Consider the following 71,138-nt stretch of genomic DNA (forward strand, 5'->3'; position numbering starts at 1 on the left):
TAGAAATGTTTAGAAATTAACAAACCATGGGTGTGGACCTTGTTGGTTATCAGTTCCTTGAAATGAATTGCAGTTCCAGAATGAGTGATGAGATCATGAGTAATAGGATTATAGGAAATACAATTATCAGGGACAGGCCCTCTGGCTGTCTCTCCCCTTCCTTACCCTAGGTCTGCAGTTCACAGGTTGAAAACCACTGCCCTAGGACATAGGGGTTGCATGGGCCCTCCATGGGTTGGGGGTAGTGGCTTGTTGCCCTCCACTAGTGTGTAAGAAATTATAGAAGGAAAAATAAGTATAAAGTGTACAAGATTAGCACTGGGAGAAGGGTTCCAACTCTCTCTCGTGGTTCAAAGGTGGGTGTTGGATCCCCTCCAAGTTTCCCCTACCTGTAAAGCCAGTAGCCACAGCCACCATCACAGCCACATGGCCCATGCATTTGATTCGGACAGTTGGTAATGAAACAATGGAGCCAAGAACTGGTGGGCCATCATCTTTAATCTTAGCTTGCACCTGGCAGGCAAGTAAAAACACACACTGGGCTCCAAAACCCACTCATTCAGTGATCACAAAGCTACTGACTTTTCTGAGTTTCCTAGAATCAAAGGTTTCTAGCTCACCAGCGTTATTCACCTCTGTTCCCATCTCCTTCTCTCTGCACAAACTGGCTTCTCCTTCAGCACTTCACTATCTTGGCTGCCTCTCCTCTCCTCCACGTGGCCTTTATCTGCTCTCCTTTCTCTGCTCTTTCCTCTAATGTTAATCTTAGGAAACAAGAGAGAGCAAGCTCCTGGTCTGCCCCATTTTATAGTGTAGAAATAAAGACCTTTAATCCAATATACAAACAAGGAAGTCTCTGATACAAAGTCACTTAGGGTGGGAAAGGCTTAGTCTTAAAACTAAGCCTTAGGCTATAAGGACCCGGTCTGCTTATAGCCTGTCCCCCACACCCAATGCAACTATAAGCGAGCAAACCTATATATCATATTTACAAACTTATTTGACCAACACCTACCCTTCCCCAGTTCCTTCGTGTGGCATGGTTGTTGTTTGATGTGGGAGGCATGGGATTCACAGGGGAGACCCACTGCTTTAACCATAATAGTACCCCCTTGGGCACCAAGAATCCCAGGTACCCCCGACCCTTATATTGACTTGATGGTGTAAAGCACTGGAGGGCAAAAAGAGGGTTAGTATCTCTTTGTTAGCCAGGCAGTTACAAAATAGTGCATTTTATTTTTCTCAGTCAATCATTAGTTCATTGTGGTAGTAGTTTACAATCCTCTTATTGTAAACTGTACTAAAACTGTACTAATAATAAGGTATATAAAATTGTATAGTCTGCCAATACAGAGACTTCCTTTTTGTACCAAGAATCCCTTACTGCAGTGGTCTCCAACCTCTTTTGGGCCACAGACCGGTTTAATGTCAGAAAATATTTTCACAGACTGGCCTTTAAGGTGGGACGGATAAATGTATCACGTGACCGAGACAAGCGTCAAGAGTGAGTCTTAGACGTATGTAACAGGGAATCTGGTCATTTAAAAAAAACATGGCCCTGTGTTGGGCAGATAAAATATATTATGCTCACTTTGTTAAAGACGGCGCTGCCCACGAGGAGGCCATCGCCCAGGTGATATTAATGTGTGTCTCTGTGGGCAGGTAGAATCCTTGTAGCCTGGGGCTTGGTTTTGGGATTAGGCCTTTCCCACCCATTTTGATGTGGGGTGGTACAATCCAATCATGCCTCAGAGAAGTGTCTTTGTATTAGAGACTTCCCTGTTTTGTATATTGGATTAAAGGTTTGGGTTTCTACACTATAAAATGGGGGCAGAACGAGAGCTTGCTCTCTTGGTTCCTGGGATGATTAGCATGAGAGAGCAGAGGGAGCAGAGCAGAGAGCAGAAAGAGGCCATGTGGCCAGGGGAAGCAGCCAAGATGGCGGTGTGCTGAGTGAGATGCCAGTTTATGCAGAGTTTGTATCTGGGATAAGGAAGGAGATGGGGAACTGAGGAGAATAAGGCTGGTGAGCTAGAAACTTTTGATTCTAGGAAACTTGGATAAGTCAGTGGCTTTGTGAGCACTGAATGTGAGTGGGTTTTGGAGCCCAGTGTGTGTTTTTACTTGCCCGCTGGGTGCAAGCTAGGATTAAAGATGACAGCCCATCAGTTTTTTTTTTTTTTTTTTTTTTTAATAAATAATTATTTATTTATTTATTAATTTTAGAGGGGAGAGAGAGAGAGAGAGATGGGGGGGCGAGCAGAAAGCTTCAACTCCCATATGTGCCTTGACCGGGCAAGCCCAGGGATTTGAACTGGCAACCTCAGCATTCCAGGTCGACGCTTTATACACTGCGCCACCACAGGTCAGGCAGCCCATTAGTTTTTGGCTCCATTGTTTCTTTACCGACTGTCCGAATCCAATGCGAACCTGCATGGGCTGGGCTGCTCTGATGGTGGCCCTGGCCGTGGCTTCTGGCTTTACACCCTGGCCGGTTGGCTAAGTGGTAGAGCATCGGCCTGGCGTGTGGGAGTCCCAGGTTCGATTCCTGGCCAGGGCACACAGGAGAAGTGCCCATCTGCTTCTCCACCCCTCCCCCTCTCCTTCCTCTCTGTCTCTCTCTTCCCGTCCCGCAGCCAAGGCTCCACTGGAGCAAAGTTTGCCTGGGCGCTGGGGATGGCTCTGTGGCCTCTGCCTCAGGCGCTAGAATGGCTCTGATTGTGGCAGAGCGATGCCCCAAGATGGGCAGAGCATCGCCCCTTGGTGGGCATGCCGGGTGGATCCCGGTCGGGTGCATGCGGGAGTCTGCCTGCCTCCCTGTTTCCAGCTTCGGAAAAAACACAAAACAAAACAAAAAAACAAAAACAAAAATAAAAAAAACAAAACATCAAAAAAAAATAAAACATCGTTCAGACTTAAATATAAATAAAACAGAAATAATGTAAGTTATTTATTCTTTCTCTGTGGACCGGTACCAAATGGCCCTCGGACCGGTACCAGTCCGTGGCCCGGGGGTTGGGGACCACTGCCTTATTGTGTAAAAAGTATTTTCCATGTTAGAAATGTATATGTTATTTCAAAGCTCTTTGTTAATTCTCCTTTTTATTTGCTGTTTCATAGCCCTGTGATGTTGAAATCTTGGTTTAGATATTTGGGAATATGTAATAATTAGTCTTTTTATGTAATGTTTGGTTTATTATCATTTTTGAAGCAGTATTGTTCAGTGTTAAATCACCAAAACCCAGAGGGACAAATATTACCATTGATTAGCCTAACAGTTTGAATGCTAATTGTGAGGTCTGTTGGAAATGGGGGAAGTTAATGTGAGGAACCAGGCACAGGAACTTTGGCTGGAACTGCCTATACCAGTGGTAGTCAACCTGGTCCCTACCGTCCACTAGTGGGCGTTACAGCTTTCACGGTTGGTAGTAGCGGAGCAACCAAAGTATAAATGAAAAGACAGATTTAACTATAGTAAGTTGTTTTATAAAGATTTATTCTGGCCCTGGCTGGTTGGCTCAGCGGTAGAGCGTCGGCCTAGCGTGCGGAGGACCCGGGTTCGATTCCCGGCCAGGACACACAGGAGAAGCGCCCATTTGCTTCTCCACCCCCTCCGCCGCGCTTTCCTCTCTGTCTCTCTCTTCCCCTCCCGCAGCCAAGGCTCCATTGGAGCAAAGATGGCCCGGGCGCTGGGGATGGCTCTGTGGCCTCTGCCTCAGGCGCTAGAGTGGCTCTGGTCGCAACATGGCGACGCCCAGGATGGGAAGAGCATCGCCCCCTGGTGGGCAGAGCGTCGCCCCATGGTGGGCGTGCCGGGTGGATCCCGGTCAGGCGCATGCGGGAGTCTGTCTGACTGTCTCTCCGTTTCCAGCTTCAGAAAAATGAAAAAAAAAAAAAAATTTATTCTGCCAAACTTAGCGAAAATACAACATAAAGTACTTGGTAAGTAATTATTTTTACTTTTTTTTTTTTTTACAGAGACAGAGAGAGAGTCAGAAAGAGGGATAGGGACAGACAGACAGGAACGGAGAGATGAGAAGCATCAATCATTAGTTTTTCGTTGTGCGTTGCAACACCTTAGTTGTTCATTGATTGCTTTCTCATATGCGCCTTGACCGCAGGTCTTCAGCAGACTGAGTAACCCCTTGCTCAAGCCAGCAACTTTGGGTCCAAGCTGGTGAGCTTTTGCTCAAACCAGATGAGCCCGCACTCAACCTCGGGGTCTTGAACCTGGGTCCTCGGCATCCCAGTCCGACACTCTATCCACTGTGCCACCACCTGGTTAGGCAAGTAATTATTATTATATGCTTTAACTTGCTGTAACTCTGCTTTATAAATTTTTTTATTATTATTATTAATTTTAATGGGGTGACATTGATAAATCAGGGTACATATGTTCAGAGAAATAAATTTTATAAAGTTACTTCCCTACTTTATAAATCACAATTACTGTGGATCTGGTGGGTGGTTAGAAAATTTTACACTAACAGAGGTACAAAAGTGGGGGGTAGGTATAAAAATGTTGACGACCTCTGGTCTACACCAATGTGCGCCAAAAGAAACTTCCCAAGAGCCCTTTGAAAAAGAACGACTGTCAGCCAGTGAGATTTCGCCACGTCATATCAACCCAACCACCCTACCGATGCTATAAATTACCCCCAAATAGGGGAGGTGGCACAACTTTTCTGGCCCCGTCTCGCAGACCAGAGAACCTCGTCCGGGATGCACTGTACTAAATAAAGCTTTTGCTGTTCCACACTTGGTGGCTAAGCCCTTCTTTCTTCCTCGGTGGGGAAGTACCTTACACTAATGTACATGTACTGAGTTACTCAGCAGTGGAGAGACTCTGGAATCCTACAGGAGACGCCAAACCTGTTTTTTCCTGCAAACTTCTACCTTCTTTGGTTTGAACCAGCTAATAACGCTGTTTTTGTCTTTCTCCAGTCAGTTCCAGATATACGGAAAAAGTTTATATAAGCAGGTAAGGACTCTCAAGCTCCTCAGGAGATCTTCTGAGCATGGCTTTTTTTTTCTTCTTCCTAGTTGATAGAGTATCAGATTGGATTTTTTAAAATTAATTTTAATGGGGTGACATTGATAAATCAGGGTACATATGTTCAGAGAAAACATCTGTAGGTTATTTTGACATTTGATTATGCTGCATTCCCATAACCCAAAGTCCAATTGTCTTCCATCACCTTCTAACTGGTTTTGTGAGCATGGCTTTTTAGGTCTATAATGACCAAGAGAGGAACAGAAAAGGCAAATAGAGCCCAAAAAGAGATCAGGCAAAATACCAGGTCTTGGCATACACCCTTAAAAGGCTCCAATACCCCAAAAGGGCTTCAAAGGACTCCATCAGGGCCCTGCTTCAAGAGTGGAAAAGAAGGTCATTGAGCTAAGGCCTACCAGGCTTCTCAACTCCCACCAGGGACATGCCTTTGTTGTGGGAAAAAGGGACACTGGAAAGTAAGCTACCCTCTTGGTTTTAGAAGGGAGGGTTCAGTCTCTTCCAGCCCTGCTCCAGCCACCTGTGACCTGACCTTGCCCAGCATGCTGGGACTTGCTACTGAAGACTGAAGGTACTCAGGGCCGTCGGCCCCATCTCGTGACACTGTGGACAGCCTAGGGTATTTCTTCCAAGTAGCAGGTAAACTGATTTTGTTCCTTATGGACATGAGGGCCACTCACTATACCTAGTCTGACTATTCAGGTTTTATTTATCCCTCAAAGATCTCTGTTGTGGGTATTGATAGTCCTATTTTCTGCTGTATAGTGTCTCCTTTATTCCTCTTGTCTCAATGCCCCATGCCTATTTTAGGTTGGGACCTGCTCCTAATTTAGACAAATTTGCCTCTGCCGCCCAGCATAGTATATCCCAAGGTTCTCTTCACTAAGCCAGGGTTGCAGAGCCCCAGGGAAAGCCCCCCTGGGTTCATCTATCCAGTTTAAAGAAAACAAAAGCTCTGTCTCCATACATGCTGCAGACGGCTTTTCCAGTCTACCTGCATCATTGCCAGCTAGAAGCAGTGGTCATTAGGATCTGGACTCTAACTGCAAAGTGTGGAAGTATGACCACAACTCCAGTGCCTTGTTGACTTTTCCTGAATATATGTGACTCCTGCTCCTTTGGGACAGTTCTCAGTCTAGAGTGGGGTTGGGTTACATATACAAATAATATGAAGTAGTAATAGTGTTAACATGGACTTGGTGAAATTACATTAACATGTTAAGGACATTTAAGGCTCTAAGAATTTATTTTAGATCCTGTGGTATTAGTTAAGATTTCGTTCAATAATCTAATTGACTTTAATCACTTCATTGTATTAAGACACTTGTTATAGTATCTGTAAGCATTGGCCATTTTAATTTTGTTTATTTTATATTTTTCCAGTCTGCCTCAGAATCAGAACATAGGAACATAGGAATTCAAATAACTATGAAGATACTACCTAAAACCAGTGGGGTTTTTAGGAATTTTACTAAAACCCTTGTTACTAAAGGTTTATTAGAAACCAATTAGAAAAAGATTTTGCCAGCAGGAAAGGAATAATTAAAAAGGCCAGACTTAGAATCTATTGCAGAAGAGTGTTTAGTTTATGTCTAAGTAAATACTAAGCAAAGTAAAGAAATTATGAAAAAAAAAAAAAAAAAAAAAAAAAAAAACAGAGAAAGAGGAACTTTCCCAGGTAAACATTTAGAAACAGACCTTAATTAAATAATTGACAAATAGATAGAAACTTTTCCTACTAGAAGTGGGGCCATAGTAACAGTTGTTAGAAAATAGCTGGGTAGAATTCTTTCTAGATTTAGCTTGCCCATTCTAATGTTAGGCCTGCTTTTGTGTTTAAAATCTCACAGCTAGTAGGAAGGGAACCCAATATTAATTAAAAACTAATTTGAAGTTAAATTGTGCCCACAGGCCCCAAAGTTTCAGGGAAAATAAATGCATAAATCAAATCATAAAGGAAACATAACCACTCCTTCCTTAAGTACTTGCAGGGTCTGCAAATTACTCAGCAGGCTGTTCAAAAGACTGTCCAAGAGGTACTTCCAGCATTGCCAGGAGATCCGGTACATCCTTTTAAGCCTGGGGACTCAGTCTGGGTAAAGAAATATATCACCCAAGGACTGACTCCCACGTGGACAGGTCCACACACCGTGATCCTGACCACTTTCCAACGATGTTCTCTGGTCTGGGGGAAAGGGCCAGAGAAGTCACATGAGGGGGATCCGCGTGGGTGTAATTTAAAGAGTCTGTAGGGTAGTCAGGTTAATATGACGTGGCAAAATTTCATTGGCTAATGGTAGCTCTTTCCCAAAGGATTCCTGGGAAGTTTCTTTTGGCACGCATGGGTGTGGGCAGTTCCAGCCAAAGTTCCCAGGCCTGGTTCCTCATGTGACCTTTCCCCATTGCCAACCGACCTCACAGAATTGTATAATAATAAAAGGTATAGGGTGCAGCAATACTTTTTGAAAGAGAAAGGAAGAAAATAAATTGTTATAAAAGCCAGTTATTTCTGAATAATTAAGAAAATTTATAAAAATTAAGAATTGCCTCATGCATCTCGTTAAATTAAGTCAAGAATTTGACTTAGGATATAAAACCAGTGGGGAATGTAGTGTGGTAAGGTGCCAGAGAACTGTAAAACTTAGTATTGGCAATGCCATTTTAAAAGGAAAAGTCAGGCTTTTTTTCCTGTCCTTTCTTTGGAAAATGGAGGGAGAAGGATATGAAAGTCTCCTGACTTACAAGGACAACTGGGTCATTTGGTTTTAGTTCTCTGAAAGGATTAAGGTTATCTGTAGAGCAGAGGTCCCCAAACTTTTTACACAGGGGGCCAGTTCACTGTCCCTCAGACCATTGGAGGGCCAGACTATAAAAGAAACTATGAACAAATCCCTATGCACACTGCACATATCTTATTTTAAAGTAAAAAAACAAAACGGGAACAAATACAATATTTAAAATAAAGAACAAGTAAATTTAAATCAACAAACTGACCAGTATTTCAATGGGAACTATGCTCCTTTCACTGACCACCAATGAAAGAGGTGCCCCTTCCAGAAGTGCGGTGGGGGCGGATAAATGGCCTCAGGGGGCCGCATGCGGCCCGCGGGCCGTAGTTTGGGGACCCCTGGCCTACATAAACCCACAGAAGTGAGGTACGGTACTTTACAACAGTAGTAAGGTACCAAAAAGCTGCAAAATTAATATTGATATTTTAGGAGGAAAGGTCAGGTTTTCCTGTCCTGTCCTTCCTTTGGGGAGGGGAGAGAGAAGAATGTAGAAGTTTTTGGCTTGCAAGAACAATGGGTCATTTAGTTTTAACTATAGAGTAAAGGTTGTCTGAGGAACTTCTTTTCTTTTACAATAAGAGACAGAATTTACATACCACCCTACATTGATTTTGGTTCTTTCTCCATTTCTGGAATCCTGAGAATTACATATCTCTAGGTAAAAGGGGGGAGATAGACACTGAAAGATTTGTAAGTCTTTGATTGTATTACCTTAAAAGTTTTAATGTTTTGGCCTGACCTGTGGTGGCACAGTGGATAAAGCATCGACCTGGAAATGCTGAGGTCACTGGTTCAAAACCCTGGGCTTGCCTGGTCAAGGCACATATGGGAGTTGATGCTTCCAGCTCCTCCTCCCTTCTCTCTCTCTGTCTCTCTCTCCTCTCTCTCTGTCTCTTTCTCTCCCTCTCTCTCTCCTCTCTAAAAATGAATAAATAAAATTTAAAAAAAAGTTTTAATGTTTCTATGAATTCCCTAAATAAGTGTTGTAAGCTTGTGCCATGATGTCATGCTCCCCCAGCCTGTATGTATGTAATCAAGACTATATAAGCAGCCTCTGAGATGTATTTGGCACACATGATTTGGGTCTGTAAATGCCCCGTGTTAGTCATTTGCGACCAGCATATTTAATAAATCTCTTCCTTTAATGAAATCCTTCAAAATTCATCTGGACTTGGTGTCTCTATGTAAACCCACAGAACTGAGGTATGGGTGCTTTACAATATTTGGTGCCCAATATGGGGCTGCAGTGTTTCACCTCACTGGTTAGACACCCCGAATCGGCTGGTCTCTCCAGGGAGCTACCTGACCCTGCTGGGATCTTGAGGAGAGGTGCCACCTGAGATGTTTACGCAACATCCACACAGTGGAACATTATTCAGCAATAAAAAGGACTGAAGCACCTGACCAGGCGGTGGCACAGTGGATAGAGCGTCGGACTGGAATGCAGAGGACCCAGGTTCGAGACCCCAAGGTCGCCAGCTTGAGCATGGGCTCATCTGGTTTGAGCAAAAGCCCACCAACTTGAACCCAAGGTTGCTGGCTCGAGCAAGGGCTTACTTGGGTCTGCTGAAGGCCTGTGGTCAAGGCACATATGAGAAAGCAATCAATGAACAACTAAGGTGTCTCAATGAAAAACTAATGATTGATGCTTCTTATCTCTCTCCATTCCTGTCTGTCTGTCCCTGTCTATCCCTCTCTCTGACTCACTCTCTGTCTCTGTAAAAAATAAAAAAAAATAAAAAAAAAAGGACTGAAGTACTGACATAGGCTACAATGTGAATGAACCTTGAAACATCATGCCGAATAAAAGAAGCCAGACACAAAAGGCCACATGTTGTCTAATCCCATTTATATGAAATGTCCCGAACAGCCAAATCCATAGAGACAAAATGTGGATTATTATTTTTCAGGGACTGGTGAAGGAAGTTGGGGTGTGACTGTTTATGGAGGCAGGGTCTTCTTTTGGGGTGATGGAATGTTCTGGACTAGATAGAGTTGCTGGTTGTACAACACTGTGAGAGTGCTAAATGCCACTGAATAAATGCAACTTTAAAATGATGAATTTTTTCTGGCCTGTGGTAGCACAGTGGATGGAGCCTCGACCTGGAGCGCTGAGGTTGACAGAGGCCCTGGGCTTGCCCGGTCAAGGTGCATACCAGAAGCAACTACCATTATGAGTTGACGCTTCCCTGCTCTCTCCACCCCCCTTCTCTCTCTAAAAATGAATAAATGAATTGTGTGTGTGTTTGTGTGTGTGTGTGTGTGTGTGTGTGTGTGTGTGTGTGAGACAAGAAGAGAGAGGAACAGATAGGGACAGGCAGAAAGGGAGAGAGATAAGAAGCATCAATTATTTGTTGCGGCTCCTTAGTTGTCCATTGATTGTTTTCTCATATGTGCCTTGACTGGGGGGCTACAGCAGAGCGAGTGGCCCCTTGCTCAAGCCAGCAACCTTTAGGCTCAAGCCAGCAACCATGGGGTCATGTCTATGATCCCACACTCAAGCCAGCGACCCTACGCTCAAGCTGGGTGAGCCTGTACTCAAGGCAGATGAGCCCATGCTGAAGCTGGCCACCTCAGGGTTTTGAACCTGGGTCCTCTGCATCCAAGTCCAATGCTCTATTCACGGTGCCACCTCCTGGTCAGGCAATAAACAAAATCTTAAAAAGAGTAAAATGGTGAATTTTATGTTATGTAAATTTTACATCAGTAAGAAACAAAAAGCTTGGGGTAATCCTTATTGAAGCCAGCAAGGAGATCGGTACTATCCCTGCCAACACAGGCCAGCACTGCATGTTAGCAATTCTGATATTTCTCTAGACTCTTGTCAGTGACGGGACACTTGAGTATTTATTGGCTCCCTGCCTTGCTTTCCTCTGAACCCCTTTCACATACACTCTTCTTAGTTGATGACCTGGACAGGAAGAATATCCATATTCTACAAATGAAAAAAACAAGGCTCAGAGGTGAATTTGCAAGGTCGCCCACATTATCCCTTCCATCGTGTCATGTGGTTTAGATAAGGACTTGGGAACTTTATTTTTAGGAGGACAATTAGGCTGAAAGGAAACTTCAGTGAAAGGTTTCCATTGATACAGATGGTAGAAATGGGACAGCTGACATTTGTAAGCTTTGTGGAGTGCTGGCACTGATTCTCAAAACCCTGGTGGTAGATACTGTTATATCCCAATTCAGCGAGAAAGAAACAGAATCTGCCACACTGAGAATTGTGGAATTAGGAGTCTTTATTACAGAAACTGGTGACCACGAGCGAACTAGTGTCCCAAAGAACTCGCAGACCTGAGCACAGTCAGGGGTGAGCTTTTAAAGACAAAATCCACATCCTGGTCAGGGTAACGGGAGGAGGGGGCACCTAGTGAAGTATGTTACAAAAGCAGAAAAACAAGCTCATTAATCTGGCTGACCTTTTGCAAAGTTCATCTATAGAAGCAATTTGTGGAGGAACATCTGGGGCTTTATGACTCCGGACACACCTGCAATCTTGCAAAACCAGCTCTGAGGCTGGGGTTAGGGGTTTCTTTCTTTTTTTTTTTTTTTTAAAGAACTTTTTTTTTTTTTTTTTTTTTTTTTACAGAGGCAGAGATAGACAGGGACAGACAGACAGGAACAGAGAGAGATGAGAAGCATCAATCATCAGTTTCTCGTTGCGCGTTGCGACTTCTTAGTTGTTCATTGATTGCTTTCTCACATGTGCCTTGACCGCGGGCCTTCAGCAGACCGAGTAACCCCCTGCTGGAGCCAGCGACCTTGGGTCTAAGCTGGTGAGCTCTTTGCTCAAGCCAGATGAGCCTGCGCTCAAGCTGGTGACCTCGGGGTTTCGAACCTGGGTCCTTCCACATCCCAGTCCGACGTTCTATCCACTGCGCCACCACCTGGTCAGGCAGGGGGTTTCTTAAGAAAAACAAGTTCTGGGGTTAGAGTTCAAGATAGCATTCAGAAGCTAAATGGAGTTATTTATTCTAAGAGCCTTGCTGCAAGGCTCCCATTTTACAAATGAGGAAACTGAGGCTTACAGAAGTGAATCACTTGCCCTAGGTCACACAGCACAGTGAGGAAAGACATGTAAAGACTGAGGATTAAAACTCTCAAATTCTGCCCTGGCCGGTTGGCTCAGTGGTAGAGCGTCGGCCTGGCGTGCAGGAGTCCCGGGTTTGATTCCCAGCCAGGGGATACAGGAGAAGCGCCCATCTGCTTCTCCACCCCTTCCCCTCTCCTTCCTTCCCCTCTCCTTCCTCCCCCTCTCCTTCGTCTCTGTCTCTCTCTTCCCCTCCCGCAGCCAAGGCTCCATTGGAGCAAAGTTGGCCCTGGAGCTGAGGATGGCTCCATGGCCTCTGCCTCAGGCGCTAGAATGGCTCTGGTTGCAAGAGTGACGCCCCAGATTGGCAGAGCATCGCCCCCTTGTGGGCATGCCGGGTGGATCCTAGTCAGGCACATGCGGGAGTCTGTCTGACTGCCTCCCCGTTTCCAACTTCAGAAAAATACAAAAAAAACCCACAAAAAAAACTGCTTTGCTCTGAGCTGCCTCTGGGCAAAAGGAAGTCATTAAATTGTAAATGCTGAAATTGTTGTATCAGAACAGCAAGAAACAGACATTTTGCCACATAATTAAGTAGTAGCCAAATTAAGGAGTCTTTATTTTAAAGCCACATGGAAATCTAAGTCATTAAAATCATATGGCCCCTGAACACAGTTTGGGGCCAGCTTTTAAAGACAAAATCACATACTGATTGGGGTATGGGAAGGAGGGGGAGCTCAGTAAAGCATGGTACAAAAGCAATAAAACATATTCATGAATCTTTTTTTTTTTTTTTTTTTACATAGAGTCAGAGAGAGGGATAGGGACACACAGACAGGAAGGGAGATGAGAAGCATCAATCATCAGTTTTTCATTGCGACACTTTATAGTTGTTCATTGATTGCTTTCTCATATGCGCCTTGACCATGGGCCTTCAGCAGACTGAGTAACCCCTTGCTTGATCCAGCAACCTTGGGTCCAAGCTGGTGGGCTTTTGCTCAAACCAGATGAGCCCACGTTCAAGCTGGTGACCTCAGGGTCTCGAACCTGGGTCCTCGGCATCCCAGTCAGACACTCTATCCACTGCGCCACTGCCTAATCAGGCTTATGAATCTTGCTAACAGGCTTATTAAATCTTACTGTCTTGTTACAATGTTTATCTATAGTATCAATTTAAAGAAAAAAATATTTCTACACATTAAGACTATAAGCTTTGAAGATGATAACACAGTAGTGATGTTTTTCATGCCTAACAAAGACATTTCTAAACATTCTAGGATTTACAACCTACCCTGACACATCTGCAATTTGGCAAAACTAACTTCAAGGCCGGGGTGGGGAGTTTCAGACCTAAGTAAATTCTGGGGTTAGAGTTTAAGATAGAAGAGTAGCTAAATGAAGTTACTTATGCTAAGAGCCTTTTAAAGTTACCTACTGCAAAAAGCCTTTCTTTTCTATATTTCAAAACCTCCAAGCCAATCCTCAATTCTGGACCTGGAATTCCAGGAACTGTGAGATTATGCTCCTAAGACAAATCTGACTATATATATGTGGTTTTATTTTTTCAGAGAGAGAAGAGTGAGAGAGAGAGACAGAGAGAGAGAGAAGGGGGAGGAGCAGGAAGCATCAACTCCCATATGTGCCTTGACCAGGCAAGCCCAAGGTTTCGAACCGGCGACCTCAGTGTTCCAGGTCGACGCTTTATCCCACTGCGCCACCACAGGTCAGGCTCCTAAGACAAATCTCTGGAGAAAAATCAATCAAAGTCTCAGAGGGACCTCAGTGAGGTCCCTCTGCTGAGGTTTGAGGGAAGTGGCCGGTGCCAGATTCATCATGGAGCTGCAACTTTTTAATGTTTATTTCATTGATTTTAGAGAGAGAGGAACAGAGCCAGAGAGAAACAGGAACATAGGTTTGTTTCTGTATGTGCCCTAACCGGGGATCGAACCAGCAACCTCTAAGCTTCAGAACTCTAACCAACTGAGCTGTCTGGCCAGGGCAGGGAGCTGCAACTCTTGAGAGTCAAAGTTCCCAGGGCCATGAGCAAGGAGTTGGTGGGAAATAGGAATATTTGTGCATGTTCATGCATGTCTGAATGTGTGGCTGTCTTTGAACCTGCATGTGCACATGTGCCTATGTATGTTTGTATGTGTGTGCATGTGTTTGAGCCTGCATTTGCATGTTTGTGTACGTGTGCCTGTATCTTTTTGTATCTGCATCTGTGTACATGCATGTGTCTTTGAGCCCATGCGTGCATGTGTCTTTGTGTAGTTTCTCCACTGGCAAATGGGCCAGCTTCTGCAGGATTCAAGGATTAACATCCAGGAAGGCATCTATCAGATTTGTCAGTTTATAGTCTGTGCTATGGCCTCTGAAGTTGACACCTTTCATTCCCTTTGATTCTCAAAACAAACCCAAGGCTGAGTTTATCACCCATATTGCCATCCATAATATATTGTCATTCTAAAATCATAGAAGCAAAGATGTCAAGTCACACAGAAATGTGTGAGGTAAACAGTGAAGATTCCACCCATGGCCTAATCCATTTCCCAAAGGAGCCTCTGCTAATAGATGGCTGTAGAGTTTTCCAGAATTTGTCTGTAACCATGCATTTATATATTTAAATTTGCATTTGTTTCTATATAGTCCAAGATGCTATATTAAAACAGTAACTTAAATACTGTAGAAAAGTGACTTTTCAATAATGGTGCATCATACTTTATCATTTTATCATTTGATGCTATGAATGCAAGTGACCTGTTCCATGTCACTGTCATGTCCCTGAGCTGGGCCTCAGCCTGGCTCTGCCTATCCACCCCAAAGCAGTTTCCAGTGGTAAGAATGGGCCTTCAGACATTGTACAAAGTGCACTCATTCATTGTTCTTTCATCAAATATTTATTCAATGCTGGGGGTTAAGACAATATGCAGGTCTCGTGGAGGAGCCCCTTACCCAGATGAGACAGAGCTGAAGCACACACTCCATCCACAATGGTCAGGGACAGGCCTGAGGAAGCTAGAGGGGCAGTCAGACCTTTCTGGGGAGAGCAGGGAGGGCTTCTTGGAGGAGGAGACCTGGGAGGTGGGCTTGAAGATTGAATGGAGATCCACAAGCAGAGGGGAGACTGGGGGCAGGATGGAGAGTCCCCGTCGATGGCCAGCCAGGTAATTTAGGAGCCTCAACACGTGCCATTCAGGAGTAAGAACTGATTCTTGACCCTGGGGTTCACTTCTGAGTCCTAACGACAAGCTGGAAGGGCTGCTTCTACTGCAAAATCAGTGCTAGCTTATATCCAGATGAAAAAACCGAGGTTTGAGTAGGCACAGTGATTTAAAGAGGACTTTGAAGAACTCATTGTGCAGCCTGACCAGTTCCTTTTTCTGGGCTTCAGTTTCCCCATCTGTACAATGGGGCAGAATAGCTAGCACAGTGGTAGCTGTATGGGAGTTTGGCTCTAGCCCCAGCATTAATCGTCCCCCCATTTCCCAACCACATGGAATTCTATCACATATGTTTCTCCTGGCCAGATGCTTGGACTTGACCCTCTCCTCTGTTAAAGGGAGGGATAATTTGAGCATGCAGTCCCATCTTCAAGCTGGTGCACTGTAATGGGGTTTGGGGATCCTCACACACAAGGTCTGCTTCACAGGTGGGGAAATTGAGGCCCAGGAGGGTGGGATATGGAAGGTTCAATTACAAGACCAGTCCTCTAAACTCTCTAAGAGCAGTCCTGAGTTACTGTCTTTCACTCTGCCAGCCTGCTTCCCATTTCACAGGAGAAAACCAAGGCTTGGAGTCCCACCATCCCATAGCCACAAGGAAGGCATCTCCAGCCCTCATGATTACCCCATTAGTTGGCATCAGCAGTCATTAGACAGAGGAGTAAATCAAGGCCTGGAGGGGCAGGAACCCCTGCCCAAGCCCACAGCTTCCTCTGGGAACTCTGTTACCCAGGACAGTCAAGGTTTGGAGTGGTCAGGGTGGGGATGACAGGCTCAGAGAGGGGAGATGTGGAGGAAGCAGAACGGGTAGCAACTGGGTCATGTCCAAGCAGAGCTCAGGGACATGATCTGGAGGGGTTGGGGCTGCAGTTCATGGCGGAGTGCTTCTCAGGGTCTAAGGCCCCCACCATATCCTGGCCAGGAAGGTACTGTTGGGGAAATAGGAATTTTGGCAAGGTCACCCTCCAAATCGGATTTCATAGGAACACTGTGGAGGGAGGGCCCCTTGGTCCCAGAAATGCCATTTCTAGGCTTTATTCACAAAGAAGTGTTGCAGGGTATAGGAATCAATCCTTGAGAACCTGATGGCTGTCAGTGGAGATTTATGAGATAAAGGCAGTTCATCACAAAACACTTAAATTTTGCAGAAAAATTTTAAAAATGCAAGAGTAGCATGTGCAGTGAAGTGTAATTTGCATCTTTAAGGTTATATCTGAAACATGCCTGTGCACATGTGATAATCCACACATGGTAACATGAGGCCTGGGTGCTGCAGACCAGGGAAACTAATTGTTCCATTAGACAAGTCTGCACCTTTGGATTCTGGCCAGTATTACTCATTCATGAATAGCACTTGAACATTTACTCACATAGAGAGACCGCTGAGACTGCCAGTTGTATGAAAAAGCGAGTCTCCAGGCAGCATGTGCAGTGTCTTATTATTTAAAAACTTGTTTTTATTTTGCTGAGAGACCGAAGACAGGGAGAAAGATGAGAAGCATCAACTCGTAGTTGTGTCACTTTAGTTGTTCATTGATTGCTTTTTATACGTGCCTTGACTACGGGACTAATTCTGAGTTAGTGACTACTTGCTCAAGCCAGTGACCTTGGGATCATGTTGATGATCCCACACTCACGCCAGTAACCTCAGAGTTTTGAACCTGGGTCCTCAGTGCCCCAGATTGACACTCTATCCACTGTACCACTACCGGTCAGGCATAAAAACCTATTTAATTTTATAATTAATTTCATTGATATGTGAGAGTGGGGAAAGGGTAAACCTTTGTGCTTCATTCAGCATATATTGGGGTTTTACTTTTTTATCTTTTACAAAGCAAATGTACCTGTGTTACTTGAGTATGCATGTCTGCAAATATTATGCACACATCTATTGCACATGTGTATAGATGTACACACATGGATACAAAACAAAGACCTGCTTTAAAACTCAAGACTGGAAACCAAGATATTGTACAAAGTGCACTTATTCACTGTTTTCCATCAAATATTTATTCAATGGTGGGTGGCGCTGCCACTGAGACCAAGATGCAAAGTTGGGAGACTTGCCGCCTTCAAGAATACTTGGGCAGCCTGACCAGGCAGTGGCACAATGAATGGAACATCAGACTGGGATGAGGAGGACCCAGGTTCGAAACCCTGAGGTCGCCGGCTTGAGTGCGGGCTCATCTGGCTTGAGCAAAGCTCATCAGCTTGAGAAAAGGTTTGCTGGCTTGAGCATGGGATCACAGACATGACCCAATGGTTGCTGGTTTGAGCAAAGGGGTCACTTGCTCTGCTGTAGTCCCTCCCGCCCCTGGCCAAGGCACAAATGAGAAATCAGTCACTGAACAACTAAGGAGCTGCAACAAAGAATTGATGCTTCGCATCTATCTCCTTTCCTGGCTGTCCCTATCTGTCTTTCTGATGCACTGTCTCTGTCAAAAAAAAAAAAAAAAAAAAAAAAAAGAATGCCTGGGAAGCCCTGGCTGGATAGCTCAGTTGGTTAGAGCATCATACCAAAGCAAAGGTTGCCGGTTCAATCCCCGGTCAGAGCATATACAGGAACAGCTCAGTGTTCCTGTCTTTCTCTCTCTTCCTTCCTCTCTCACTACAATAAAAAAATAAAAAAATAAATCTGTATTAAAAAAAAGAAAGGAGGAGGCGGTCTTGGCTAAGAAGTTGGTGTGCTGGTTGTGTCCTTCACCAACAGGGTCTTAGTATAATTCTGCCCCCTTCAGCCCTTACACCAAGCATGCAGCCATAGTCAACCAGGACAAACCCTAAAACTACCCAGTGCCAGTCCAGGATGATGGGAACATGCCCAACATGCCCAGCCACCCCCAGAATCCTTAGGGCCCAAGCTTGGAGTGGATGAAGAAACTGTAAACACCTCTACTGACAAGCCCCCAATAAAAATGTGAAAACTAAAACAAAGAAACAAAAAACCCTCCAAAACCAAAGTTAAGACTAGTGCCTCTGGCAGCACACCCTACCTCTCACAGGGCCCTGGGCTGTCTAGGAGACCTAGGAGGGGAGAAGGGAGAGGCATGGCATATTTAGGCCCCAGTTAGCCCTAAATTACAAGGTAGCAGAGGAAATTTTACCTGTTGAACTAGAAGAAATTCTTCCCAGCCTGGTCAGGTGGTGGCACAGTGGATAGAGCGTCGAACTGGGACGCAGAGGATCCAGGTTCAAAGCTCCAAGGTAGCTGGCCTGAGCATGGGCTCACCAGCTTGAGCATGGGGTCGCTGGCTTGAGTGTGGATCAGACATGACCTCATAGTCACTGGCTTAAACCCAAATGTTGCTGGCTTGAAGCCCAAGGTCACTGGCTTGGGCCCAAGGTTGCTGGCTTGAGAAAGGGGTCACTCGCTCTGCTGTATATAGCCCCTTGGTCAAGACATATGAGAAAGCAATCAATGAACCAAGGGGCTGCAATGAAGAATTGATGCTTCTCGTCTCTCTCCCTTCCCGTCTGTCCCTAATTGTAATTGTCCTTCTGTCTGTTACAAAAAAAAAAAAAAAAAAATCCTTCCCAGATGGCAGAGGGGAAACAGAGGCCTGATGTAGAATGACCAGCCAAAGGTCAAAGCAGTGCCATGTCCCTGGCTGGAGAACACTATATAGGATGTCCTCCTCTAAGTCATCTTCACCAGTCTGCTGGTGAAAAGGGAGCTGGGGAAGGGTACTGGAGAACAATTCCAACTGCTGCTCATCCTCTATCTCTAGTCTCTCCAGAAGGGGTGGGTAAGGTTATAGGTTTTGGGTAACTTTCTCAGGGGGTGGCACACCTGCCTCCCAGACTCTGGTGAAGATGAAGGCAAAACTGTGGCGGTTCTGGGCTGACAGTAGCTTTCATCATGGTCAAATGGGCCCCCATCTCACCTGAGTGTTCTTCAGAACACAGTGGGGAGAAGGGAGGCTCAGAGGTCCCACATCAGCTTCCTAAGTAGCCCTATCTCATCTGTCTCCCTCTAATCTGCCAAAAGACAGCCCCCCCCACACACACACACATAAATCCTTCCCAGGTTCCCTGCTACCCTAAGTACATCTGCAGCCTGGCTCCTGCCTGTCATGACATGCTCTGGTAGAGGTCCCTGCAGGGCCATACTTGCTGGGCTTACCCCCCTGCTGTGTCCTTTGGCATCTCACCAAAGCTGAAGGGCCAGGGACAACTGGTAGAAGCAGCAGACACAGGCTAACAGCACATAGGAACAGCAGGGAGCTTTGAAGACACCCATAAGTTGGCTTCTTGGTCAGAAGGAGGACTAGCTATACCTTGGTCTATATCTGGCAGCTGGAATCCCAACCCTGGAAGCAGGTAAGACCTTGATGGGGACAGGCAGTCATAGGCTGCTAAAGCAGGGCTCCCACATCACAATACCCTCTCAAAGGTGGGTTCCTGTTCCCAGCCCTACCCCCACCCCACCCTGTGCTGGGTCCTGATCACTACCTGCTCTCAGCACTTTCTGGCCTTTCCTGGGGATTGACTAGGGTCCCACCCCGGCAGATAAAGGGCATGCTCCAAGGTAAAGTGTTTATGATCTGGTTCCATGTAGGAACCACATCTATCATGTGCCCCTAACTACCTGGTTTTATAAATACATCAATAGAGACCATGGAAGGTTGTTTTTTTCTACATTTATTATAACTGCTAAATGATTAACATTCACAACTTCTTAGATTAAAAACAAAACAAAAACTTCTGCTTTGTAACATCACAAATGTCTTCTAGGTTTACCAAGGACCAAAACCACTAAAATTCTCTATCTGATTTCCAGTGATGGAAACAAGCCAGAGACAGTAAGCACCCAAAGTGGTGAGTTAGCACTTTCCGGATGCCTGTCGTCCTCACAGGAGAGACCCTGGAACTAGAATGACAGAAAATATACTGTGACTTTGACAAGGCCACACACCCGCACACGCACTTGCAAGTTCCCTGCAGAGTGGCCACTGCTGAGAGAGCAAGGTGGCACAGAGGGCCATCATGCACTGACCTCCAGCAGGCAGCGGCACAGGACACACCATCATGCTCCGCCTCCGCCCCGACGCCCGCAATGCCTCAACGTTGACTCCACAGGAGAAGTGTCACTTAAGTGACAGAAGACTATGTAGGCTCAAGTAGCTGTTTTCTTTAATATTTGCCAAAGGCTCACAAACAGTGTCAGCTCAAAACAGGATGTCCCCAGGAGGAATGGCAGGAGGCTGTGGGGGCAGGGCTCACACTGTGAATTCCTAAAGCATTTTATTTTACTTTTGAATAAAAGCCGAGAAAGCCAAGAATGAACAAACTGAGACAGAGTGAACCAGATGACAGAGCTATGCTCAAAGAGAGAAAATGTGCTGGAGGATGCATGCCTTATCCAGGCCAACAGGTACTAGGTGAAAGGTCATAGGTGACTAAGGCCCTGTTCTTAGGAGTTCCATTTTGCGGCCCAACCCACAGCCAACATGGAAGGCTGATGAAACAATCAGGAAAGAGAGGAGCAGAAGATGAATGTCCACAGGCGTGGTTCTCCCAAACCACAGCACCTTTGCATGCTGGTTCACCTCACTGAAGGACACTAGCACTGCCATGGCCATAGAAATCTGCCAGATGCCAAAGCAACATAAGTGATCAGAAGCAAGCAGAGAACTGGGGACTACACCTGTCATGAAGAGAGACGGCACCAGGCAGGCTACATGCCATGTGAATTGCAGGACAGATAGACAAGACAGAACCAGAGGAGCAGGACTACAGCTGGGAGGTCTGTGCTCTGAGAAAGCAAGGATTTCTTAACAGTTAATAGCAGCGGCTAAGGTAATTCACTGCTGTGTTCCTCAAGCTTGTATTGTCAGTACGACCAAGCTGCCCAGACTTCAGCACATATTTAAACCTTCAACACTGCTGCTTTAGGAAGAAAGGTTGAGATTCCCACAGCCTGAGACTTTAACATGTAGTTGCAAAGCATCAGCAGAAGCTGGCAGGGGTGGCAATCATACAGCTTGAAATAGCCATAAGCTGTGGAGCCCACCCCAAGAGGATCCTTTCTATTCTGTAAAAAGGACTTTAACCAAACTCTCTCCACTCTCACACACACAAAATATGAAATCCTGTAGAGTTTACCCAGATTGTTTTGTAGGAGACTCCTTATGTGGTTTAAAGAGAAAAATCAAACTGTAGCTTTCTACTGGGCTTGCCTGGTCAAGGTACATACAAGAAACAACTACTACAAGTTGATGCTTCCTGCTTTTCCCTCCTTCTCTCTCTCTCTCAAATCAATAAATATAATCCAAACATAGCTTTCTTTGTGGATTCTAAAGAGAAGTACAGTGGTACCTTGACACACAAGTTTAATTCGTTTCATGGTCAAGCTCGTGACCGAAATTGCTCATGTATCAAATCAAATTTCCCCATTTAAATTAATAGGAATGCAATTAATCCGTTCTGGCCCCCAAACACCACATACATTTTTTTGTTTTATATGCTTTTAAATAAGAAAATGTACTTTTTTTTTTTTTTTTTTTTTTTTAAATTTTATTTATTCATTCTTAGAGAAGAGAGAAAGAAAGACAGAGAGGGAGAGAGAGAGAGAGAGAGAAGGGGGGGAGGAGCTGGAAGCATCAACTCCCATATGTGCCTTGACCAGGCAAGCCCAGGGTTTCGAACCAGCGACTTCAGCATTTCCAGGTCGACGCTTTATCCACTGTGCCACCAGAGGTCAGGCAGAAAATGTACTTTTTAACAAATACATATATATATATATATATATATATATATATATATATATATATACATAATAAGAGAGAATGTAAATAAATAAACTGGTTTATGAAGTGTATTTACCTTCAAGGTCAGGCAAAGATGCCGGTGAGGGGAAAGAGACTGGCGGAGGAAGTTTTCATTTCGTGTGCTATTGCTTAACATAACTTACTCTCTACACACTTAATGCTACATTTAATTGCAAATTGCAAAATTTAACTTACACACTAGGTACAATATGTAACTTTATCGCTAAACTTAATTTGCTATTTTTTTACTTTGCTTAATTATCATCATTTTCTTTCACTGACTTTTGGCTTTTTTGCCACACTTCTCTCGCTTTCACTTAGAGGCTGTTTCAACAAAAACCTTTCCAGGGAAGTTTGTTTCTTCCTCCCTTTCAGAACATTTGGCAGGCCATCTAGTGGAGGGTGGCGGAAGCTTGTGATTCAAATATCCGCTCATGACTTAAACTAAAAAAATCCCACGAGCGGTTGCTTGTCTCTCAAACTGCTCGTGATTTAAAGTGCTCATGTGTCAAGGCACCACTGTACAAGTTTGGGGGAAGTTTTATCAGTGTAGTAACTACTCCCCACTGAATACAACCATGTTACATTGTTGCTAAATTTTGTTAAGCCTCTTGGGATGCATTTAAGAGATGAGAATCCATGAATAACATCCATGGAATCAAGTATCTCCACTTGTTCAGAGCTTCAGAGCTCCCACCCAGAGGCTGTGATGCTGGAGTACAAATTACACCCTATTTAAATTCTGGAAACAAGAAAACACAATTGGTAATCATTGCAGCATCAAGTTTGCTAACAGAACACTTTGGAGAGCACTGTGGATGGTGCCCTGGATGGAACTGGTTCCTGAGCACTAAAGACGCTGGTACCACCGTGGCAGCACCACCTTCTGAGAGAACCAAGAAAGACTCAGGGATTTGCTGCCGAAAGCACTTGGAAAAGGAGGAAAGTCAACAGCAGATTAGAAATGGTGCATTCTTTTTTCTTTAATAAAAAGAAAAACCAGCAGAATCTCTGAATCAGAAACTGCAGAGATGTTTTTCATGTACACACCAAACCAACTTGGGCTCTGGCTCCAGTGTGGATCCGGGGCAGAGGTGGCATTTTTAGAGTAATTGCTGCTTCAAGGCTTATCTTTCTCACCAATGGTTTTCATCTAGTCAAGGAGAGAATGATTCTGTTCAAAACTGAGTTGGAAATTACAGGTGGGGAAGGAAACTAAAAAGAGAGGAGAAAGATGAGAATTTTCACAGGGCCAAGGCCTTTCAGTAGGAAAAGGATTTGAAGATCCTCAGAGCAGGAAACAGAGGGACTGTCCTTTGTGGCCAGCTTCCAGGTCATCCTTATACTGGGGGAGGCAAGGCTACTTCTGTCAGCCTGGGAGCCCTCTGCCAAGGCCCTGTAAGTAGGCCACATGCAGCTGTGCTTGGTGAGTATGAGACTCACTCCTTCAGCCAAATCTGGAAGGGGGGTAAAGATCTGCATCCAAAGACTCTTTTAGTTTCCCTCAAATAATTTTTTTGTTTTTTGGGAGTGTGAAATTTTGATGTCCGGTTTTGGGGCATGGGCGAACACTGACTTTTCAGGAGGAACCATTGCTGCATATCAAAATGCCAGCTGTCAGCTTAGCAGGATGCCCAAAATGCCAGCTTGTGCACATACCTATTTGTTGGCCCGTTTGTGTCTGTACATCTGCATCATCCGCTGACGGAAAACATCAAACGTGTCTTCCTTGTGCTCCTGCCCGTCGGCACCCAACCCCTCCCCTTCTGAGGCTGTTCCCCTAAGGAGCAAAACAGAGAGTTAGCCACACTTGTATCTAGACCTGGCCACCAGGATACTGGAAATGGCTTAAGCAATCAAGTGGACAGAATTATGTGGGATGCATCACAGTGATGGCAATGGAGAGGTCAAGTGCAGATGTGATCTGCAGGAGAATGGGGCACTCACCTGTGCAGGTACTCCAGAGCCCTGATTATAGCAGAAAGCACCCCCAACAGGTGCTAAACTCAGTTATAAATGAAATGCTTGCTGGGTATTAATGGGCTTAACCAATTCTGGGCCAGCTTCTACCCTGGCAGGATTGTATATGGGTTCCCAGAAAATGAAAAAAGCTTCTTGGTGTAACTACTATCCAGAATCACCAGTGTTTTTATTATCATTTGTATTTACTTTTTTTTTTTTTTTTTACAGAGACAGAGAGAGAGTCAGAGAGAGGGATAGATAGGGACAGACAGACAGGAACGGAGAGAGATGAGAAGCATTAATCATTAGTTTTTTGTTGCAACACCTTATAGTTGTTCATTGACTGCTTTCTCATATGTGCCTTGACCCTGGGGCTACAGCAGACCGAGTAACCCCTTGCTCAAGCTGGTGACCTCGGGGTCTCGAACCTGGGTCCTCCACATCCTAGTCCGACACTCTATCCACTGCGCCACTGCCTGGTCAGGCTGTATTTACTTTTATTTTTTTATTTTTTTGTGACAGAGACAGAGAGACAGAGAAAGGGACAGATAGGGACAGACAGACAGGAAGGGAAAGAGATGGGAAGCAATCTTTGTGGCAGTTCCTTAGTTGTTAATTGACTGCTTTCTCTCATATGCCCTGATGGGGTAGAGGGGGCTACAGCATAGCGACTGATCCCTTGCTCAAGCTGGCGACCTTGGCTGGGGTTTCGAACCTGGATCCTTTGCATCCCAGTCTGACACTCTATACATTGCACCACCGCCTGGTCATGCTTTTATTTTATTTTCAAAAAAACACTCTTCTGAGGAAGTAATATTGGGACTGGGCCACCCAGCCAGGGTCAGAATCACCAAGTTTTATGACAATTTGCCCAAAATGCCAGGGGCAAGAAGCCATTGAAATAGTCTATACAAACACGGCAAAGCGCAGGGTGAAAACCTGTGTAAGGAAATGTCTGCTTCTCATCTGATCTAAAAATTCTCTTTGCTTAAAACACACATCTGCCAACCTGAAATCATGTTCATCACAAGAGGAATCAAGAGTTAGGCTGCAGCCTGACCAGGCGGTGGCGCAGTGGATAGAGTGTCGGAATGGGATGCAGAGGGCCCGGGTTCAAGACCCCGAGGTCACCAGCTTGAGTGCGGGCTCATCTGGTTTGAGGAAAAGCCCACCAGCTTGAACCCACGGTCGCTGGCTCCAGCAAGGGGTTACTTGGTCTGCTGAAGGCCCGTGGTCAAGGCACATATATATGAGAAAGCAATCAATGAACAACTAAGGTGTTGCAACGCGCAATGAAAAACTAATGATTGATGCTTCCCATCTCTCCGTTTCTGTCTGTCTGTCCCTGTCTATCCCTCTCTCTGACTCACTCTCTTCTCTGTAAAAAATAAAAATTAAAATTAAAAAAAAAAAAAAAAAAAAAAAAAAGAGTTAGGCTGCAGGTGAAAGGACTTAGGACCAGAATCCCAAAGAAAGCTTCTTCCAGGCACAAGCACAACATCCTACCCACCCCCCAGCCCTAAGTGCCTGCTGCATACATGCCAACGGGTTCCCTGATGCCTTTCCCACAGGAGCCCAGGCCATGGCCTTCCTTCCATCCCATCTTCTGCAGCATTTGGAACCCCAGGTTCTTGTCGGTCAGCTTTTGCTGGGCGAAGTCAAAGTCCTTGGGTTTCTGAGAAGAAAGCAGAGTGTAGCATGTAGGTTGCAGCAATATGCCTAGAACGAGGGTCTCCAGCATGGTCCAGCACTGACACCCTCTGACTCCCCAGACACTTATGGTCAAGCCATGGTAACCTCCCCAGCTCTCACCCTAGAAGAGACAAACAATCTAGAGAGGCACTGAGAGAGCAGTGAGAGGAAGGGAAGTACTCCCTGAGGAATGAAGCAGCATGTGTGTGCATACAAACATGAGTTACTAAACAAATCTGGAGGAGCCTGGAGTTGAGGGTCTTGGCAGGATGGTAGGCCAGAGTTCGTCTGCAGGATGTTTAAAGAGAGATGCAAAGGAGAGAAGAGCTTGCTGTTGGCTGAGGCAGGAAGAAGGGACAGTGCAGGAGAGATGTACGCAGGTTGAAGGCCATGGGAAAACCAGGGGAAAGATGGGCAGGAAGGAGCTGCTAGTGCTGGTAGGGGTGGCCACCATTAGGAAATGAGCTGGAGGACAGTGGAGATGGAACCTGCCACTGAGATGACAAGGGGTGCCTATCATGCCTTCACAGGCCCAGAAAACAACAGCTAAGGTGAGTGAATGGTGGGGAAGGCAGGGCAAAGGTGGGCCAAGAGTCCTCAAAAGGCAGGCCTGCTCCCCTACAGGAAAGCACTTGGTGGGAACAATGGGAAGAACAGGGGTCAGCTTGGCCTGGACAGAACTGACAGATCTTGTAAGCATTAAATCTGTGTTGAAGAATCACCCTGTATACTCTCCTTGGGCTGAGGTGTGCAATGCACACAAAGTTAATGCATTTTGTTTAATCCTCAAGATATCTTCTACTTGCAGGGCAGTTATAACTGCCCCATGCAACAGATGTATACATAGATGGAGGCTCAGGAGTTACACTCCAAGATTAGGTAGCCAGCCAAGCCTGGTCCCAGCTGCCCTCACCAGGCTACAACCTCACCCAGGCCATCAGATGAGTACCTGGTGCTGACTCAGCTTAAAACCAAGTGCACGAGCAGGACCATGAACTCCAGGTGCAGGGAGGCCCCTCCTCCTCTTGTAGCTGGGGTCAGAATGATGCTTCATCTGGCTGCTGAGACTGATGTGGTACACTTCGAATGCCTCTGACTCATTGGGGGCCACCGCATGAACTTTCCTCACCACCAGCAGAGAACTCCCAGCTCCCCACTCACCTCCCTGACTTCTAGGGACCTGTGATGTCTCCATGTGTCCCGGATGACTTCACCTGGCCATCTGGAATTCACCTCCATCTTCTTCTGGTGACCTGCTCCACACAGGGGCTCCCCAGTTCAGCCAGTGGCAATTTCATCCTTCTAACTGCCCAGGCCAACAACCGTGGGGTCGCCCTGGACTCTTGGCTTTTGCTGTTCCACATCCAATTCATCTGTGAGTCCTACCAGGTCTACCTTCACCCTTCCTGTCCCCGGCTCTGACTGGCTCTACCCCATAGTTTGCTCTCAACACAGCAACCACAGTGGCTACACGTCTTCCACCTAAACCCCACCGTGGGTCCCCATGGGCCTTTCTCAGAGAAGGGCCACAGAGCAGACATCTGTCTATAGGCATACATGACCTGAATCCCCACCCCACCACCTTCTACTTCCTCACCTCCCCATCCTCATCATTCCACTCTGGTCCAAAGAGCTCCTAGCTGACTCATGACCACCTTGGGTCTCTCCCAGGCCCTAACGCTTAAAGGGCACCTTGACCTCACCTTATTTCCCGTTAAACTGCTTTTCTATACCCACAGCACCCGCCTCCTGACCTAGTCACACACATTTTGGTCCTGCTCACTGCTGCCTCAGGGTGGTCCCGATTCATAGGAGGTGCCAACCAGTTTTACATATTCTCAGCTTAACTGCTTTTTAAATCACATTACAGTCCACTAAATCTGAATCTCTTGAGGACCAAAATATTACTTGTTAATCTCTCCATTCCACTGAATATATCAGGCCCCAACTATCTGTTAAACGGACCACCCTCCTGTGCTTTGGACAAAGCTGAACAGCCTTCAAAAGCTGGAGAGAAAGGGCATTTGTTTTGCTCTGTACTTTCAAACCCCATATGAAGTATGAGCACAGCTTAATCACAAGCCAGTGTCCTTTGACAATCTTGACAAAATCCAACTGACTACATCAAACGAGGACTCACAAAGAGTCATGCTCACCTTCTTTTTGGACATGGGACGACCCCGAGGCCTATCATAGGCAATGCGAACTGGTTCGTGAACTGGAAGACAAAAGAAACATATATACACACCTATGTGCACTTTCCCCATGTTTCTGAGAGAGAAAAATGAGAATGCTGCACTTTTGGCTAATACCCCTTTGCTGACAGAAGGCCAGCTGTGTGGCCTGGCTTCTCTCAGGAACCATGTGACATGGAGCACAGAAGCTGAACACATGGGCTCAAATGAAGGTTCCTTGCTGTAAGATACTCTTCTTGCCGGCCCTGGCTGGTTGGCTCAGTGGTAGAGCATTGGCCCAGCATGTGAATGTTCCGGGTTTGATTAGTGGTCAGGGCACACAGGAGAAGTGCCCATCTGCTTCCCTCCCTTTACCCCCTCTTCTCCTCCCACAGCCATGGCTCTATTGGAGTGAGTTGGCCCTGGGCAGTGAGAATGGCTTCATGGCCTCCATCTCAGGTGCTAAGAAGTGCTCAGTTGCTGAGCAATGGAGCAATCCCCCAGACAGACAGAGCATCGCCCTATAGGGGGCTTGCTGGGCTTCCCGGTAGGGGTGCATGCAGGAGTCTGTCTCTGTCACCCCTCCTCTCAAAAAAAAAATGTATGTATGTATGTGTGTGTGTGTGTGTGTGTGTGTGTGTGTGTGTATGTATGATGCCTATATTTATTTATTTATTTTATTATTATTTTTTTACAGAGACAGAGAGAGAATCAGAGTGGGGGATAGACAGGGACAGACAGACAGGAACGGAGAGATGAGAAGCATCAATCATTAGTTTTTCGTTGCACATTGCGACATCTTAGTTGATCATTGATTGCTCTCTCATATGTGCCTTGACCGTGGACCTTCAGCAGACCAAATAACCCCTTGCTCAAGCCAGCGACCTTGGGTCCAAGCTGGCGAGCTTTTTGCTCAAGCCAGATGAGCCCGCGCTCAAACTGGCAACCTCGGGGTCTCGAACCTGGGTCTTCCACATCCCAGTCTGACGCTCTATCTACTGCGCCACCGCCTGGTCAGGCTTTTCTTTTTTTTTTTTTTGTATTTTTCTGAAGTTGGAAATGGAGAGGCAGTCAGACAGACTCCCACATGCGCCTGACCAGGATCCACCTGGCATGCCCACCAGGGGGCGATGCTCTGCCCATCTGGGGCATTGCTCTGTTGCAACCAGAGCCATTCTAGCTCCTGAAGCAGAGGCCACAGAGCCATCCTCAGCACCCGGGCCAATTTTGCTCCAATGGAGCCTTGGCTGCGGGAGGGGAAGAGAGAAACAGAGAGGAAGGAGAGGGGGAGGGGTGGAAAAGCAGATGGGTGCTGCTCCTGTGTGCCCTGGCCAGGAATCGTACCCAGGACTCCTGCACGCCAGGCCAACGCTCTACCACTGAGCCAACCGGCCAGGGCCAAGATGCCTATATTTATGATGATGGACCAAACATACGCATAATGTTCCATGACTTCAGGAATATACTTTGCCTCATAAATGAACTATGTGCAGCCTGACCAGGTGGGGATGAGGTAGCTAGCTATAGCATTGGCCTGGGACACTGAGGACCCAGGTTCCAAACCCCAAGGTCGCTGGCTTGAGCATGGGATCATAGACATAACCCCATGGTAGCTGGCTTGAACTCAAAGGTCGCTGGCTTGAGCAAGGAGTCACTGGCTTGGCTGAAGCCCTTTGGTCAAGGCACATATGAGAAAGCAATCAATGAACAACTAAGGTGCTGCAACTATGAGTTGATGCTTCCCATCTCTCTCCCTTCCTGTCTGTCTCTGTCTCCTCCCCCTCACATAAAACAAAACAAAACACCCTGAACTATTTGCAATGCTATTTATGCCCTCCAAAGTCACTGTGACAATCCCAGTGATAGAGAATTAAAATTCACACCAGAACTTTCCAGCAAAAACAATAATGTTATACAAAGCCCCAATCAGCCTGACCAGGTAGTGGCGCAGTGGATAGAGCATCGAACTGGGATGCAGAGGACCCAGGTTCAAAGCCTCAAGGTCACTGGCTTGAGCGCAGGCTCACCCGGTATGAGTGCAGGCTCACCAGCTAGAGCACGGGGATCACTGGCTTGAGTGGGGGGTCATAGATATGACCCCAGGTCTCTGGCTTGAAGCCCAAAGTCACTCACTGGCTTGAGCCCAAGGTCGTTGGCTTAAGCAAGGGGTCACTCTCTCTGCTGTAGCCCCTTGGTCAAGGCACATATGAGAAAGCAATCAATGAACAACTAAGGAGCCGCAACAAAGAATCGATGCTTCTCATCTCTCTCCCTTCCTGTCTGTCCCTGTCTGACCCTCTCTCTGTCTCTGTCATAAAAAACAAAACAAAACAAAACCAAAACCCAAAAAAACAAAGCCCCAACCACAGTATTATTGTTATCATTATTTGCAGACAAAGTGGAGATCAGCAGACCTGCTTTTGTCTCATCAAGCACTCAAGGAATGAGAGTTTTGGAAATAGAAAGGAGTCCACTTTACCCCAGGAAGGACATACTTAAGCTCTCTTATATACCACCACCATCTGCAAGACAGTGGTAAGAGTTCAGTAGAACAGTTAGCAATCCATTGCAATGCCAAAGTTTTCAAACAAAAACCATGTGACAGTTCTGTTAGTGGGAAACTATATCGACACTGCTGAGTGTAAGTGTGATGGTCTTAATAATGTAGAACACAGGTGACAAATTACAGGGCACTCTTCACTACCACCACCTCACACAGGTATTTCAGCATTAACCTTACACTCAAAGCACTGCCCAGGCTTGGTTGTGTGAACACTTGGGTGGGTAGGGGGCATGAAGAGTAGCCTGGGCCATGACCAGCCTATCCAAAGGCCACACATGATACTATTCCCCTTACTAAGCCCAGAAAAGGCAAGATAAGAAAATAGTAAGTGGTTTCTGGGACTGGGTAGGGGAGACTGCTGACACTTTCTGGGGATGGGCTCCAGCTCCACTGTACTGGTGGATTCATGCCTGTACACGTTTGCTCAAACTCCTTAAATTGAACACTTGAAAGGGGTGCATTTTATTGTTGGTAAATTGTATAAGAACCTTAACCCTCCACACTGGAGAGCAAGAGATGCCTCCACAGAGCACACAGCTCCCGCTAACAGCTGCATGAGACCAGCCCTATCCTGTGTCCTTCCGCTTCAATGTCACTAAGCAAATGTCACTACCCCTTCTTGGCTCAGAAAGCTGAGCACCTCCCCACCCACGGTCATTGGCAGGAAATGGCTGAGATGACCAGAGTTCGTTCCCTTTATAGCTGGGGCTTACCCTGCTGGAATTGAGCAATAAGAGACCCGAGCAGTATGTGGGACACCAGAAGCCACAGACAACTTGGCAGCATGTCTTTAGCATGCCAACATTAGACCAACTGGAAATGTAACTTTCACACGAACATTTGGAGTGGTATGCAGAACCACCAGGGTTGTTTTAGGTTAAAAACACAAGATCAGCCTGACCTGTGGTGGCACAGTGGATAAAGCGTCGACCTGGAAATGCTGAGGTCGCCGATTCGAAACCCTGGGCTTGCCTAGTCAAGGCACATATGGGAGTTGATGCTTCCAGCTCCTCCCCCCTTCTCTCTCTCTCCTCTCTCTCTCTCTGTGTGTCTCTCTCTCCTCTCTAAAAATGAATAAATAAAATTAAATAAATAAATAAATAAATAAATAAAAACACAAGATCAAAGACCCCCATGAATGGTCCAGGAGGATCTGGGAGGTAATGTCCAGGTAGATGGGTGGAATCAGAGGTGGGCAGGTGACAGCGGCCAGCTGGTTATCTTCTGTATGAGGGTCAGCAAATTCTTCCAAATAGGTAGGCAACATCTCTACCTGTTTCTACAATCAAGTACTGCTAATTCCTCCTCTAGTGCTAAACAGAAGACTGCAGGGTGCTGCACCGATGCTGGCACTCACCTTTGGGCTCTTGGATGAGACACAGCCTCTTGGGAGCTGGAATCATGCCAACCTTCAGAGACTTGCTGCTGACCCTCTTCCGAGGAAAGCAGGCCCCTGAAGAGGACTGTGATAGGACAGGTGTGCCTGCCGGGCCATCCTTAGCCACCTCACTTGGAAGGCCATCGGTGGGGGAGCTGCCCTCAGAGACCATGGACCCAGAAGACCCTCCTGCATCCCGGGAGGGCCTGCCAGGAATAGAGGCCTCCTCGCCTTCCTCCTCATCCTCATCCTCCTCCTCCTCCTCATCCTCTTCCTCCTCAGGCATTACTTCCAGGCTTTCCAGCTCAACCTCCTGCTGAGGAGGCTCATCCGCAAACTCACTTTCCCCTTCCATGGGCTCTAGAGTGCTCTCACCGGTGTCAATGTTCAGTGGAGATGACGTAAAACAAATCGATGGGCATAGTTCAAATACCTTCTTTCGATAGAATTTGAAAGCTGAGCTATTTTGGTCATGTAGAAACCTAGGACAAAGATAACATACAGTGGTTAACCAGATAGTCCTCTGAACATTTTTTTTTTTTTGACAGAGACAGAGCGAGAGTCAGAGAGAGGGACAAAGACAGAAAGGGAGAGAGATGAAAAGCATTACTTCTTTGTTGCAGCTCCTTAGTTGTTCAGTAATTGCTTTCTCATATGTGCCTTGACTGGGGGCTACAGCAGAGTAACCCCTTGCTCAAGCCAGTGACCTTGGGCTACAAGCCAGCGACCTTTGGGCTCAAGTCAGCAACCATGGGGTCATGTCTATGATCCCACTCAAGCCAATGACCCCTAGCTCAAGCTGGTGAGCCTCTGCTCAAGCCAGTGACCTCAGGGTTTTGAACCTGGGTCCTCCGTGTCCCAGTCCGACACTCTATCCACTGTGCCACCATCTGGTCAGGCTCCTCTGAACATTTTTATTTACTGAAACTGTTTGAATAAACCCAATGAAGCTGGGGTAGGCCAAAGAAGTGAATAACCCCTGACCTCTTTCTACCAGCAATGGCTGATGGTGCACTTTGCAATGAGAAAATTGAAGAGCCAGAATGTGGACCTAATTGCTTTTCAGGGGAGGGAGGTGGAGGAACAAGATATGCAGAGACGACCAGGGACCTGGCTTCGCTCATCCCCTTCTAGTGATGTGACTGGCCCTCCAGACCTTTGAGTGCTTGCTATGACTCTAGGGTCCCTCTCACACTTCCAGGTACAAGATGGAGGAAGGGTATCAACCACAAAACCACCTGCCTTACGTCCTGCAGAAAACCTGTGTAAACATGATGGCCATAAAGCTTCTCTGAGCTTCCGAGTCCAAGGAACACCTAGACCCATAGTCACAGCTGGGGTGTTTGGCTGGTGAAAAACAAAACATGCCCGAAAATACAAAATACACTTGGAATGCCCTAGCTGGTGGCGCAGTGGATAGTGTTGCCCTAAGTGCCGAGGTTGCCAGCTTGAACCCAAGGTTGCTCAACCGAGTCCAGGGTCACTAGCTGGATCCTGTGGATGCTGGCTTGACCTCTGAGGTCATCAGTTCAAGTCCCAGTCAGGGCACATATAAGAAGCAATTAATGGCACATGTAGGTGGAACGAGTGATGCTTTTCTCTCTCTCTCTAAAAAACATTTGGACTAAAAAAAAAAAAGCTCTTGTTCTTGAACAGGATGACTCAACCTCATGAAGATGTCAGTTCTCCTCTGGTCAATGCATTAATGTTGAAAAGTATACCAATAAGAGCATCATTTGTTTCTGGATACGGACAAGATGATTCTAAAGTTCATACAGAAAAATAAATATGCAAAAACATCTGGGAGAACTCTGAACAAGCCCTACCAGATATTACAAGGTGTTTGACACCTCTACAGTTAAAATAACGTGGTACTGAGATTAAGAAGTACAAATTGGGCCCTGGCTCAGGATAGCTGGGTTGGTTAGAGCATCATCCCAAAGTGCAGAGGTTGCCGGTTTGATACTCAGGTACATCCAGAAACAAATTGATGTTCCCATCTCTCTCTCTCCCTTGTCTTCTCTATAAAATCAATAAATAAAAAATAAAAATAAAGTAAGTACAAATTGGCAGCTGCAAATTAGTTACAGAGATGTAAAATATAGCATAGGGAATACAGTCAATAATATTGTAATAACTATGTATGGTGCCAGGTGAAACTAGTTATTAGGGGATCACTTTGTAAATTATATAAACATCTAACCACTATGCTATAGACCTTAATAATACTGAATATCAACTGTAATTTTAAAAAAAGAAAAAAGCATGGTACTAGTCCATGAATAAGTGGACAGACCAAAAGAAAAGCCAGAAACACAACATCAGATGAAGGCGTACTCTCAAACCACTCCAAAAAAGACAATCTTTTCAACAAATGGTGTTGGGACAACTGGACAACTTTTAAGAAAAACATTTAGGCCCTGGCTGGGTAGCTCATTTGGTTAGAGCATCACCCTGATACACCAAGGTTGTGGGTTTGATCCCTGGTCAGGGCACATATAAGAATCAACCAGTAAATGCATAAATAAGTGGAAAAACAAGTCAATGTTTCTCTCTCTCCCTCCCCAACCCCCACTCTAAAAATATCAATAAATAAAGAATTTTTAAAAAGTATTTAAATTGGATCCATGCTGATCCCAAATAACCCCACACACATCGGAGATCTAAATGTAAAAACCAAGCCATAAACCATACAAGTTCTGAAAGAGATTAATTACATAAATATCTTCATAACCTGAATGTGGGGAAATTCTAACTATGACTCAGTATCCAAATAAGAGAAAAATTTGAGAAATTTGAATACATGTCTACACCACAGAATAACCCATAGGGAAAATGAAAAATAAACATCAAAATAAGAAGGAAATATGTACAACTTCATCACAGATAAGAGCTCTTAAAATCAAGAAAGAAAAATCCCCAAAACCCAACAGAGGAAATGGCAAAGATTAAGAATGTATACCTTCCAGAAGATATTGCTGGAATGAGAAGACAAGTCTCAGATTGGGAGAAAATGTCTCAAATCATACTTCTGATAAAAAAAAAAACTTATCAGAAATATGTAATGAACTCTCAAAATTCATTACTAAGTAAATAAACAACTCAATAAAAAAATGGGCCAAAGATCTGAACAGACACTTAACTAAAATACAGAGAGCATATAAGTACCCTGGAAGATGCTCAGCACCGTGAGTCCTCAGAGGAATGACAACCACAGTGGGACACCCCCTCCGCCTCCCAGAACTGGGACATTGAAAAGATGGACACTAGAAAGTGCTGGTGAGGACCAGGAGGAACCAGGACTCCACACGTTGCTGAAAAGGCAAAATGATGTAATCACGTGGAAAGGAAGTTTGGCAGTTTTCTCAAAAGTTAAATGTGGGCCTGACCAGGCGGTGGCACAGTGGATAGTGTTGAACTGGGATGTGGAGGAACCAGGTTCAAGACCCTGAGGTTGCCAGCTTGAGCACAATGTTGCTGGCTTGATTGAGCAAGGGGTCACTTGATTTGCTGTAGCCCCCCGGTCAAGGCACATATGAAAAATCAATCAATGAACAACTAAGGAGTTGCAACAAAGAACTGATGTTTCTCATCTCTCCCTTCCTGTCTGTCTGCCCCTCTCTCTGACTCTCTCTGTCTCTGCCACCAAAAAAAAAAAAAAAAAGTTAAAAGCATCATGGGAGTTAGCTTTTCCCCGCGTCAGTATTTTTCTGAGAAATAAAAGCAGGAGCCCACAGCCCTGGCCAGATAGCTCAGTTGGTTAGAACATCGTCCCGAAGCACAGAGGTTGCTGGTTTGATCACTGGTCCAGCACATACAGAAACAGATTGATGTTCCTGTTTCTCTCTCTCTCTCTTCCTTCCTCTCTCTCTAAAATCAATAAATAAACATTAAAAAAAAAAAAAGGCAGGAGCTCACAGACATTTTTATTTTTATTTTTAAATTTATTTATTTATTTTATTTATAGCGAGAGGGATAGATAGGGACAGACAGGAACGGAGAGAGATAAGCATCAATCATCAGTTTTTCCGTTGCGACACCTTAGCTGTTCATTGATTGCTTTCTCATATGTGCTTTGACTGCGGGCCTTTAGCAGACCGAGTAACCCCTTGCTCAAGCCAGCGACCTTGGGTCTAAGCTGGTTGCTCAAACCAGATGAGCCTGCGCTCAAGCTGGCGACCTCGGGGTCTCGAACCTAGGTCCTTCTGCATTCCAGTTCGACACTCTATCCACTGCGCCACCGCCTGGTCAGGCCCCACAGACATTCTTAATTCATTAATTCTTAATGAATGCTCACAGCAGGTTTTTTTTTGTTTTTTGTTTTTTTTTCTGAAGTTGGAAACGGGGAGACAGTCAGACAAACTCCCGCATGCGCCCGACCGGGATCCACCTGGCATGCCCACCAGGGGGCGATGCTCTTTCCATCTGGGGCGTTGCTCTGTTGAAACCAGAATCATTCTAGCACCTGAGGCAGAGGTTATAGAGCCATCCTCAGCGCCTGGGCCAACTTTGCTCCAATGGAGCCTTGGCTGCAGGAGGGGAAGAGAGAGACAGAGAGGAAAGAGAGGGGGAGGGGTGGAGAAGCAGATAGACGCTTCTCCTGTGTGCCCTGGCCGGAATCAAACCCAGGACTCCTGCACAACAGGCCGACGCTCTACCACTGAGCCAACCATCACAACAGTTTTATCTGTAATAATCCCAAAACGAAAATACCTAAAATGCTGTCAACAGGTGAACTGGTAACATACAGTGGTCTCATTTCTCTTTACTTATATTTTATAATGTTTACTTTACAACCATGCAAATGCTATCCTTATTTTTTAAATAAAAAAGAATAGGAAAAAGGTCCTAAAGTTGAATATCCACAGGAACAAGTGAACTTGACTGTATGTCAATATTTTTCTTTTTAAGTGAGAGGAGGGGAGATAAACTCTCACTTGTGCCCTTACCTGGATCCACCTGACAACCCTGTGTGGGGCTGATACTTGAATCAACTGAGCTATTCTCAGTGCCTGAGGCTGACGCTTGGACCAACCAGGTTATCCTCAGCACCTGGGGCTGAAAGTCAAACCAACTGAGCCACTGGCTGAGAGGAGAAGAGGGAGAAAAGGGAGAGAGGGGGAGGAAGAGAAACAAATGGTCGCTTCTCTTGTGTGCCGACCAGGGATTGAACCCAGGATGTTTGCATGCCAGGCCAACACTCTATCCACTGGGCCAACTGGCCAGGGCCTGATGTATGTCAAATTGAAGACACAGCCACACACACATGAACTTGAGTGACTATTGAACACGTTAGAGGTATAATTCTCTTTTTTTTCTTTTTAGGCAAGAGGAGAGGAGCTAGTGAGGCAGACTCCTGCATGTGCCCCTACTGGGATCCACCCAGCAACCCTATCTGGAATCAATGCTCAAGTACCAAGATATTTTTAGCAGCTGAGGCAGATCCACTTGTACCAACCAAGCTATCCTCAGCACCTGAGGCCACACTTGAACCAATCGAGCCACTGGCTGCGGAAGGGGAAGAGAAAGAGAAACAGATGGTCGCTTCTCTTGTGTGCCCTGATCAGGAATCAAACCCGCGACATCCATATGCCAGGCCAATGCTCTATCCATTGAGCCATCGGCCAACGCTTAGAGGTATAATTCTTTCAGGGAAAAAGAAACACAAAGATACCTTGGTCTTTACCAAATAAGTGTGCTGCCTAGTATTGAGAGTTTGAAACTATTTTATGAACATTTGAGGACAGAATGCCTCACCTCACTGATGTTGCTGTAGGATCTAGGAGTCTCACTGTGGGTAAGGAGGGGACAACATGTTCTGAGGAACACTGTTCAAAAAAGGCTGCACAGATGCCTGACCTGTGGTGGCGCAATGGATAAAATGTTGACCTGGAATGCTAAGATCGCTGGCTCAAAGCCCTGGACTTACCTGGTCAAGGTACAAACAGGAAGCAACTACTGTAAATTGATGCTCCCATTTTCTCCCCCCCCCTTTCTCTAACTCTCTCCTCTCTCTAAAAAAAAAAAAAAAAGGCTGCAAACAGGGGGAGGAATAACCCCAAGCCCTGGTGGTATCAAGTGCCCAGGATGATGAAGAGTTTTCTTTGTAAATTTTAGTTTCTGTAGGGGGAAAAGAAGGACTCATGAAATACTCCTGGCTTCCCTTTACTGAACTGCCCCCTTGCCTGGTCCTGTTGGGGCAAGATCCCACATGCCACAGGTAGCCCCACTCTGAGGCCTCCAGGTGGCAGCACCTGAGGTCACCAGGCCTGTAAATGGCAGAACCAGGTAGAGCATTTGCAAAGCCATCAGTGCTCTATAGAGGCAGCTGATCTTCTCCCAAGAAGCAGAAGGTTCCCTCAGTTGAGTGCTTAGTCAAGGTCCCAAACAAGCTAGAAAAGCAGGCATGGTCACCATTGGGTCCCAGAAATGCACTAGTAAATGTGAAGTTTTTAATTGCATTCTTTATTAGACTAAGGCACATTAAAGCACATTGGGAGCAGGGCAATGGTCCAGAGCCCCAGCAGACTGTAGGATACAATGCACACAGCACACAAACCCACCTGTTCCCCACACACTCTCCACCAGCTCTGACGGGAATCCAACAGAGTTACAGCTCAGTAATGGGAACTCTGAAGGATGAAAACATGTATCCCAGAGGCAGAGCTGCTTCTGGACTGTGTGGTGTTAAGTCTGAGAAACAGGAAGGTTAATGGTGATCTTCCGAGTCCAATGGTGCTCAGCTGTCACTATATGGAAGTGTTTGTTGCCCACACTTAGACCAGGGACCACCATCACTTCATGAGCAGCAAGTTCTCATCAGCCCACAGCAGCCAGTGTGACCAGGGGCAGTGCCCCTTCTTCCTCAGACCTTTGGGTGAGGATGCACCCTCCCTTCTCCTACCATTGACCTCTGCCCAGGGAGCTATCTTCTTTTCCCTGGAGAACTCCTTCTTAGCCTCTGGAGCCAGCTTAAATGTCCCTGTGGGGTGCTTTCCCCTTCCCCTCTCCCCGATACCGCAGAACAGACACTCCTCCCTCATGGCCCTGAGTTCAGCAGAAATGAAGTCATACCTTATCCTGGCATGACCCCTGCGGCAGCAGTGTGCTTGCCAGGCCACCCTTCAGGTTCTCAGGGCACTCTTGGGGTGAACACACTCAAACCAGAAGGGTGTAATGGGTACGTACCACAGGTCAGGGTTGTCAGTGCTATTTTCTATGCTGAATTGTTCAATTTCTGGTCCCACCTGAGCAACAAATTTGGCCAGTTTCTCTGCAGTCTCCATGGTCCTTATGTCAACTACAAAACAAAGCAATTGTCACGCATTCTTTCTGAGCTGCCACTTCCCATGTGGACATGATGGGGCTGTGGAGCCTGATTGTAAAGACAATCCCTCATGTCCCCTCCTGCATATGTGCCCTTTGCCATGTGACTCTGAAGCTCTGTCGAACAGAGCTCTCCTCTTCTTTCCGCTAGAACTGGCCCCAAAATTCCTGCCAGCCAACAGATGTGGCAGAGTGCCGATTCTGAGGCTCAGGGGACTCAAGAACCTCCACTGCCTCTTCCAGAGGCCTGACATCAACCTCATGTGAACCAACCCTGGCTGGCCACTGGGGGGCAACAGGTATATGGCCCAGTCATCCATATCACCTCAACTAGCCTTAGACAACCAGTTGCTGCCTTCAAATGTGTAGACCAGCCAGATTTAGCTCTTGTGTGAAACCATGGTTTGGAGCTGCTCATTCTGTAGCAATAGCTAGAAAATGTAGCAGTTGGGTAGATTTTTCCTTCCTCTATATTCCCACCTAGTACTGAGCAGGAAGCACTGATCAAGGGCAGGCTTGTTACAGAAGGTAACAGTGAGGAAACACAGAAGGGGCTAAGTTAGTAACTTCAGAAGAATCTGTAGGTCAGCTAATTCTGAGGAGGGAACACAGAGACCTGGGGAGAGGAGGCAGAACAAGAACAGGGCAGTCCTATGGAATATAAAGGGGGCAAGAACAAAGAGAAGTGGATGAAGGAGCTTAAAGCCCCAGGCACGGGCACATGGCATGAATGACCTAGTGGTCAGCAGAAGGACCTTGCTGGGAGGCAAAGTCCCTGGTTAACTCCACTCTCCGGACAAGAGGAAGGGCGCAACAGAACCCTTAGGCTGTCCCCTCAAGGAAGCAAAAGGAGAGAAAGCACCATCTCATGCACCCATCCTTGCCAGGTCCCTGTTGCTACTGCCCACTGCCCAGGTCACTGAGGCCACCCCATTTCTGCAGATACCTAGAGTTTGGATTTTAAGGACTGGGGCCCAGAAAAGGGAGATAGGAGTGAGCACCCACCGTCAGCAGACAGGCAGGGAGAGGAACTCTGAGGGGCTTCAGATAGGTCCACTTCTGCTGGCTTGGGAGATAGGCCTGCAGCTTCTGAGCTAAGGTCCTGAGGAGGAGGACCAGTTGGGTCTGACAGGCAGTCCTTGGCAGCATCATTTCCATCTGGCTGGGGTGGCTTCCCCTGCAAGGAGCCTGGAGCTTGCCGGGTGTGGTATTTCAGCCTGGTGCCTGAGGAAAGGAGGGTCTGGGTCCCGGTGGTGGCTCTCCTCATCTTCCATCCTTGGCGCCCTTGAGCTCGGTGCAAACTCCTCCGCCGCCCTGGGAGGAGCCTCTTCTTGAGGCTCTGGACTGCACGGGCATACAGCATGGCCCGGACTGCACACTCTGCAGCCATTGGCTTCTGACCCACTCCTGGAGAGGTCTGGCTTATCTGCTGTGCTTCTGCCAGTTTCAGCTTGTAATATTTATACTCCAGACTACTATCATCAGACAAAAACCTATACAACAAAACAGGCACAGCAGGACATTGCTAAAACACTAGCACCAACAAATCATTGCTGCAAATACACTTCTGCAAACCATTTCTACATGATGGCTTCTCTGCTGTACGACGCTCTCACCTGGCTCCACTGAAGACCCAGACTGGCATCAGGTCACCTGTTTTGCCGAGAATGACTTCAGGGCAACCAGGAGCTTTGAGCACCGGTAGAATTCTCCTCCATTTCTATCATCAGCAGCCATGAAGGACCTCATAGCTCCTGGGGGCTTAGCTACACAAACCATTACCCTGGAGCCATGGAAACATTTTGCTACCAGCACACAACAGGCATTGTTCCCGGACTCCATTTTTGGAAGGTGACACCCTTCTAATGGTGGGCACTCAGAGACCTTTCAATCATGTCACTTACTTTAATAAGCAAGTACTTTTTATGATGAAAACTTTTTAAAAGTTCTATTCATGTTTAGAGGCAATAAGGCAAAAGAGTTTATCAAATAGTAGCAATAAATCACATACAGCTGCTGTAATATATCCCTCATCTTACATACACTCTTTGCACGCCTGTCTCAGCTTATCCTTAAACCAGCACAGAGGTACACAGACTTCCAAGACTGAATGAGAAAAGGACATAGGGCAGGGCTGCAGCAGGGCTGGTGCTTGAATCCAGTTGAACCTGACTCACCCTCATGTTCTTCCCACTGGTCAAAACAATTACCTCACTCTCTGGTCTGGACATTATCAGAGTGACATACAACACTGGTCAAAATAAATACCTCTCCCTCTGGTCTGAACATTATCAGAGCAACATAAGTGTTGCTGTGTGTTCTACAGAAGGGATTTGCAGAGCCAATATTTAAAGACCTACCAGTAAGCAGGGTCCTCCTTGAGAAGAGCTCTCTCCTTAGGGGACAGGCTGCCTTCAACAACATGTGTGACCAGTTGGTCTATAGTGTCCACCAACTTGTGATCTGCTCGCTGGGGGACAGCTGGAATACACAAAAGGGCTTTTCTGAGACACATACTAGACCATATGGGGCCTGGGAAGACCAGGACAGAGTCAGGGCCTTAGAATGGAGCCTATCCAAGCACCAGCAACTGAAATCCTCATTCATGAGAGATCAGCATTGAAAAGAAAAAAAATAGTGTTTTTCTATAAACCAATATATAAAATATCCTCTAAAAAGCTGTAACAGCATAACCACCAGGACAGAAACAGTCACAGGCTTACTACGACAGCACAGAGCAATATGTGTATATGTTCTATACAAGGAAATGATATGCAGCAACTCTACACCACTTCTTGTGTATCACTTAACTTGAATGTTCACATTATTAATGGGAAAATATAAAATATTTAAAAACCAGATAGAAGGTGACGTAAGACAATTTGGCTTTGGGTGATGGATATGCAACATAATCAAATGTCAAAATAATCTGGAGATGTTTTCTCTGAATGTATGTACCCTGATTTATCAATGTCACCCCATTAAAATTAATAATAAAAAATAAATATATTTAAAAATATATAAAATGTATAAAGTGTTTACTGTGATTCCCAATAGGAAGGAGGAAAAAGAGTTACATAAATATAGAAACAAGAAAAAAAAAAAACGAAAATATACCAGAAAATCAACAGATGTTATTTATATGTGGCACATTTATCAGGATTTCATCTTTTTTGTACTTTATCTACAAAATATAAGGTAGGCGTTCACAAAAAATATTTCCTGAATGTATGAAAACATTTCATAAAGTGTGAATTTATAATGCTGTAATTTACAATGCTACCAACATCGAATATCTATGTCCTCAAATAATAAAATTGCTTAGTTTTCTGATATTTGTTAGGTTTTTTTTGTTTGTTTGTTTTTGTATTTTTCTGAAGCTAGAAACAGGGAGAGACAGTCAGACTCCCACATGCGCCCGACGGGGATCCACTTGGCACGCCCACCAGCGGAGATGCTCTGCCCCTCCGGGGCGTCGCCCTGCCGAGACCAGAGCCACTCCAGCGCCTGGGGCAGAGGTCAAGGGGCCATCCCCAGCGCCTGGGCCATCTCTGCTCCAATGGAGCCTCGACTGTGGGAGGGGAAGAGAGACAAAGAGGAAGGAGGGGGGGGAGGTGGAGAAGCAAATGGGCGCCTCTCCTATGTGCCCTGGCCGGAAATCGAACCCGAGTCCCCCGCACGCCAGGCCGACGCTCTACCGCTGAGCCTACCGGCCAGGGTCTGATATGTTAGTTTTGATAGCACAGAATGGTCTATTTGTTCACTCATTCAATAAAAACCACCCTGAACTGGAGAGGTCTTCCAGTTTGTTCTGCGGAGTAACTGCACTGTCCTGTTCTTGCCTATGTATGAATCATAGCTTTGAGCTCATTTTAAACATCCTCTTTACTGAGGATAAGCAATCTTTCAATTGTCATGGTATTGCAAGTTTTTCCCTTTTTTTTTTTTTTTTTTTTGTATCTTTCTGAAGCTGGAAACGGGGAGAGACAGTCAGACAGACTCCTGCATGCGCCCGACCGGGATCCACTCGGCACGCCCACCAGGGGCTACGCTCTGCCCACCAGGGGGCGACGCTCCACCACGACCAGAGCCACTCCAGCGCCTGGGGCAGAGGCCAAGGAGCCATCCCTAGCGGCCCGGGTCATCTTTGCTCCAATGGAGCCTTGGCTGCGGGAGGGGAAGAGAGAGACAGAGAGGAAGCGGGGGGTGGGGGGGGGGGTGGAGAAGCAAATGGGCGCCTCTCCTATGTGCCCTGGCCGGGAATCGAACCCGGGTCCCCCGCACGCCAGGCCGACGCTCCACTGCTGAGCCAACCGGCCAGGGCCAAGTTTTTCCCTTTTAAAATTACTTTGCTTTATTTTTTTTTATTTTTTTTTTTCTTTTCATTTTTTCTGAAGCTGGAAACAGGGAGAGACAGTCAGACAGACTCCTGCATGCGCCCGACCGGGATCCACCCGGCACACCCGCCAGGGGCGGTGCTCTGCCCCCCAGGGGGCGATGCTCTGCCCATCCTGGGCGTCGCCATATTGCGACCAGAGCCACTCTAGCGCCTGAGGCAGAGGCCACAGAGCCATGCCCAGCGCCCGGGCCATCTTTGCTCCAATGGAGCCTTGGCTGTGGGAGGGGAAGAGAGAGACAGAGAGGAAGCGGGGGGGGGGGGGGGGGGGGTGGAGAAGCAAATGGGCGCCTCTCCTATGTGCCCTGGCCGGGAATCGAACCCGGGTCCCCCGCACGCCAGGCCGACGCTCCACTGCTGAGCCAACCGGCCAGGGCCAAGTTTTTCCCTTTTAAAATTACTTTGCTTTATTTTTGATGTTGGTTCTTATTTTAAAAAATTGCTAATTTCACGTTTTACAGAAAATTAAGAGATCTAAAATCAGAAGCTTTCAGAAACAAACACAATTTGTGAGTCACTGCAACCATCTGTAGAGAAGATGACCACAGCAAAGGCCAGAAGGAAGGTCCCAGCAATCCTTCTGAGACTATATCCTTTTACAGGACAATGTAAAAATAATAATGAAAAAAAAAAATCAACAAACTCAACCAAAGGTGTCATTCCAGTGTTTCTAACATACTGTAATGAAAACAGTGATGTGGCAGTACTGGTGCTGTTCACCTGCTGTCCACATAGCCCTTGCAGATGCCAATTACAAGGGAGCCTGGCTCTGCTCAGCCTCAGAAACCTGTAGTAAAAGAGAGCAAGAGTCCAACATCAAGGAAAAGGTGAGATAATTTGTTAGGTCAATACTATGACCCAGTGAGTGCTATAGAAACACAGGAAGGACCTTTGACAAAGAGTAGGTGGTAGTAATTTCATATAGCAGGACTGCACTGACAGGCCCACCTGCCTAACAGTACCGCAAGAGGACAGTGGTGGGCAACTTTAGATTACAAGTGACTTTTTCCTCCAGTATCATTATTACACTGAGTACCTGCTCCACCACTTTGAGGGGACTGCAGAGGAAGGGGCCTACTTTGCCCTGAACCTGCTTCTGGAAGGCTCCCTTCTCTGGGAATAGGTGTGGCTGCCCATCTGCCTACTAGTGCTTGTGCAGTTGAGACTCCACAGGGTATATAGTGAAGAGATTCAGGAACAAATGAGACTTCCCCACTGGGTTGGGGCAATGGAAGCAAAAAACCAACCAACCAAAACACCGTATCAGGGGGACATGGCCACTACTTATACACATAAGCTCTGGAAGATTTGGGCTTAGAGCACATTCTGGGAGCTAAGGGAGATGGATAAGGAACACCAGCCAGTCATGTCTATTACCTCCTTACCGGCCTGCTCCCTTCCTTGTAAGCCAAATGCTAACTGCAGGTTACCTAGTGTACCTAAGTTTTCTGTTGGCCTTTAGCCAGTCTAGAAAAGTGAGCGGGTGCCTCTGTTACCTGGATCAACCTGGCTGATCCCTATCCATTCCTCAATACTGCACAAATACAGACTCCCTTAAGCCTCCCAACTCCAAGCTGGGCAAGGTTGTAATCTCTCCTACATCCTCCTTAATTCCAGCACAGAAGGGGTTAGTTTTTGTGATTTCTTTTTCTCAGTAATCTAGGGTCTCCTCTGAGACAGTGCCCAGCATTTACTTTTCCTTTTGGGAATACTTGAGGAGGGGGGCAGGGGCTGTTAGAATAGGGTCTCATAATCTTTTTTTTTAAAAATTTTTTATTATTATTAATTTTTAGAGAGGGGGGGGAGGAGGAGCAGGAAGCATCAACTCCCATATGTGCCTTGACCAGGCAAGCCCAGGGTTCTGAACCGGTGACCTCAGCGTTCCAGGTCGACGCTTTATCCACTGCGCCACCACAGGTCAGGCCGGGTCTCTTAATCTTGGCTGCAGGATGGTACAAACCCCCAGAACATGCAGGCAACATTTGAAAAATACACGTGCATTTTTCACAGCAAAAGCTGTAGCTTCTCAGCCCTGGCCGGTTGGCTCAGTGGTAGAGCGTGGTTGGCTCAGTGATAGAGTGTCGGCCCGGCGTGTGGAAGTCCCAGGTTTAATTCCTGGCCAAGGCACACAGAAGTGCCCATCTGCTTCCCTACCCTTCCCCCTCTCCTTTCTCTTTCTCTTCCCCTCCCACAGCCAAGGCTCCATTGGAGCAAAAGTTGGCCCCAGAGCTGAGGATGGCACAATGGCCTCTGCCTCAGGCACTAGAATGGCTCCAGTTGCAACAGAGCAACGCCCCAGAATGAAAGAGCATCATGCCCTGGTGAACATGCCGGGTGGATCCCAGTCGGGTACATGTGGAAGTCTGTCTCTTTGCCTCCCCGATTCTCACTTCAGAAAAACACAAAATAAAACAACAAACAGACAATAAAAAAACTGTAGCTTCTCATCAGATTCCCAAAGCAGAGTCTAAGAACTTCTGTGATAAATGGAAGATTCCTCATACATGGTTATGAAATGAATGGCAGACATGTATATTGGCTAATGTGAGTTTTCTGCTAAAATTCTGATTTGCTTTCAGTTGGCTAAACAACTTCATGTAAAAACTTCAGAAAGTAAGAGATATTACAAAAAAAACAACAAAAAACGCATGAAAAAGAAATAAATCACAACAAATACAAACTTTCACTGCTTTCCTTATCATCACTCAGACCACTCAGAGCCTTGGTCTGAATTTCAGGTTTGGTAGGAGGAACTGTTTTCTCATCTCGGCTTGGCTCAGGTTCAGCTTTCTTGACCTGAAGTGGACACCCACTGCTGACCAGCCAGGCCTTTAGGTGATCTATGTACTCTCTCCCAAACAGAGTGGAGTCTTCAAAGTTTGGAAATGCAGCAGGAGAGGGAGCTATATCTTGGAGGCCAACAGCTTCTAAGATTTTTTCCTGTCGGAAAGAAGAGGCCAAAGAAAATGTCTGTCCCAAAAGTGCCAAAGATTTCCGGCAGAGAGAATTGGTGGTCTCTAGTGCAATAGCCAAGTCCAGGGGGTTGCTAAGGGTCTTCATTTTGACACTCAGCTCATAGGCATTGCAGGCCATAAGCAGGGGTGTGACACTCTTAAGAAGCCGGTCTTGAAGCCTCATTATGTACTTGTCAAAGGGCTTTATTATTTCGAAAAAGCAATTTTTGGTCTTCACAGCACCTTTGTCTAAAAGCATGTTTAAAAACTCATTATCAACTCTGGGTGTTTTCAAAGCAGAGTGCTTTAAAAATTTGATAGTAAAAAAGCAAAAATCTCTGTGCTCTGGTTTTAAGGAGCATTTAAATGAGGCGAGCATTTTAGCACAGGTTTCAGTTTCAAGTTCAAAGAGAGTCTGAAAAAGCTGGGAAAATTTAACATCATCTTTTATGGTATGGAATCCTGCCCATTTGATTATTTCTATCCCAAATCTTGAAAAAACATCAGACTTATCTACGAGGTCGAAGCTCATCTTTCTTCTTGGGAGCCGAATATCCTTTAGATTGAGCCCTAGAGGGATCTTCTGAGTGGGGAACTGAATATCTTCCATTCCTGGGTTTGTCCCGAGGGCTACATCAGAACTTGGGGTGGCTTTCTGGATTTGGTTACTGCCCTGAGTTTTGGAAGTAATACGATTTATAGCAGGTACTTTTTTTGTGCTCACATTTCTCAGCGTGACAAGTTTTCCGGCCCCCCCTTTAGGTGTGAGCAGGCCCTGAGAGTCCCCCTTTCCTAAGAGGACACCCTCCTGATCAACAATGTTTAGACCTTGACCTCTGCCCTGGGCTTGACTGCTGCCCCTGAGTACAGAGTCTGCTTCCCCAGGATGGTCCATATCGTAACTCCGACTCTCTTTCTCTAAACACTCTTTTTCAATCAGCCTGGAAGACCCAAAGTCCCCCACTAGTGCAGAAGGACCAAAATTATACTCCTGCGACCAAGACGATTCTTGAGAAATTGGGTGGCCAAAGTCTTGTTCCCAAGAGCCACGAAGTGTAAATTTCCAGTCCGGAGAACGGAAGTGTCCCAATTTCCGGTGGCCAAAGATCTGGTCTCGGGAGTCAGGGTGGGAAAATTCCAGATCCCGGCCACATTCTTTGCGAAAGTAATTGTCTTCACTTACTGAAGGGTTGCCTGATCTGAAGGGAGGTCCTGGAAACACGTCACCTCTCAGGCCTTCTCTCCCAGCATCTCGAGAGTGAGCTACAGATCCACCCACAGTATATATGTTGTCACCATGAATGTCATCATACATATCTGCTCTGACTCTTGGGAGTGTCCTTACAAGATCTGAAATAAACCAAAAGGAAATACAAAGATATTTTAGACCAGAGAGTGCAAATGGACAGTCCACAAACTACCAGCTAGCTTGTTTTATCTGCTGGAGTATACGTTACAAATTTCTATTTGTTGTCAACATCAAAAATGTTTGTGGTTTTCCTTAAACATCTGGATTTACTACTTTATATAAAGAAAAGAGGCCTATAAGCATTGGGCCTGCATCTGCCCTAATGATAGTACACCAAGGCTGGGTAGCTGTGCCCCTTATTCATTTACTTTATTTCCCCATGTATAAGACTAGCTCCCATGTATAAGATACACCCTAATTTTGGGGCCCAAAATTTGGGGAAAAAAAATGTATTACATAAAGTTATTGAACTCAAGTTTTATTCATTATAAAATTTATACAACTCCTCATCACTGTTAAAACTCCCATCCATTAGCTTGTCCTCATCTGTGTCTGATGACAAATCACTGTATTCAACGAGTGCAAAAACAAGCGTGAAAAAGCAGGAAATGCAGGTAAAAAAGTCTACAACCACTGTTTAAGATGTACTCAGTTTTTAGACACCAAATTTTCCCCCCAAAAGTGTCTTATACATGGGAAATAAAGTAGATCTCCTGCCCTGGCTTGGTAGTCATCTGGTTTACAAGTCATCTTTTTGTGTGTGTGTGTGGCAGAGACAGAGTCAGAGAGGGACAGACAGACAGGAAGTGAGAGAGATGAGAAACATCAATTCTTTGTTGCGGCTCCTTAGTTGTTCATTGATTGATTTCTCATGTGCCTTGACCGGGGGGCTACAGCAGACCGAGTGACCCCTTGCTCGAGTCAGCGACCCTGGGCTCAAGCTGGTGGGCCCTGCCCAAACCAGATGAGCCCGCGCTCAAACTGGCAACATCTGGGTCCCGAACCTGGGTCCTCCACATCCCAGTCCCACGCTCTATCCACTGTGGCACTGCCTGGTCAGGCTACAAGTCATCTTTTAGACTCAAGTAAGGGTGTCTGGTCCTAAAATAAACTGAATTTCTTTTTTCTTTTTACTTGATTGATTTGAGAGAGTGGAAGAGAAACATCGATTTGTTGTTCCACCCATTCATACTTTTATTGGTCAATTCTTGCATGTGCCCTGACCAGAGATTGAATGTGCAATCTTGGTATATTATAACGATCTAACCAACTGAGCTACCCGGCCAGGGCCTAACTTGGATTTCTTTACTGTGACAGGAACACTTGTGTATTTCTACCTCTATCACAAAGCACGTGGGTTTTCTGGAGGTTGCCTGTCCTCCTTGCCTATTCGCAGGAACTCTCAGCCCACAGGTGACAGGAGCCACATCTAACACTGCACCCACCACAGCTGACTGGGCCATAGCTGAGCATCTAACTCAAAGCATGCTGATACTCTTCCTTGGAAAAGTCCAATGGGCTAACCAATCCTCTGAAAAAACAAAGACTAAAGAAGACAAGAGAGAAGGTAATAGCTAAACAAGCTATCAAAAGAGGCCACAATGGGAACTAAATAGTGTGTGCTTTCATCCTCCTGTGTTAAAAAAAAAAAGGAACTTCTATTTGCATTTGCTTATTCATATACAAAGAAATTCTGTAAGAAGGTAGGAACATAAGTGAACTACAAGCCTCAGGGAGACTTTGCACAGTGTGTCTAACTTTTGAATCAGAATCTATTACCTAGAAAAGTTAAATGAAAAGAAAACAGAGAGAGATGCCCTGAGGTAGCAATGGGTGAGGCCAAAGGAAGCCAAATATTAATGTAAATCCAAGTTTATCTGCTTAACAGTACTTACTGAGCACCCATTGTGTGTGGGCACTGCTCTACTTGAAGGTATAGCAGGGAAAGGAAACAGCACTGTCCCTGCTCTCCTGCACTTGTCATTTGAGGGAGCCAACAATAAACAAAAATTCAAAAGGTATCAGGAAGTGCCTATAAAAAATATCAAGCGGACGGAACCTTGAGAGGAAAGCTATTTTCAGATAGGCTGAGTGAGGAGGGCAGCTCTGACAATATACTGAACAATGGAGACCTGGCATGAGGGGCCACACTGCGCATTTATGGGGGAGCCTTCCAGGCAGAGGGAGTGTGGGTACAAACCTGAGGTGGAACCAGCAGGGGACGAATATGCCAGAGAGAATGAAGAGCAAAGTGGTAAGAAGGTAACTCCTAAACACTGCTGTATATTGGAGTCCCTTGAGGACCCCCAGGCATCTTAATTCAATTAATTTTCATGTGGTATGACCTGAGTTTCAGGGTTCTTTTGTTTCTTTTTTTTTTTTTTGAATCATTTTATTCTTTATTTATTTTATTTTATTTTTTTATTTTTTACAGAGACAGAGAGTGAGTCAGAGAGAGGGATAGACAGGGACAGACAGACAGGAATGGAGAGAGATGAGAAGCATCAATCATTAGTTTTTCATTGCACGTTGCAACACCTTAGTTGTTCATTGATTGCTTTCTCATATGTGCCTTGACCGTGGGCCTTCAGCAGACCGAGTAACCCCTTGCTTGAGCCAGCGACCTTGGGTCCAAGCTGGTGAGCTTTGCTCAAACCAGATGAGTCTGCACTCAAGCTGGCGACCTCAGGGTCTCGAACCTGGGTCCTTCTGCATCCCAGTCCGAAGCTCTATCCACTGCGCCACCTCCTGGTCAGGCTTTTTTTTTTTTTTTTTTTTTTTTTTATATTCTACTTTATTTTTTTTTTTCCCTTTCTTTTCCTTTTTTTTTACAGACAGAGAAAGAGAGAGAGTCAGAGAGAGGGATAGACAGGGACAGACAGGAACAGAGAGATAAGAAGCATCAATCTTAGTTTTTCGTTGTGTGTTGTGACACCTTAGTTGTTCATTGATTGCTTTCTCATATGTGCCTTGACCGGGGGCCTTCAGCAGACCAAGTAACCCCTTGCTTGAGCCAGCGACCTTGGGCTCAAGCTGGTAAGCTTTTTGCTCAAACCAGATGAGCCTGCTCTCAAGCTGGCGACCTCGGGGTCTCGAACCTGGGTCTTCCACATCCCAGTCGGACGCTCTATCCACTGCGCCACCGCCTGGTCAGGCAGTATCAGGGTTTTTAAAAGGTTCCCAGATGATTCTAATGTGCAACAAATTTAGGGAGATGCGGACAGAAGGAAGGTACCAGATCAAGTCAGGCTCTCAAAGGGATGCTAGAGTACTCTGAGTAAGAAGTGAAGTCATAGAAGGACTCAAAGCAGAGGAATGACCTCACTGACTACTAAAAGGAATAGACCAAAAGGGACAAGAGTGAATGTGGATGTTCCAGCAAGGAGTCCACTGGGATAATTTAGGTAGTGATGGCTACTGATGCCGTGGTGAGGGAAGTAGCATTAGAGGTAGAGTTGTGGCTGGTTTCTACACAACAAGATTTTTTTTTTCTTTTTTTTTTAACAGAGATAGAGAGTCAGAGAGAGGGATAGATAGGGACAAACAGACAGGAACAAAGAGAGATGAGAAGCATCAATCATCAGTTTTTCATTGCGACACCTTAGTTGTTCATTGATCGCTTTCTCATATGTGCCTTGACTGTGGGCCTTCAGGCCAAGTAACCCCTTGCTCAAGCCAGCGACCTTGGGTCCCAGCTGGTGAGCCTTGCTCAAACCAGATGAGCCCACACTCAAGCTGGCGACCTTGGGGTCTCGAACCTGGATCTTCCGTGTCTCAGTCTGACGCTCTCTCTGCTGCGCCACCGCATAGTCAGGCCACAAGATTTTTTTGATGCCTTGTAAACCGGAAAAGTGCAGAGTAGAACAGACAGAAAGTCCAACTGATGAACCATGCAGCTCTATGACAAAAAGATGGTTCCAGAACCATCTAACATACTGCTTGGTTTTACTCCTGCCCAAACTTTAACTTTCTTGAAGTAACAAGAGAAGTACTGGTCTCTAAATAAAGAGAGGGGAAATAGTGAGGCAGACTCCCACACATGCTCAGACCGGGATCCACCCGGCAACTCCATCTTGGGCCGATGCTTGAGTACTGAGCTATTTTTGGCCCCTGAGGCTGATGCACTCCAGTGGAGCTATCCTTAGTATCTGGGACCACGCTCAAACCAAGCAAGCCACTGGCTGCAGAAGGGGAAGGAGGAAAGAAGGGGATGAAGAAGGGGTGGAAGAAGGGAAGAAGAAAGGGAGGAAGGGGAGATTAAGGAGGGAAGAAGGGGGGAAGAGGGAGAGAAGAGGGAGAGGGAGGGGGGAGAAGCAGATGGTCACTTCTCCTGTATGCCCTGACCCAGAATCAAACCTGGGACGTCCATACACTGGGCTGACATTATCCACTTGAGCCACCAGCTAGGGTCAAAAATACCAAGATTTGCCTGACCAGGCGGTGGCGCAGTGGATAGAGCATCGGACTGGGATGCAGAGGACCCAGGTTCGAGACCCCGAGGTCACCAGCTTGAGAGCAGGCTCATCTGGTTTGAGCAAAAGCTCACCCGCTTGAACCCAAGGTCGCTGGCTCCAGCAAGGGGTTACTCGGTCTACTGAAGGCCCGTGGTCAAGGCACGTATGAGAAAGCAATCAATGAACAACTAAGGTGTTGCATCGCGCAATGAAAAACTAATGACTGATGCTTCTCATCTCTCTCCGTTCCTGTCTGTCTCTGTCTATCCCTCTCTCTGTCTCTGTAATAAATAAATAAAATCAACAACAACAAAAAACCAACTAATTCCTTTTAAAAAAATACCAGATTAATCTCTATATATACATATACATGCATACATATGTACATACAGATATATATTTGTGTGTGTACACATACACACACAAGTTCAGGATTACTATTACTAAAACTGAAGGATGCATAGACCACACAACAAATATGGTTACTTCTGTGGGTTAAAGAAGCAGCTAAGAAGGCTTTTACATTTTACTCTTTAACTATTTAATTCTTTCAATCATATAGCTTTTTAAAACTCAATAAATTGGTTTCTCCAGGTCCAAAGCATGTAACCACAGTTATTCCCTACTGCAAACATTTAAGATTCACTCAACCAATGCTGAGAAACCCTCCTCCATGACAAGATTGGCTCAGGGGCTGGTGTAGCAGCAAACCACACAGATCCAGGGACAAGGTCTGAAGGAGGCCAGTGCACAGCAGAGAAGTGAGTGCACAGTGTACTTCCCTAGGGTCAGGAAGGGCAACCAAATCAACCAAAAGGTCTGCTGGGACTTCCTGGGGGAAGGTATCTGTGAGCAGGGTCTTAGTGGCCGAGGAATCAATCAGGCAGAACTGGAATGAGGAGAGATTCAAAGAACAGAGAGGTGGCACAGTATCACTGAAACACAAAGCCCCAGGTAAGGAGTAAGGGTTTGCAGCCTTGTGTGTGGTAGTGAGGAACCTCCACGCGGTCCTGTAATCTGAGTGGGCACCATTTTTTATTCTGTTGGCATGGAGTTTCAAAATTTTCCAAAGGGAAATGTTTTCAGGCAGGGCCTATTGTTAGCAGTCCTATAGCCCCTCACCCCACCCTCCAGTCTTGCACACATCCTTTTACCTTGCTGCTCCTGCAGTTATCTGAGGATGTAACCCCAAAGTGGGGAACCCCAAGAATCCAAGCAGTTTGGCATAAATTAGATCTGTAGTCAGGGCAATTTGAGGGAAATGAAGCCAGAAGCTGAGAGACCATTCAGGAGGAGATTACTGAAATAATCCAGACCAGAACTGGTAAGAGCTCAAACCTGAGTGGTGGTGGTAAGGATGGAGCCAGGAAATTGATTCAAGAACCAATCTTTAGCCCTGGCCAGTTGCCTCTGCAGTAGAGCGCTGGTCCAGCATGTGGAAGTTCTGGGCTCAATTCCCGACCAGGGCACACAGGAGACGCACCCATCTGCTTCTCCATCCTTCCCCCTCTCCTTTCTCTCTATCTCTCTCTACCCTTCCCACAGCCAAGGCTTTACTAGAGCAAAGTTGGCCTGGGTGATGGGGATGGCTCCATGGCCTCTGCCTCAAGCACTAGAATGACTCAGACTACAAGAGTAATGCCCCAGAGGGGCCGAGCATCACCCCTAGTGGGCTTGCCGGGTGGATCCCAGTTGGGTACATGCAGGAGTCTGTCTCTCTGCCTCCCTGCTTCTCACTTCAAAAAAATACAGGAAGAGCCTGACCAGGCAGTGGCGCAGTGGATAGAGCATCGGACTGGGATGCAGAGGACCCGGGTTCGAGACCCCGAGGTCGCCAGCTTAACTGTGGGCTCATCCGATTTGAGGAAAAGCCCACCAGCTTGAACCCAAGGTCGCTGGCTCCAGCAGGGGTTTGCTTGGTCTGCTGAAGGCCCACGGTCAAGGCACATATGAGAAAGCAATCAATGAACAACTAAGGTGTTGCAACGTGAATGAAAAACTAATGATTGATGCTTCTCATCTCTCTCCGTTCCTGTCTGTCTGTCCCTGTCTATCCCTCTCTCTGACTCACTCTGTCTCTGTAAAAAAAAAAAAAAAAAAATACAGGAAGAACCCATCTCTAGGTGGGGGATAGTTTCTGGGGAAGTTCTCCAATTAATGACAATACCTTCTTCTACATAGTGATTTAACAACCAGACCCAGAGAAAATTTCATCTTCCTTTAACAAATAAGGAATATAGCATTGAGGAGTCACATAGTTTGCCCAAGAGACTGAAATCCTCCTGCTCTGACCCTAAAGCCCAATTACCCCCCGCAATCAAGCAGTTTAATTTACCTTGAGCTTTAAATTGCAGAGGTTTGCCTACAGCTTCACCACTGGGGTCCATGTGATATCGGTTAGCTTTTTCTTGTAATACAGCATCAAAAGTCTCCTGGGCAATTCTCCTAGCTGCCATGTTTCTCTGACCTGTAGCCAGAGATGAAAAAAAGACACTAAGAAAGACAACTAGGTGGCTCTCTCTTTGGAGCAAGCCTGGCCTTTCCCCACCCCCTTCTCTCAGGGGTGTTTTCTTTGCTTCTCTCTTTCTCCTCAACTCCAGGGGCCCTTCTTTTGCCTTTGTAACTTGTTTCCTGAGTTCATTTCTTCTGCCTCTGTGACTTTCTAAATAAACTTTGTTATTAAAAAAAAAGGGGGGCCTGACTTGTAGTGGCGCAGTGGATAAAGCGTTGATCTGGAATGCTGAGGTTGCCAGTTCAAAACCCTGCACTTGCCAAGTCAAGGCACATATGGGAGTTGAAGCTTCCTGCTCTTCCCCCTTTCTCTCTCTCTCTCTCTAAAACGAAATAAATTAATTTAAAAAAAAAAAAAGGAAAATGACAACGAATGCTCTGAGAGCCAGCTCTGTTTCATCTAATCCTCAATGCAATAAAGCAGTATTCCATAATCCAGCACAATACTTCAGAGAAAGGTCAGATTATTATTATTATTATTTTTAACAGAGACAGAGAGAGAGATAGACAGGGACAGACAGGAATGGAGAGAGATGAGAAGCATCAATCATTAGTTTTTCATTGCGACACCTTAGTTGTTCATTGATTGCTTTCTCATGTGCCTTGACCACGGGCCTTCAGCAGACCGAGTAACCCCTTGCTCAAACCAGTGACCTTGGGTCCAAGCTGGTGAGCTTTGCTCAAACCAGATGAGCCCATGCTCAAGCTGGCGACCTCGGGGTCTCGAACCTGGGTCTTCCACATCCCAGTCCCATGCTCTATCTACTGCGCCACCGCCTGGTCAGGCGAAAGGTCAGATTATTTTAAGAGGCCTCTGTGCTCACACAGCTCACAGGTCTGTGTTGGCTGAGAAGGAGCAGGACAAGCATGATAATCGGACTGGACAAGTTATTTTGCTTTTCTGAGCCCATTTCCTCAGAATTCTTTAAAATCTCTATGAAAGAAATCCTCATCTCCTACGATTGCTGGAAGACTGCAAGAAGCAACACACTGCCCTGGCCGGTTGGCTCAGTGGTGGGGCGTTCGTTCTGCACATGGACTTCTCAAGATCGATTCCTGGTCAGGGCACACAGGAGAAGTGACCATCTGCTTCTACAACCTTCCCTCTCCTCTCTCACTTCTCCTCCCACCGCCATGGCTAGATTGGTCTAGCAAGTTGGCTTATGAGATTGGCTCCATGGCCTCTGCCTCAGGCACTAAAAGTGACTCAGTTGCCCAGCAATGGAGCAATGCCTCAGATGGGCAGCATGGCTTAGTAGGGGGTTTGCTGGGAGGATACCTCCCAGTCACGGTGCATGCAGGAGTCTGTCTCTCTGCCTCCCCACTTCTCACTGAAGAAAAATAAAAAATAAGTAAAAATTAGGAAAAATAAGCAACACACACAACTGAACATAACAGTGTAGGGGAATGAGAGCATAACCCTCTCTCTCACATGATGGTTAGTTAAAATGTAATTGTTATCTTCCCAATCAGGGCTACCAGACACGTTTCTAAGAACTGACTTCCTCTCAGAGAGAAGCCGCTTGGAGGAATTCCTGACTAGTGACAATGAACTAGTGACAGAATTATAGGGAAGGAACTCCCTGATCTCGGTGACTTTCAACAACCTAGTGAAGTGGATCCTGTTATGAATGACACTAAACAGAAGAAGAAATGGTAGCCTCAGTTTAAGTGACTCACCCAAGGTCAATCAGCCCAGACTGGAACCTGGCAAACACTAGTTGTGGGGACAAAGCCTGAAGACTAAATAGAAAAAGACTGAGAAAGAAGCAACACCGAGGAATCCTGTGATGGCCCGTGCTTAACAGCCAAGATATTCCTTCCAACTTGAAACCTCCAACTCAAGATCCAATCCTGCGCCTGACTGCCTTAGTCTTCTTTATAACCATCACCTCCTTTTCCACACTTCAGCCCTTTTCCTAGGGCGCCCCTTTTTCTTTACTGGCGAAGGGTCTTCGGGCTAGGTGGCCAGGGACGAAATCACGCGACCTAATCTTTCTGTGCCTCCGTTTTATCATCTATGAAATGGGAAGCTAATGGTGGGGGCTGTTGCAGGGACTGAAGCCATTAAAAATGGCAAAGGGCCGGGCACAGCACCCGGCCTCCATGATCGCCTCACGAGAAAGGACATGAGCAAGAAAACGAAAGAACCCCTTCGGGTGTGGCCCACCTGCTCTAGGCCTCGAGGACGAAGAAAAAGGGGCGTCAAACCCAGGAGGCCGCAGACTGCCCCCCACAGGCGACCCTTCCGGATGCGGCCGCTCCGCAGCCCGAGGGCCGAGGCTGGGGCGCAATCCCGGAGACCCGGAGCCAGAATGCACCCCCCCACCCCGGGACCCACCCACCAACGACGCTAGGGCCTGGGCCTCATCAGGAGCCTACCGCGTGCGGAGCCACCCCCGCCGACGCCTGAGACTCTTCAGCCACCGCCTTGGCCGCCGCCGCGCGAGGCGGGGACATGCAAATGAGCCAACGGTCTCCGCAGCGCCGCGCCGCGCAAGCGCAGGTTGACGCCACGCCCTCGTGCGCAAGCGCAGGCAGCTACCACCGCACCCTTTCGCACAGGCGCTCTGCCTGCTTCTCCAGAGCGGTCGCTCCTGAGGCGCAAAGTTTCCTTGTTAGGAGCGGCGATAACAGAGAGCAGTTCAGGACATAGGCAGAGACGACGTCGCCGCGCACTTGTTTGCCTTCTTGGCTCTACCTGCGCTCGCAGTCACCTTTGGTCATTCAGAGGGCTTTGCCCGGCAAGGGAGGCCGCGGGGAAGGCGGAGTGAGCGCGCCTGCGCGCGTACGGCGGCCGGAAGGGGTCAGAGGCTACGTCCCCGTTGACAGACGCAATCCACACCTTTTCCCACGTAGCCGCGAAGAGTCGGTGAGAAGCTGCAGCATCCTAGAACCTTTCACGCGCGGGGCTGGGAATGGGCTCCTCTTCAGGGTCGGGCTGGTGACTGTGGGGAGTCCTCGAGGACTTCGTTTTGGAGAATGAAAGGCACTTATAGAAGCCGCCCGAGGACAAAACCCCCCACTTCCCTGGCCTCCGCTTTCTTTTCATTCCCTTACATGTGTACCGAGTGTCTGCTGCGTGCCTGGCCCCGTCCTAGATAGTGAGGAGAAGATGGAGAATAAAATGGACTGGACCTAGCTCTCATGGAGATTAGATTTTATTGAGAAGGAAGCTAGACAATACAAGCAAGTAAGTAAATGAACCGTGTTTCACTAGTTAGAGATAATACTCAAGAGAGAGATGAGAAAGGAGATGGGGTTAGCTTTAATCAGAGTGATTATGAAGGATTTTTCTCGGATAGCTGAGAGGGATGACCGAGAGGCAGGGAAACAGGTAAGGAAATCTAGGAAAAGAACTGGTAAGGAGTCTGTGTTTTGTTCTGAGAGGGTTGAGACACTGCAGGGTGAGGGATTAGCAGGTGAGTAAGGTGGTCTCTGGAGAATATATGCACAGGGTGTGGCAGGGAGGAAGTGGACAAAGCCACCTGTTGGGGAGGTGCCTTGGTGTGGTATGGTGGGCGGAAAAAGATGAGCCATTCAAAGTCCCTGCATGAATAGAGCCCTGGTTGTCAGTTAAGGGCCCTGCTAATTCCCTTCCTTTCCCCCAACACCTTGCACCCATTGTGGAGGCAGGTCACTTCCTCCTCTCCTGGCCTGGGCTCACCCCCAGGTGGCTTCCAAATGACCATCCTCAGGCACCATCTTTCCCATTCACTCTAGATTGATACTTTTGTCTCCCACCTGGCCTGGTCCTGGGTGTGGGAGATACCAAAGGACCTCCGGGGTGGTCCCAGAGCCAGATACTGATCTATGCAGCTCAGGGCTGGGCAGAGAAAAGTTTTTGAGGTGGCGTTGTTACTGGACAGGAGACCTGGCCCTTCGGGTCTGCCCAGGACCAGCCAGTATTTGGGTTCTTGACTTCGTGCTGGAAATATTTCACAACACAAGTCCAGGTAATTTTAAAGTTGGGGACAATGAAACAAGGAAGAACCTAGAATAGAAGAAGCAATAGGAAGGTCTAGGCAGGGCTGGGAAGTCAGAGAAAAGGGGACCTTGGAGACATGTTAGCCCGGGATGGGCTGCTGCTGCCCCTTGCTCCCTTGGCTCCTCTGGCTGCAAGTCTCATGAGGACCTGTAGACTTGAGGATGCCTGTGTGGGAAGAACAGGAGAAGGGAGGTGGGAAAGGCTCAGACATGCTCCCTAGAGGGAGTCCTTCATCATTTTTTTTTTTTTTTTTTTTTTTGTGACAGAGACAGAAAGAGGGACAGACAGGAAGGGAGATGAGAAGCATCAATTCTTCATTGCGGCACCTTAGTTGTACATTGATTGCTTTTTCATATGTGCCTTGACTGGGGGGCTACAGCAGACTGAGTGACCCCTTGCTCAAGCCAGCGACCTTGGGCTCAAGCTGGTGAGCCTTGTTCAAATCAGATGAGCCCGCTCTCAAGCCGGTGACCTGAGGGTTTTGAACCTGGGTCCTCCGTGTCCCAGTCCTGTGCTCTATCCACTGCACCATTGCCTGGTCAGACCTCCATCCTTTTTTTTTTTTTAAAGATTTTATTTTTATTCATTTTAGAGAGGGGGGAGAGAGAGAGAGATAAGAGAGGAGGAGCAGAAAGCATCAACTCCCATATGTGCCTTGTCCAGGCAAACCCAGGGTTTCGAACCAGCGACCTCAGCAGTCCAGGTCGACACTATCCACTGTGCCACCACAGGTCAGGCCATCCTTTTTTGTGTTTTTTTTTTTTTTTTTAAAGAAAAAATGATGGAGGAGGAGAGAGAAAGGGGGGCAGAAGGAGCCAGAAGCATCAGCTCATAGATCCTTCTCACTTGTGTCTTAACAGGGCAAGCCCAGGGTTTCAAACCAGAGATCTCGACATTCCAAATTGAAGCTTTATCCTCTGCGCCACCACACATCAGATTGGTCCTCTATCCTAAGAACTTTTAGGGTGAGGATTTTAGGGGAGATCCTAGGAGAGGATCTCAATATTCATTAGCTCTCCAGATGTGTCCTTTTAGGGGCATGTCTTCACTGATTGGCTAGCACCATGGCAGGGGGCTCATCTGTCAATGCAGTTGGTCCTGATGTTAGACAAGACATCATTTGTCTGGCTTTGCTGCTTTTCTGGGCCTGGGGCTAAGACACAAATGAGGCTTAGATGTTATCCCTAAGGGTTAAAACTTAAGCTCTATTCTCCAACCTCCTTGTTTACTCTCTTGCTAAGGTGGTGGGGGTCATCTAACTCTCACAACTAGCAACATGCCAGGGGAGGAAAGGGCAGGGCAGGATCCAAATTGTATGACTAGCAATAGGCTAGTGGAGGAAAGGTTACCCTGGGGGTGAGGTCCTTGTTTTCCCAGTTGCTGGGCACTTAGAACATCCCAGGCTGGTGACCTGTGCCTGGCCTAGTCCTTGCTCTGCTTATGTCTCTCTACCTACCTACCACAGGGTGAGGGTGAGGGGTGCAGGCTATATCTGAGTGGCTAGGGAAGGCTCCCAGGGGGAGGTGACCTTGAAGGGCTGGTAGAGATGCCAGAGGGGCATGTCCCTAAGGGAGACTTGAAACAGAAGGGTTCTGGGCTTCACACAGGAAAGAATTCAGACTCAAGCCAGACAAAAGGTTAAAGTGGAAGCAAGTTGACTGAACAGAGAGGATAAGCAAGAAAAGCTACTTCACAGAGTGGTGGACTTCTCACAAGAGAAGGAAGAGAGACCCCAACTGTCTCTGGATGTTGAGCTTATATCTCTTCGTAGTTTCTATGGAAAATTACTGGTATAAGGAAATAGAGAGTGGCAAAGAGTTGGAATTAACTTTAACCTTTGCAAGATATATTTTTTGGTCTGTTTTTCTTTTATGGTATAGGTAAATCATAAGGTATGGGCAAGTAAATATTAACCAATCTTAGCAGGACTTTTCTTTGTTCCTAAGGTTCCTTGTGGTCTGCTTGCATCTTTGGTCAGCCGAGCTCTGGATCAGGCAGCACGTAGCAGGTTCCTGACTTAATTTTGTTTGACTTTAGTTAATTTATGTAGTTCTCACGCCCCTCTCCTATATTAGAAGTTTCTCAAAGGACTCGCTTGGAGGAAAGGTGTTAATGAAGCAGGACAGCATGATGACCAGCCTCTTACTGCCTTTATGACTCTGGCGGGTTCTTCCCTCTCTAAGCTTCCGATTCCTCATCTGTAAAATATGCATTCCCTTTTAAGACAGAGTGACCACTCTTTATTGGCCCACTTAGGTCTGAAGCAAGCAATATCAGGTGACAGAGCCAGGAGTGGCACCAGCTCAGAAGTTTCTGTACCTGGCTATGGAAAACTCCACCATCATCACTCTGGACTCCCCACTGAGAAACTGTCTCAAAACAGAAAATCCATATAGTTTTTCTTTACCTTTGACCTTGAAAATCCTTAGCAACCTCTAAAAAGAGTCTGTTTTGGGACAGAATGTGTCAGGGGACTATCTGCAACTGAGCTAGGTGGGCTGTTTGATGCCCTTATGCTCCACACCTGCACAAATAAATTTGGTCACATTACCTCTTAAGCAACAAAAGAAAGGAGACAATAAGTAACATTTATTAAGCTCTTACTGTATAACATCCTGTTCTAAGTGCTTTTTAGGAATTAACTGGTTGAATTTTCACTATAGCCTTATGAGGTAGATTCTGTGTTTATTCCCATGTCACACATGAGGGAATTGAAAAACAGGGAGGTTAGAGAAGGGTGTGGGATTTGAGTGCTCCGTCCACTGGCCCTAGAGCCTGTTCTCCCCCCTGGAGTGTCTGCACAAACACAGATGGAATTTTCACATCCTGTGCCACCTTTGCAAGGAGGTGCATGGACTAGGATAGCCTGTTTCCTATAGGGCCCAAATTTACACTTGGGTTTTTGCCGCAATCCAGTACTGCTGTCCTAGTACCCCCATGCTTTTGTCCTTCTAACACATTTTCTGTGTTGTGTGATTCTAGATTGGACCTGGGACTAGAAAACAAACAAATGGTTTTAAAAGACCATGTTAACCTGACCAGGTAGCTCAGTTGGTCAGAGCGTCATCCTGATATGCCAAGGTTGCAGGTTTGATTCCAGGTCGGGGCACATACAAGAATTAACCAATGAGTACGTAAATAAGAGGAACAACAAAGCAATATTTCTCTCTCTCTCTAGCAAGCTCCCTACCAGGTAGAGCTCTGCCTGTCTAGGCTACTGCTCCGTTGCTTGACAACCAAGCCATCTCATGAGGCAAGGCTGTGGAGCCATCCTCAGCACCTGGGGCCAACTTTGCTCAAACCATTTGAGCCACGGCTGCGGGAGGGGAAGAAGAAGAAAGAGATTGGGGGGAGAGGTGGAGAAGCAGATGATCACTTCTCCTGTGTGCCCTGAACAGGAATCGAACCTGGGACTTCTACACACTGGGCCAATGCTCTACTGCTGAGCCAATAGGCCAGGACTAGAACAATGTTTTGTTTGTTTGTTTGTTTGTTTTAATCTCCCACCTTGAGAAAAACTTTATTTATGAACATTGGAAGCAGTAGAAAACTGAGAAGCTCAATTTAGGTGCAACAAACATGGATATAATGCTATGCAACTCAATCCTTAAAGCAGCAGCCCTCAAATTTTAATATGGCCCTGTATATTGTTAAATAAGCAAGGCTAGAATGAGTTATAGAGGATTTGGTTTTAAGAATATATTGAGTGAGATGGCAATTACATGAAGTGATTTGAACAAAGGTGCATAAGCTTGAAAAAAACCACTTTGCATTGGTTTCATTAAGATGACTAGATTCTATAGAAGAAGAAGAGGTCATTTTCCCCAGCTTACTGTTGTTCAGTTTCTTTTTTTTTTTTTTTTTTTTGTATTTTTCTGAAGTTGGAAACGGGGAGGCGGACAGACAGACTCCCGCATGCGCCCGACCGGGATCCACCCGGCATGCCCACCAGGGGGCAATGCTCTGCCCATCTGGGGTGTTGCTCTGTTGCAACCAGAGCCATTCTAGAGCCTGAGGCAGAGGCCACAGAGCCATCCTCAGCACCCAGGCCAACTTTGCTCCAGTGGAGCCTCGGCTGCGGGAGGGGAAGAGAGAGACAGAGAGGAAGGAGAGGGGGAGGGATGGAGAAGCAGATGGGCACTTCTCCGGTGTGCCCTGGCTGGGAATCGAACCCAGGACTCCTGCACGCCAGGCCCACGCTCTACCACTGAGCCAACTGGCCAGGGCCTTGGGACAATGTTCTTAACCAACAGAGCTAACCAGCCAGGACTGCCAGTGCCCAATTTTTATTTATTGATTGATTTTAGAGACAGAGGAAGGGAGAGAGCAAGAAACATCGACGATGTCCACCCATTCATGCACCCATTGGTTGACTCTTGTAAAGCCCTGACTAGATTGAACCTGCAACCTTGGGTCACTGGGGTGATGCTCCAACCAACTGAGCTACCCAGCCAGGGTACTCTTGTCTTTTTTTTTTTTTTTTTAATGTCTGTTTTATTGATTTGAGAGAGAGTGAGACAGGAACATCAATCTTTTCCTGTATGTGCCCTGACCAGGGATCAAACCCACAACCTCTGCTCTTCAGGACAGTGCTCTAACCAACCGATTGAGCTATACGGCCAGGGAACAGGCACTCTTGCTTTTTAAGGATTGCTTTTATTTTTACTTTGGTTTATATTGATTCATTTTTTTCCCCTAACAACATAAAGTATTTATATGGGTTCCAAATTCAAACCTGTGAGACAGGTAGGTTCAGGGAGAACAATCCAGTTTCTAGCGCTCTGCACCGTCTTCTCTACCTCCATTTATAAATGAACTATTTCTATTAGTTTCTTATTTGACCTTTTTTATTTATTCATTTTATTAATTTTTATTTTAAGTTTTTATTAGTATAATGGTATACTGCTGTAACATAATATTGCTTTATGTAATTATAGATGTAACTATATAATAGAGGAATTTATAGTACTATAGTAATAATATGTACTATTACAATCACATTATGTATGAGTATGTCATATACAATTTCTTATTACAACACTCTTTGTTACCTTATATGTAATAGTGTAATCCTTTAATGTAACATTATTAAGCTATTGTTTTGTCCTTATTTTTTATTGTAAGGGTATACATTATATTAACATTCCAGAAGAGAATTACCTGTTATCTTCTGCACTTTTTTTTTTTTGTATTTTTCTGAAGCTGGAAACGGGGAGAGACAGTCAGACAGACTCCCGCATGCGCCTGACCGGGATCCACCCGGCACGCCCACCAGGGGGCGACGCTCTGCCCACCAGGGGCGATGCTCTGCCTCTCCGGGATGTCACTCTGCTGCAACCAGAGCCACTCTAGCGCCTGGGGCAGAGACCAAGGAGCCATCCCCAGCGCCCGGGCCATCTTTGCTCCAACAGAGCCTCGCTGCGGGAGGGGAAGAGAGAGACAGAGAGGAAGGAGAGGGGGAGGGGTGGAGAAGCAGATGGGCGCCTCTCCTGTGTGCCCTGGCCGGGAATCGAACCCGGGACTTCTGCACACCAGGCCGACGCTCTACCACTGAGCCAACTGGCCAGGGCCCTCTTCTGCACTTTTAGAAGCTCTAGAGATGTTGGGCTATCACCCTATCCTGTGATCCAGGTTATAAGAATTTCTCCAGGGTGTTGTTATAGCTCCTGCCCCAGTAGATGCTCCTTAAATGGTGACTAGGCTCCCAGCTGACCTCTTGCCCTCAGTGAAGCTTTCTTCTCATCTTCTTATCTCAGGAGCATCTGTCAGGAACCTGTTGCCTGATGAGAAAGGGATGAAGATGACCTCCAAGCGCATCACACAGGAGACCTTTGACGCAGCCGTTCGTGAGAACATTGAGGAGTTTGAGATGGGGCCAGAGGAGGCAGTGAAAGAGGCTGTGGAGCAGTTTGAATCACAAGGTAGGGTGGTATGGCTTGATCCCAGTGCTGGTCCCGCTCTTTGTCCTCCAGTTCCTTCCAGTCTCCCACTCTTAACATGAGAGTGCTATCCTGCCATGGCTCCACTTCTCACCTGATGTGGCAGCTCTGGGGGTCCTGTGCCTTCTCCATGCTCTGACCTGGGCAGGCTGGTTACCTGCACCCATCTTGCTGGCACCCACTCTCTACTTGCCAGGACCTTACCCAGTCATCTGCAGGGCTGGATCCTTCGAGGTGGGTCTCATTTTAATTATTAGTTCTGCCTGACCGGGTGGTGGCGCAGTGGATGGAGCATTGGACTGGGATGTGGAGGACCCAGGTTCGAGACCCCGAGGTTGCCAGCGTCACCAGCTTGAGCGTGGGCTTATCTGGTTTGAGCAAAGCTCACCAGCTTGGACCCAAGGACGCAGGCTCAAGCAGGGGGTTACTCAGTCTGCTGAAGGCCCACAGTCAAGGCATATATGAGAAAGCAATCAATAAACAACTAAGGCGTCCCAACGAAAAACTAATGATTGATGCTTCTCATCTCTCTCTGTTCCTGTCTATCTGTCCCTATCTATCCCTCTCTCTGTCTCTATAATAATAATAATAATAATAATAATAAATAATAATAATAGTAAAAAACATAAGCCCTGACCGGTTGGCTCAGTGGTAGAGCGTTGGCCTGGCATGCAGAAGTCCCGGGTTCGATTCCCGGCCAGGGCACACCGGAGAAGCGCCCATCTGCTTCTCCACCCCTCCCCCTCTCCTTCCTCTCTGTCTCTCTCTTCCCCTCCCGCAGCCAAGGCTCCATTGGAGCAAAGATGGCCCGGGCACTGGGGATGGCTCCTTGGCCTCTGCCCCAGGTGCTAGAGTGGCTCTGGTCGCAGCAGAGCGACGCCCCCTGGTGGGTAGAGCGTCGCCCCCTGGTGGGCGTGCCGGGTGGATCCCAGTCAGGCGTATGCGGAAGTCTGTCTGACTGTCTCTCCCCGTTTCTAGCTTCAGAAAAATACAAAAAAAATAATAATAATAATGAAAAACATTATTAATTGTCAGTTCTATGAAGAGGCTTTTCCTGACCATATCCCAAGAAAAAGGACTGCCTGCCTCTTTACCCCAGTTGCACCCTGGCTTGAGCTCAAGAAGGCGTAAGTTGGCCCTGGCTGGTTGGCTCAGTGGTAGAGCGTCGGCCTGGCGTGCAGGAGTCCCGGGTTCGATTCCCGGCCAGGGCACATAGGAGAAGTGCCCATCTGCTTCTCCACCCCTCCCCCTCTCCTTCCTCTCTGTCTCTCTCTTCCCCTCCCGCAGCCGAGGCTCCATTGGAGCAAAAGATGGCCCGGGCGCTGGGGATGGCTCCTTGGCCTCTGCCCCAGGCGCTAGAGTGGCTCTAGTCGTGACAGAGTGATGCCCTGGATGGGCAGAGCATCGCCCCCTGGTGGGCATGCTGGGTGGATCCCTGTCGGTGCATGTGGGAGTCTGTCTGACTGCCTCCCCGTTTCCAGCTCCAGAAAAATACAAAAAAAAAAAAAGAAGGCGTAAGTGGGTGTCTGTCACCTACTTGTAGAAACAGGTGTCATGATCAAACCAAGTCATGGAGGGAAGTAGTTAAAAAGGGATTGTTTGACCTGACTGGTGCATAGAGCGTCAACTTGGGGTGCTGAGGTTCCCAGGTTCAAAACCCCAAGGTTGCCAGCTTGAGTGCGGCTCATCTGGCTTGAGCACAGGGTCTCCGGCTTGAGTGTGGGATCATCAACATGATCCCATGGCCACTGGCTTGAACAAGGGATCACTGGCTCAGATTGAGTGCCCCCATCCCGTGAAGGCACATATAAGAAGCAATTGATGAACAACTAAAGTGCTGCAACTATGAGTTGATGCTTCTCATCATCTCTTTCCCTCCCTGTCTGTCTCTCTGGCTAAAAGGAAAAGGGCAGGGGTTGTTTGTAGTGCTGTGGACTGGGTTAGGAGCCCTACAGGCCACAGTAGGAACCTTTCCCACCATAGGACAGGCCACACCAGGGGACAAGGGTTATCTGACAAAGGCAGAGTTGGAGTTGGGATTGAATACCTGCCCTACCACTCATAATCAAGAGTCCAGCTCCCGCCCTGGCTGGTTGGCTCAGTGGTAGAGCATTGGCTTGGTGTGCAGGAGTCCTGGGTTCGATTCCTGGCCAGGGCACACAGGAGAAGCACCCATCTGCTTCTCCACCCCTCCCCCTCTCCTTCCTCTCTGTCTCTCTCTTCCCCTCCCGCAGCCGAGGCTCCATTAGAGCAGAGTTGGCCCGGGCGCTGAGGATGGCTCTGTGGCTTCTGCCTCAGGCACTAGAATGGCTCTGGTTGCAACAGAGCGATGCCCCAGATGGGCAGAGCATCGCCCCCTGGTGGGTATGCCGGGTGTATCCCGGTTGGGCGCATGCAGGAATCTGTCTGACTGCCTCCCCGATTCCAACTTCAGAAAAATACAACAACAACAAAAAAAAGTCCAGCTCCCTACTGGCCAAAGCCAGTCAGATGCCAGAGTGCAGAGGAGCCCAGGGGTCCAGCCTCAGTGGTCAGAGGCTGATATCCTGGGCACAGATTGGAATATAGACATTGGACAGGGGCTGGAGGGACACCCAGAAGTGTCCTGCACAGTGGGGACTTCCTTTGGAAGTGCCAGTGAGGGCAGGGATACAGCCAGGGTGAGAAGCAGTAGGAGCCCCAAGGGAGAATGCTATGGGATCCCCTCCCCTTTTAGCTCACCATGCAGAATGTGCAGTGATGGTGTGCAGCCTCACTACTGCTCTGCTCCCATTGGCTGGATGGGGCTGAGAAGTAAAAATTTCCCCCCAAGCTGCTAAGTCTGGGCTGGGTGAAGGGGGCTGAAGTAGGGACCTGGGCAGGTTTCAGAAGTCCTCCTGAGTGGGTGGTACCAGCAGAAGACACATTAGGTGTGACGCTGGCAGATCCACAGGGATGATGGCTGTCACTTGTTTCCTGACTCCTCTACCCTCCTTCAGGGGTTGAACTGAGCAACATTATAAAGATGGCACCCAAAGTCTCCGCAGATGGACCCCAGGAGCCCACACATGACATCCTGCAGGTAAGAGGGGCCAGCCCATGTGGAAGGGCTGACCTTACATATGTGGTTCCATACACATCACTTTTCATAGTCTGTCAGGTGCTACTTTTCCCTGGTTTCCAGATGGCAGATGCAGGCTCTGAAGCTCAGGGCCTGTCCAGCATGTGTAGGTGGGCCTGAGTTTGTAGCTGGAGTTCCCTGAGTACATGTCTGAAGATCTGTCAGGGGTGGATGGTACTCATGGTTGTCCCTAGTGGTAGAAGCCTTGGAGTAGGGGGCACCATGGAGGAGCTTTTCTCTGGCTTTCTGACCACAGAGTTTGCTCAGAGAGAGTAGAATCAAAGTAAGTCTGTCACCTCTGAGTACTGACCATTTACTGGCACATTACAGCCTTTTTTTTTTTTTTTTTTTTTTGTATTTTTCTGAAGCTGGAAACGGGGAGAGACAGTCAGACAGACTCCCGCATGCGCCCGACCGGGATCCACCCGGCATGCCCACCAGGGGCGACGCTCTGCCCACCAGGGGGCGATGCTCTGCCGCAACCAGAGCCACTCTAGCGCCTGGGGCAGAGGCCAAGGAGCCATCCCCAGCGCCCGGGCCATCTTTGCTCCAATGGAGCCTTGGCTGCGGGAGGAGAAGAGAGAGACAGAGAGGAAGGGGGGCGGGGGAGAAGCAAATGGGCGCCTCTCCTATGTGCCCTGGCCGGGAATCGAACCCAGGTCCCCCGCACGCCAGGCCGACGCTCTACTGCTGAGCCAACCGGCCAGGGCATATTACAGCCTTAAACTAGCCTGTAGAGTAGGCAGTATTGTCTCTGAGTTACTGACTGCAGAAACAGCTCAGAGCCTGCCCTTGCTTTCCAGTGACCCAAACAAGGAAGGTATAGCTCAAAGAGGTTAAGGCCTTTTCTTAAGATCATCCATCAAGAAAAAAAAAAAAAAAGATCATCCATCAAACAGTGGTGGGCTGTTGTAAAACAGCAGGAAGGTTCTAGTGTTAATTGAGAACGGGGAGTGGACTCAGTTCTGGGCAAAGCGCCTTCCTTGTGCTATCTCAGTTATTCTCCCAAAGACACCTGCAAGGTTGGGATTATTATGTCCATTTTACAGGTGGGGAAATTAAGGTCCAAAGAGAATGAAATGACCCTTTTGGGAGCAAGGCCAGTGTAGTAGTAAAAGGAGAAGTTGGAGGAGACAGCCCTGGGTATGAACCCCATTTCTGACTAAGGCAAGGTGGTTATTTCTCCCTGTCCTCAGTCCTCACTATTTCCTGCCTTCAGAGGTTTTGTGAAGACCATTTTACTGTTGTTGTCTTTTGACTATCTTTCCTAGTAAGTATGAAAGAATTTTTTTTTTTGTATATTTCTTTTTACTTCTTGATATGAATGTTTTAAAATGAGCTTGTCTTCTAGCAGTTTTTCTATTGGGTAGTTTATCATTTTTTTTTCTTATTGATTTGTTTTTTGTGGGTTGTTTTTTTTAATTGAGAGACAGGGATGCAGAGAGACAGACTCTCGCATGCATCGTCACCGGGATCCGCCCTACCAGCTGATGCTCTGCCCATCTGGGGCCTCTGCTCTGTTGTTCTGCAACCAAGCTACTCCAGTGCCTTAGGCGAGACCATGGAGCCATCATCATCACTCAGGACTAACTTGCTCGAACCATTTGAGCCATGGCTGCAGGAGAGGAAAAGAGACAGAGAGAGAGAAGGAGGAGGGGAAGGGATGAAGAGCAGATGGTCATTTCTCCTGTGTGCACTGAATGGGAATCGAACCTGGGACTTCACATGTTGGGCCAATGCTTTACAGCTGAGCCAACCAGCCAGTGCCAACTTACTAATTTGTTGATGCCCTTTATATATAAAGGATCTCAGTAACAATGATCGTCAGCAGTCACTGAGTACTTCTTAAGTGTTAAATTCTTAAAATGTGTTATTTCAATCTGTGATTAGCCCATTTTTCTGATCAAGAATCTGAGGGTTCCTGGCCCTGGCTGGTTACTTAGTGGATAGAGTGTTGGCACAACATAGGGATGTCCAGGTTCGATTTCCTGGTCAGGGCACATATAGGAGCAATTCGTTGTTTCTGTCTCTCTTCTGGCCTCAAGAAAAAAAAAAAATCTAAGGTACACATTGGCAATTGAACTGTTTTTTTCTTTCTAGAGATGTGACATCCGTGTTTTCTGGTCAGTAATGTTCTATCAAACATTGTGCTAAGCTGATGTATTAAAATAAAGCAGACACATGAGCTGTAAAGCTGCTTGCTATCTCCTGTTCCTGCTAAGCTAGACCAGTAGAACACTGTCTTGGTGGAAAGAATTTTGACAGGAAAAAGGAATTGCAGACCCTCTCAGGGGTCCCCAAACTTTTTACACAGGGGGCCAGTTCACTGTCCCTCAGACCGTTGGAGGGCCACCACATACAGTTCTCCTCTCACTGACCACCAATGAAAGAGGTGCCCCTTCCGGAAGTGCAGTGGGGAGCCAGATAAATGGCCTCAGGGGGCCACATGCGGCCTATGGGCTGTAGTTTGGGGATGCCTGTGTCTACCTCAACAGAAAACTTAAGGAACTGATTTATTCAGAGAAAGTTTGGCCCTGGCTGGTTGGCTCAGTGGATTGAGTGTCGGCCTGGCTAATGGATGTCCTGAGTTTCATTCCCGGTCAGAGCATAGGGGAGGAGCAACCATCTGTTTCCCTCCTCCTCCTCCTCATCCCCCTTCTCCTCCTCCTCCTTGTCCCCCTTCTCCTCCTCCTCCTCCTCATCCGCCTTTTCCTCCTCCTCCTCCTCCTCCTCCCCCCTTCTCCTCCTCCTTCCCCTTCTTCTCCTTCTCTCCCTCTTCCTTCTCTTCTTCCTCCTCTTCCTCTTCTTCCTCCTTCTCCTCCTTCTTTCTCTTTTCCCCTCTCTCAGCCAGTGGGTTGACTAGTTTGAATGTCAGCCCCAGGCACTGAGGATAGCTTGGTCAGTCCAAGCATTGGCCTCAGGGGCTAAGGATAGTTCAGTTGATTCAAGCACCAGCCCCAGACGGGGGTTGCCAGGTAGATCCCAGTCTGGACACATGCAGCAGTCTCTCTTATCTCCCTTCCTCTCAAAAAAAAAAAAGAAAGGAAAAGTTTAAACAAACCTGCACAAACACTTAGCATGTTATAAGAAAAGGAGAAAAGGATACCTTTAGTCTACTTCCAGCATAATCACAAATTCACTCATGCCCAGTAAAATAGAAGTAACGGCACAGAAAAGCATTTTTGCTCTCATAGCAGTTACAACTACAAAACACACAGCATATAATACTTTGATCTTAAAGTTGGTAATCTTGGAAGTTCCAAGATATTGGTTAGGCTGAGTATTCATCTATAAAAATATTTTTCAAAATGCTTAAGAGAGTTCTAGCCCTGGATGGATGGTTCTGTTGGTTAGGACGTCAGCCCTAAGTGCAGAGTTTGCTGGTTCGATCCCCAGTCAGGGCACATACAGGAACAGATTGATGTTCCTGTCTCTCTCCTTTTCTCTAAGATTAATAAATAAATTTAAAATAGAAGAGAGAGTTCTAGAAACAGTGGGATTAATTACATCAGGACCAACAGAAGATTTAGTGATACAGGGACTGCAAATGTAAGACTAGCAATTGACTTTAACATGTAGCTTTTAGGTAAAGTATATCTCTCAGTTGACTCCTACAGCCAAGACTCAC

The 71,138-nt window shown here is 46.8% G+C and overlaps 2 protein-coding genes across 9 annotated transcripts in view; one reads left to right on the forward strand and one right to left on the reverse strand.

Annotated features, from left to right (window-relative positions):
- Positions 1-19,655: 19,655 nt before the first annotated feature.
- Positions 19,656-56,964, reverse strand: SUGP2 (SURP and G-patch domain containing 2). 5 transcript variants are annotated; one of them, XM_066350543.1, is made up of 12 exons: positions 56,866-56,940; positions 54,308-54,439; positions 45,997-47,619; positions 41,280-41,400; positions 39,925-40,412; positions 38,782-38,893; positions 31,573-32,075; positions 27,635-27,696; positions 25,325-25,461; positions 23,484-23,604; positions 20,051-20,258; positions 19,656-19,924 (listed from the first exon to the last, which is right to left on the reverse strand). In XM_066350543.1, exons 2-10 carry the CDS (start codon positions 54,426-54,428, stop codon positions 23,484-23,486), a joined length of 3,288 nt encoding a protein of 1,095 aa, XP_066206640.1. In that variant the 5' UTR covers positions 54,429-54,439; positions 56,866-56,940; the 3' UTR covers positions 19,656-19,924; positions 20,051-20,258. The 5 variants fall into 5 exon arrangements, with proteins under 5 accessions (XP_066206640.1, XP_066206662.1, XP_066206618.1 ...); XM_066350565.1 differs by lacking the exon at positions 20,051-20,258 and having other exon boundaries at positions 19,658-19,924; positions 31,969-32,075; XM_066350521.1 differs by lacking the exon at positions 20,051-20,258 and having other exon boundaries at positions 19,662-19,924.
- A 7,301-nt stretch (positions 56,965-64,265) lies between these two features.
- The window catches only part of ARMC6 (armadillo repeat containing 6), a 19,370-nt gene continuing 12,497 nt past the window's right edge, over positions 64,266-71,138 (forward strand). For all 4 annotated transcript variants that reach the window (XM_066350600.1, XM_066350591.1, XM_066350579.1 and 1 more), the window contains exons 1-2: positions 64,266-64,392; positions 67,389-67,471. In XM_066350600.1, the coding sequence (XP_066206697.1) occupies positions 64,266-64,392; positions 67,389-67,471 (210 nt within the window). The remainder of the gene's footprint in view (positions 64,393-67,388; positions 67,472-71,138) is intronic.

The sequence above is a fragment of the Saccopteryx leptura genome, chromosome 1, assembly GCF_036850995.1.
Source record: "Saccopteryx leptura isolate mSacLep1 chromosome 1, mSacLep1_pri_phased_curated, whole genome shotgun sequence".
Lineage (NCBI taxonomy): Eukaryota > Metazoa > Chordata > Mammalia > Chiroptera > Emballonuridae > Saccopteryx > Saccopteryx leptura.

Bases quoted from the DNA above. Each gene is read 5' to 3' on its own strand.
- SUGP2 (XM_066350543.1), bottom strand. From the start codon at position 54,428: ATGGCAGCTAGGAGAATTGCCCAGGAGACTTTTGATGCTGTATTACAA. The intron at 47,620-54,307 runs GTAAATTAAACT...GGTTTATTTCAG, and splicing joins TCTGCAATTTAAAGCTCAAG to ATCTTGTAAGGACACTCCCA. The intron at 27,697-31,572 runs GTGAGTGCCAGC...TTTGTCTTCCAG, and splicing joins TCTCATCCAAGAGCCCAAAG to TTCACGAACCAGTTCGCATT.